The 71114-nt window shown below is 49.9% G+C and overlaps 2 protein-coding genes across 6 annotated transcripts in view; both read left to right on the top strand.

Moving 5' to 3' along the window:
• Positions 1–1965, top strand: part of LOC147099017 (desumoylating isopeptidase 1-like) — a 16242-nt gene extending 14277 nt beyond the window's left edge. For both annotated transcript variants that reach the window (XM_085969559.1, XM_085969560.1), the window contains 2 exons: positions 841–963; positions 1358–1965. In XM_085969559.1, the coding sequence (XP_085825685.1) occupies positions 841–963; positions 1358–1448 (214 nt within the window). In that variant the 3' untranslated portion in view covers positions 1449–1965. The remainder of the gene's footprint in view (positions 1–840; positions 964–1357) is intronic.
• Positions 1966–23119: 21154 nt separating this feature from the next.
• On the top strand, positions 23120–67210 carry pmm1 (phosphomannomutase 1). 4 transcript variants are annotated; one of them, XM_085969556.1, is made up of 8 exons: positions 23120–23381; positions 31201–31318; positions 32056–32132; positions 36194–36285; positions 40586–40685; positions 51966–52041; positions 60965–61080; positions 64822–67210. In XM_085969556.1, the coding sequence occupies exons 1-8, from the start codon at positions 23307–23309 to the stop codon at positions 64927–64929; spliced, it is 762 nt and encodes a 253-aa protein (XP_085825682.1). In that variant the 5' UTR covers positions 23120–23306; the 3' UTR covers positions 64930–67210. The 4 variants fall into 4 exon arrangements, with proteins under 4 accessions (XP_085825682.1, XP_085825681.1, XP_085825683.1 ...); XM_085969555.1 differs by lacking the exons at positions 23120–23381; positions 31201–31318 and having other exon boundaries at positions 31329–32132; XM_085969557.1 differs by lacking the exons at positions 23120–23381; positions 31201–31318 and having other exon boundaries at positions 31329–32132; positions 64566–64915.
• Positions 67211–71114: the final 3904 nt, after the last annotated feature.

Below are 71114 nucleotides of genomic sequence, written 5' to 3'. Positions count from 1 at the left end.
GTGATATCTTAAATATAACAAAACCGCAAAAAATGCTTTTATGTTTTACACACTTGTGATGTTTCCGCTTGTGGGGGAGTCCAAAATGAGGGGCCGTAAATATAAGATGGTCACTAATAAATCCAATAGGGAATTCAGGCAGAACCTCTTTACCCAGAGAGCGGTGCGAAAGTGGAACTCGCTACCACAGGGAGTGGTTAAGGTGAATAGCATCGATGCCTTTAAAAGAAGAAGCTGGATAAGTACATGAGGTAGAAAGGAATGGAAGGCTATGTTGATGGGGTTAGATGAAGAGGGGGTGGGAGGAGGCTCTGATGGAGCACAAACACCGGCACGGATCAGTTAGGCCGAATGGCCTGTTTCTGTGCTGTAAATTCTATGTACAGGAAACTTTGTGATATCCGGCACCGACGGGACCGAGCTGTTGCCGATCTATCAAAACTGCCGGACAAACCAGCGCTAATGTTGAAGCATACGGAGGTTTTCATCTCCGTATCTGACAACAAACACTGTTGCTTAGCAACAGCTTGTAAACAGTCGGCCCGTACCTTGGAAGCGTCTCTGTAGCTTAGCAACAGCTTCAGAGAGACTTTCCAGAGCCCGACTGTTGGGGGGAAAAAAAAAAGCCACGAGAAGAAAAAAAAACCTAACAAAAGGGCTCCTGATTTCTGCCGGTAGATCGAGGTTTCCGGACATACAACTTCCGGATAAACCAAAGTCTCCTGTAATACCATAGCAGTTGTAAACACCGTCAGAAAGGACTCTCTCCAGATAGCTCGACCGTTTGCTACTGCAAGGGATGCAAAAGCCATGATCGATCTCTCTCTCTTTTTGTTGCAGGGGAGAGTGTTACAAACTCTTTGAACATAACTGCAATACGTTCAGTAATGAAGTTTCCCAGTTCCTCACTGGGAAGAAGATTCCGTCATATATCACTGACCTGCCTGCCGAGGTCTTATCGACGTGAGTACTGTCGCCCTCGAGGTTTTATTTGTCCCGACAGTTCTGCAGGCCGCGCAGTTGGTTGCCTTCACGGCCCAGGGCTAGGGAGGAGACAGCCAGGGTTCCCAATCCCGACTTGCTGCCCAGTGATCCTGGCTGGAAGATGTGCCCGCATAGACGTCGGGCGAGGACAAGATCGGGGTCTGCTGTGATGGTCCTCTGCCTGGCAACTTCACTGCACTCCGACTTGGACCTGGTACCAGAGAGCCACCAGTGCTCAGAGCCCAGAACCCCGGAAAGGAGTCGGTGTCTTTCAAGAGCGGAAGGGCAAAAATGGGCCCCCAAAAAAATATATAGAAACGCCTCGCTTCCTTAATGACTAACTTCTGTGTTCCTATCTTGTTTTTTTTATCAGCCCTTTCGGCCAGCTCATTAAACCGATCCTGGACTCGGTTCAGATTCAGCCGGTGGGAGGCAACAGCTTCAATGAACATAATCAGAGCTAGTAGAAGCGATTCGGCGAGCTGCTGCCTGCGGAGATGTGTATAGTCACTGGCCTCACAGAACTAAACAATGATTTTCAACAACAAAAAAATGAAGATTTCCCATCACCAGTATCTTTCGTGTCGTTATCTAACATTCGTAGAACGGTTGAAAAGTGGTAGAAATATTTCTTTTTTTAAATCTCTTTGAAATGTGCATATATATATTATACAAAAAATACTGAACTTTACAGTGCAATATTTCAGGTTCTCATGCCCCTTTGTCAGCTGTCTTTGAATGAACTGTACTAAGAAGCAGTCATGAGACATTGAATACTCTTCTGTTGCTATACAATATATTAACACCCTCCCTCCCCGGACTCCCCCCGAAAAAAGACCACCAGCATGGACATCTGTCGGTGTTTACCCACTCGTGCCAGCATCATTGCCAATGCATTGAACAATGCAAGGGGCAACTTTTCCAGTATTGTCACTGGGTTTATTTAGTATAGATATGCTGCATATTGGTAATGGGGTGGGGGGGGGGGGGGGGGGGGGAAATCACACTTCAGTCACTGAACTCTCATGTCCTGCGATACCGTGCGATAGTTTTAATTGCCCATCTCAAATTGCTGCCTATCTGTCCCTTGCCCTAATGCGACGCTGCTCGTGATATTCCCTCCAGACTCCACCCACCTTCGGAAGGACACAATCCATAACTATTTTTTTTCACCGTTCAGGCGGCGATGGTAGGAACACTTTGCTCGCCCGCCATTACGTTCTACCGAAGCTGGCGCCGCCTTCCGTCTGCCCTTTCTCCTGGCACAGCTTCCTGGGCAGTTCACGTGCGTGCTTTAGGTCTCGGCGCACTTCCCAGTACCGCGCTCGTGTTGCTAGCACAATTTCCCGTGCTGTACAGAGTATCGGCACTTGGCTACAGCTGTGAAATAGGTGCTGGGTTCTTCTTCGTCTTTCACCCGGTCAGTCCAGAAGTGTATTGCACTCCAATGTTCCCTGTAATTTTTATTTGGGCCACGCGGCCCCTTTAACGGGCTCTGCGGCCCATTCAAAATTTCAAAGCCAGCTCGCTGGCTGCGCGAGACCCCTGGAGCGTTGCGCGGCCACGCAGCTTAAAGGGCACATTGTCGCCATTACAACTTAACCGGCTCACGGGTGGAGTCGAGCGGGGATCTCCCCGTTTCAGACTACCTCAAACTCAAGCATTCATCCCTACCACTTTGTTTTCCTCCCTCGGATTATTCTCCCTTTGTCCTTCCTGTCCGAAATACGAGGATGGCTTCTGGGGGGGGGGGCGCAGAAACCTTCCCCGTCACCTGACCGCTCATTGGCTGGTGAATGTTGGCGGGCTGTTTGACTTTGGGGGCCCTCACTGCTATAGGCATGAACCTATCCTCGCCAGGTGTCCCCTTCGCACCTATTTCCCCAGGTGGAAATTTTCATTTCTGAGTGGTAAACAAAAAATTGACCAGTTGTTGTTGGGTGTGTGATCTCCATGCTCAGATTTGCATGGTGTGTGCATGTGAACTTTAACCTTTTTGTGCGTTTGTTGGTAAAATGGTGTGCGAGTGTTTTTTTGATTGAGTGCTTTACTTCCGTGGTTACTGAATGCTGGCAGATGTTTAGGTAAATATCCAAGTGTGAAGTACATTTAGCTGTATTGTGCGAGTGTGTGAAAAGTGTTTTTTTAAACTGAAATTGAGTGAGTGCATGTGGCCAAAAACAGTGTCGCCATAGCCACACCTGTAGCTAGGCAGCGATTTCTATTGGTCAACCTTGGTCTAGACAGCTGAAGATGCTCAAGGCCTTGTTAGATAGATAATAGTCCAGGAGCATGATTTCTATGAAAATGATTTAGTCTCCCAGTTTGAAGGTCCGCTCTCCCTTTTCCTGACGATATCAGCAAAGTTACCCAGAGCCAGGCAGGGCCAGTTAAAATACCAGCCGACGGTCAAACCCGCCCCAGCACAGCGGCCAGTAGACTATCACGCCCTTGGCTTCTGACCGTGGATTTGTAAAATTCGGGGTGACCTGGAATTGATGGGTGCATTAACAAGTCGGCTAAAAGATTCCATAAGGTGCAGGGCAGGGTTTGAAACCGAGGCACGAGTGCGACATAAAAAGCTTTTCTGCACTGTTGCTTTCGTGTGGGAGTTGGGGAAGGGCTTTGTACCCTAACCCTGGTGGGTTATAACTGTGCCCACGTTGGATGCCTTTGCCATGTAGAATCGTATCTGGAACAATTAACCCCAATATTCCCACACCAGTGTATAAAATTATGAGAGGCCTAGATAGAGTGGATAGGAAGGACCTATTTCCCCCAGCAGAGAGGTCAATAACCAGGGGGCATAGATTTGCAGTAATTGGTAGAAGGATTAGAGGGGAGTTGAGAACTTTTTTCACCCAGAGGGTGGTGGGGGTCTGGAACTCACTGCCTGAAAGGGTGGTAGAGGCAGAAACCCTCATCACATTTAAAAAGTACTTGGATAGGCACTTGAAGTGCTGGAACCTACAGGGCCAAGAGCTGGAAAGTGGGATTAGGCTGGATAGCTCTTTTTCAGCCAGCACAGACACGATGGGCCGAATGGCCACCTTCTGTGCTGTAAATTTCTATGATTCAGTGGTGAACTGTCCTGGGCTTCAACACGCCAGCAGGATTTCCTCTCCAGCCTAAATCTCAATAAGACCTCCCTTTCCCCCCCCCCCCCCCCCCCCCCCCCCGCCCTCCCTTCCCCCCCACCTGCTGTCTCTCTCTCTCTTCTCCCTCCCCCCCCCCCCCCCCGTCGCTCTCTTCCAACAACAACATGCCCTCGAAAAAGCCTCGGCACCGCCGGGCACTTCAGCTAGTAGGCCTATAGTCTAATAGTACTTTTTAAGAATTGTGTAATTTTGTGTACATTGAGCTGACTGACTGGGACCTGAAACTGAGTTTAATATTCAAGCGTGACATTGCTTCTTTAAGTAGTTTCCCCCCCCCCTCTCTCCAGTCTCCTCGTGGCACTCCTACTGAGAGGGAAGGGGTTGATCTGTTTCCAAGTGTCCCCAGTCTTGAAGACTGCTAACCTGTTGGCATTCAGGACAGAAACCGAACTAATTGAGTGCCGTGCTGCAATCTCCTTGGGGCTCTCTCTCTTTTATTTTCACAGCCTCTGTGAGTGCTGTCGTTGCCACGGTAACTGCAATCGGACCACCAGGTTTTCATTTTGTTTCCGAGCGCTGCGGGTAACTGGTGCGGGGTTTGGCCACCCAGAATGAGAGTTACCTGACTTGAATACAGTACATAGAGCAAGTGTTTTGCCACTGTTCCGCATTGCACAATTACTACCCTTGTCTCCTGTCGTGGGACTTGCTCCAAGTACCAACATTTGGCCGGGGGGGGTGTTCCCGGAGGTATTGAAAATGTTGTCTCCTGGCCCGTAACAAATCACTTGCCCGAATAATGTTGCCTATTGTTGAATTTCATGATTAATTGTTGATTTATATCTTGCAGCAGTGGTTCAGTTCAATCTCGAGCTAGTGGTCCTCCTCTCTCCAAGTGTCGGTGTCACACCAAGGTTCACTGACTGCTGATGCAGGACACCCCCCATCCCTTCCAAATACGTCTTCCCTCTGCCCCTCCCCTTCCCCCACAATCATCCTGGGGCGTCGGCCCATTAAGCTCAGGAACTCCCAACTGGGAGCCCACACTGGGCGCGTCATGGGGGCTGGTTTTGTGACCCTACCTATTTTGAACTGAATAAACTGGATCCACACCCAGTGTGAAGTTGGGATCATCTGTAAATTAAAAAGAAACCTGGAGTGATTTCACAGCTGTGATCCATCTTGGGCGTTCCAGTGAATTGCAGTCCCCTCATTATTGCAGTTGATGCTTCTGAATCCATTGATTCGATGGCTGCCTGCAATCTGTCCCAAGTATCCGCTCTATAATAAATAAACCATCAGCAGCTTCTTCAGTGGCACAGTTGGTTGTGACTTCTCTATCTTCACGCTCTTCCCTTGGAGGACAGTGGAGTAGTAGAGGGATTGGCGGGCTGTTTAAGAGTCTGCCAGGCCGTGATGTGAACGCTCCTTCCGTGGCCGTCACCATTTTTATATCCGCCGATAGGGACGTTAGTCCCCAGATGGTGGGAGAGTTTTACGGGCTCCCTCAACCCATGCGATGAGGGAGGTGGGGCCGGACACCTGTATCCTGCTGGTTGCCAACCCAGAATTCCGGGCCGGAGCTTGCTGGGACTGTGGAGCGGGGATTGAACCCTGCACCTTCTGACACGGTGGCAGGAATTGCTACCACTATGCCAAAGGCTCGCTCGCTAACGGCTGCTTGATGTGCACCAGAGCAATTACAGAATAGGAAGGGCCCAGTTTGTGCTGACTTAGGTGCTCTCGGACAGGCCCACAGTTGGGCCACTGCAGTTGGTCTCCATGCCCCTGAGCTTTGAAGGAGGGGGGGGGGGGGAAATCAGCCAGGATTTACATTCCGAATTGCTGCCCAACACTTCTGCTACACCGTGCCAGGCATGGATAGGCTCAAACTGGACTGTGATGCCCCTCTTGTTCAATAGCTTGTCTACGGTGTCTGGTACCTGAAAAGAGGCCATTTGGGTGAGGTGCCAGAGAGCGGCTGGTGCCAAATGGACTCTGCCAGAGCGTGAGTTGTTGCCTAGGAACAGGAGGTGGCCATTTAGCCCTTTGCGCCTGTTCCGCCCTTCAATGAGGTCATGGCTGATCATGGCCTTCAGCAAAGAACCGAAAAATTTGAGGGACAATGAAATGCAGTTGGGCGCCCCCCGCCCGGTGGAACAAATGGTGCTTCGGGGGAAGTAGGCAAGCGGGAATGTTCTTGGACTCCTCGTCATGCTTCTGCCGTTCAGGCTGGCTTTCAGTTTGATACGAGTCCTGGTCACAAATGACTTGTCTTCCAACAGGAGTGTCATAAATCGCAACTTCTACAAGAAGTACTACTGAACGGCCAGCTGAGGGCGCCGTCCGAGGAGTATAAATACTCGGGCGTGGGCCCACCTTGGCCAGAGACAGTCTGGAAACAGGAAGCTAGTGACTACTAACTAGACCTCCATGTTTTGTTACAAGTCGATTAAAGCCTTGCTTTATGTACACCGAGTGCGTAGTGAGTCGTTATTACGTGAAGGAGTATGTGCAAAACGCAGCCTCCGGAAGGTCGCGAGGATGCAGTCACCTCCCGATAATTCAACATTTTAATTTTTGCATTAAAAAAAAATCAATTGAATATCTGATCATTTGAATAACCGATGTTAATAACACAGCCAAGTGGGAATTTAGTGGTGAAACAAAACCTGTGATCGGATCATTCGAATTAACCAACTTTTATATGGAGTAGATTGCATTCCAAGCTAAGCGCCACACTCGACTGGCATGGGTTTCATGCACTGAATATCGCCGTCTTCTGTCTCAAAATAGATCTGTTTACAGTATTTAGATATTGGCAGTTTTTCTGGATAACTAGTATTGGAGCTTCTGGGTAAAGCTGGTAGTGTTCAGCACCTTGTGTTTCATTCTGTTTAACGCACTGCTTCTTAAAGTGGCACACCGTCGTGTAAATCCATTTGGTGGTCTGTACTTCCAGTTCATAAGCCAGAGGAGTGTGTTTTCCCAACACCTACAAAACCGGCTTTGAACTCGGTGCTTTAAAGAAGCGTTGACTGGTGTGGGAGGGGGAATCCACGCCCATTAACACTTCACTTACAAATCTGCCAAATAGAAGTTCAGTTTATTGAAAAAAAAGTTTGTGTTTGTGCTTATTTATGTGAAAATGAATACCTTTTTATGTTTATTTAATATATATAATATATAAACGTTGATTTTAAAAGAAAAACTCGCTCTTATCGAGCCGATGATTTGAAAACTGATGCTGGTTTCTCGGTATCCAGTTGCTCCAGCATGTTATGAGGATGCTTGCCGCTCGACGTCTGCCACTGCTGTTAGTTTAATTGCTGCTTGACCAGGCTGTTGGGTGTAGCGCCTGACCTTTGCACTAATAATCTGCATATTGTTGAATCTTATGATTCATTGTACATTATTTCTTGCCCTTACGGTTTAGTTGTTCAATCTTGTGCTAAGTGATCCTCTAATTGCATTGTCTTGGGTGGAAGGATAGGTGCATAACATTACCTGTCTTGCCCTGGTTCAGGGGTACCTTCTGTCAGCTGGTTATGAAGTGGCATTGGCTGGAATGTTTCATCGGCGCCTGTGTTAGGAACATCAAAGTAACAGTTCTAGACAAGGTGTTGAAGACTAATATATGGATTGACTAATGGGAAATCTGTCTTACTCCAGTGCAATGGTACATGTGGAAAGTTTTGGGGGCCATTTGCAGCCTCCCTTCACATGGCCTATTGTTCCAAATGTCTTTGTACCTGAATTTATAGCCCGTTACAGCTGTTGCTACAGCACTGTTCCTTCTGTCCTCATGCTGGGCAGTGAGAAACAGAAAAATAGGAGCAGGAGTAGGCCATTCGGCCCTTCGAGCCTGCTCCGCCATTCAATATGATCATGGCTGATCCTCTGTCTCAATACCATATTCCTGCTCTCTCCCCATACCCCTTGATGACTTTTGTGTCTAGAAATCTATCTATCTCCTTCTTAAATATATTCAGTGACTTGACCTCCACAGTCTTCTGGGGCAGAGAATTCCACAGGTTCACCACCCTCCGAGTGAAGAAATTTCTCCTCATCTCAGTCCTAAATGTCCTACCCCTTATCCTGAGACCCCTCATTCTAGACCCCCTCCAGCCAGGGGAAACATCCTCCCTGCATCCAGTCTGTTTAGCCTGGTCAGAATTTTATACGTTTCAATGATCTGGAATGCACTGCTTGGAAGGGCAGTGGAAGCAGATTCAATGGTAACTTTCAAAAAGGGAATTGAATAAAGATATGAAGGGGAAAAATGTGCAGGGGAGTGGGACTAATTGGAGAGAGAAAGCATAGGGATGGTATAAGGAAGTGGAGTAACCATGGAGTCAATTCTGTATTCTGTTTTACTTTTCCTGTGGGGAATATGTCTGGCTCTAATGTAGAAACTATCCGGCATCACATTTTAAAATCGGACATGCGCACACACACAGTTCCATCACTCCATAGTGCAGCGTCCCTCCCAATGGCCCTCGAACAAAATGTTGCCGTAGCGTTGTAGTGCCCAACCTCTGTCGCTAACAATTGCTTTAGCGCTTTCATTACTAGGCGCTTCCAGTGGCTGTGACTGAGCACTGGGCAGAACTATGGATAGGATATAATATGGGGGGGGCTGAACGTTTTTGGTACAAAATGAGGACAGTACACTGGAGTTTAGAAGATTGAGAGGGGATCTCATCGAAACCTATAAAATTCTGTCAGGCCTGGACAGACTAGATGCAGGAAGGATGTTTATGATGGTCGGGGAGTCCAGAACCAGGGGTCACAGTCTAAGGATAAGGGGTAAGCCATTTAGGACAGCGATGAGGAATTTCTTCACCCAGAGAGTGGTGAACCTGTGGAATTCTCTGCCACAGAGGGCAGTGGAGGCCAGTTCATTAAATATATTCAAGAAGGAGTTGGATATATTTCTTAAGGCTAAAGGGATCAAGGGATATGGGGAGAAGGCAGGGACAGGGTACTGAATTTGGATGATCAGCCATGATCTCATTGAATGGCGGAGCAGGCTCGAGGGGCCGAATGGCCTACTTCTGCTCCTATCTTCCATGTTTCTACACGTTAGCACACATCAGCCCCTGAGCAGTTATATTTGCCCATCAATAGGGTGATGTTTCATAGAACTTTTGGTCAGACTTCAGCGATTATGCACAGTTTATTTTTTTTTTAAAAAGCAAATAATCATTAGTGCATGAAGAGGAGAAAATTGCAAAAAAAAAAGATAAAATTGACACCAGCAGTTAACAAAACCCAAATCTCTGTCGTGGAAACGTCATCAATGCCCATAGAAGGGTCTCCCAACATCTTTACTAGCATGGAGTCGCAAAATTCCTGTTATAATCAGAATGTGACAGAAATGAGGGGGAATAAATCGGCAGCATTTTGGTCACCGTGTTTCTAACGCTCTCAAATCCCGTGATTATTTTTTTTTAATGCTCACAATTCATGGGGGAAATAAATATTTACAAAAGTGTTGGAATTTCGTATAAACAGTGAACATTTAAAATTAATGATTGATTGAAAATCCTGAGGGGTGACTCAATCTTCGACAGTTCTGGTAAAATTGCCACTGTTTGAGAGAAGTGCAGGTTCAGTGGTGTACAGAACAGTCCTATTGGCCTCCCCTCCCCCCTTGTCATTTTTTAATGCATTTAACCGATAATGTACTTCTCACTATTTTCCATTCCTGTCCTTCATCCCAGCCTCACTGGATCCCGCACCAGGTGCTATCACACAATGTATCAGTTAGGGAACTGGTAATATTAATCCCCTTTACCAGTCCAGTAAATTTGTTTCCTCTCGTGTGCCTGAGTGATGCGAGTGCAGCAGGAGGGACATGGGTGGTCGGCGTATATCTGCCCCACCCGAACCCTCGTGTGAAGTAGGCAGTTTCGGCAGAAAGTTAGTGTTGAAATGCCAATCTTACAAGTTCTGCCTAATTATCAAGGAGCCTTGTGCAGACTGTGAGAACAGTACAGGTCTACTTATGGGGTATGTGTGTGTTCTCTCTCTCCATTGGCACAGACTATTTCCCCAGCTTGTACAACAGTTCTGCTGCCACCGCTCTGTAACCAGCTGCTGGGAAGCATCCCGACCGGTTTTTTTTGCTCTTTGCCGAGCCCCGAGTGAGTAACGACTGGGTCACTTCCAGTTACACGGCTGTGTGTGTTTTTTATACGATGCACATTCCGCATCACCTCGCACTGGGTGTGCTCTGTTTCTGCTCACTCGAGGTCGTTTTTTATTGCCACCATGTTCCGCTAATTGTAAAAGTGATCGCCAATTTGTCTCTTCCTCATAACCGGCCCGATTTTAAGTGTCAGTCGATGTGTAAATTGTATTTTTCTTTGCTTCAAAAAATTGCATTAAAATGCAGTTGCTCTGTTTAATTAGTTCTGTGTTTTTGTTGAAGAGAAAACTTTCTAATTTTTACACAGGAACTATCTGATGTACAGGTCTGTTTCATACATGTGTGTAGGTACCATTTCATACGCCAATAAAGGTTTTTTTTTAAAACTTTCAGTCTTTGGTTTTAATCTTGCTCACAGTTTGAGGCCGACTCCCCAATGGGTTGGTAAAAGAAAAAGAAAGACTTGCATTTCTATAGCGCCTTTCACGACCGCCAGACGACCCAAAGCGCTTTACAGCCAATGAAGTACTTTTGAAGTGGAGCACTGTTGTAATGTGGGATACGTGGCAGCCAATTTGCGCACAGCAGGGTCCCAGATTTAAAGTAATTGGTGGAAGGTTTAGAGGGGATTTGAGGGAACATTTCTTCACCCAGAGGGTTGTGGGGGTCTGGAACTCACTGCCTGAAAGGGTGGTAGAGGCAGGAACCCTAATCACATTTAAAAAGTATTTGGATGTGCACTTGGGATGTTCTAACCTGCAGGGCAATGGACCAAGAGCGGGGAAGTGGGATTAGGAAGGATAGCTCTTTGTTGGCCGGCGTGGACACAATGGGCCGAAATGGCCTCCTTCCGTGCTGTAACTTTCTATGAAGCAGCAATGTGATGATGACCAGATAATCTGTTTTTGTTATGTTGGTTGAGGGATATTCATTATATTTATTAATGACTTAGATAACACAATAGAGAGCCACATATCCAAGTTTGCTGATGACACAAAGATTGGTGGCATAGTAAATAGTGTGGACAGGAGGATAAAATTACATTGATAGATTCAGTGAGTGGGCAAAACTGTGGTAGATGGATTTCAACACAGGTAAGTGAGGACATCCATTTTGAACCAAAAAAAAGGGTAGATCCAAGTATTTTTTTAATGGTGAAAAGTTAGCAACAGTGGAGATCCAATGAGATTTAGGGGTCCGAGTACACAGATCACTGAAATGTCGTGATCAGGTACAAAACATAATCAAAAAGGCCTTTATAACTAGAGGGCTAGAATTATAAAGAGGGTTTTGCTACAGCTTATAGAAAGCCCTGGTTAGAGCACATCTGGAGTTCTGGGCACCGCACTGTAGAAAGGATCTGTTGGCCTTGGAAGGAGTGCAGCGCAGATTCACCAGAATGTCACCAGGGCTCCAAGGGTTAAATTATGAGGCAAGATTATATAAACTAGGCTTGCATTCCCTGGAATAGAGAAGATTGATGGGTGATTTGATAGAGGTTTTTAGGATTTTGAAAGGAATTGATGGGTAAATAGAGAAACTTTTTCCGCTAGTGGGGAGGGTCTAAGACAAGGGGACATGGCCTTAAAATCCGAGCTAGACTATTCAGGAGAGAACGATAGCAAAATACTGCAGATGTTGGAAATCCGAAATAACAACAGAAAATGCTGGAAAAACTCAGCAGGTCAGGCAACATCCGTGGAGAGAAATTTGAGTTGACGTTTCGGGTTGGACCCTTCTTCAAAACTGGAAAGAAAAGAAACTAGATCGGAGGCAGGGCTGCGATCGGACAAAAGAATAAAAGAAACAGAAGTAAAAGAGATTAGAAGCTAGACGAGATGGTAATAGGCTGGGATTAGGTGTAAAGTGTACTGGCAGGGCAAAAGATAGCTGCCAGGTGTGAGAGAAACAAAAGGAAAGGGGGGGGGGGGGGGGAAAGGAGTGGAACAATTACAAGGGAAAATGAAATGGGGGCCGAGCTTATGATCTGAAATTGTTGAACTCGATATTGAGTCCGGAAGGTTCAGGAGAGAAGTTAGGAAACATTTCTTCAGGCAAAGGGTGGACGTGTGGAACTCTCCCACGAAAAGCAGTTGATGCTACTAGCTCAATTCATAATTTTAAATTGGATCAATAGATTTTTGTTAGCCGTGGGTGTTCAGGAATAAGGAGCCAAGGCAGTGGATGGAGGTGGGATATAGATCGGCCACGATCTCATTGAATGGTGGAACAGGCTCAAGGGGCTGAATGGCCTCCTCCTGTTCCTATGGCCCAGGGCTTGGTCTGTGATTGTGACTGAGGTGGTGGAGAGATGCAGCTGGCTTGGGGGGAGAAGAACAATCAGCCAGAGTTCCTGTTCTTGATTTAATCCAGTAACCGCTGTTGGAAAGTGCATGTGTAACATGGGGGCTTTGCTGTGACCACATCACGGAATATCATCCACTGTAAACCGTGATCAACCAGCAAGTACCACATCCTCGGAATATTCCAGAACACTTCACAGTCGATGAATTACTTTTGAATTACATCAGCATTATTATGTAGACAAAAAAGCTGCATAGCAAGATCCCACAAATGACTACAGGAAACTTTGTGATATCCGGCACCGACGGGACCGAGCTGTTGCCGTCCCATCAAAACTGCCGGACAAACCAGCGCTAATGTTGAAACATACGGAGATTTTGAGCTCCGTATCTGGCAACAAACCCTGAGCTTCTAAACCTTGCAAGCATCTCTGTAGCTTAGCAACAGCTTCAGCGAGACCTTGCAGAGCTTGACCGTTGAGAAAAAAGCAACAAAAAGAAAAAAAACCTAATGAAACAGCTCCTGATTTTTGCCGGTGGCTCGAGCGTGCCGGACATTTAGCCTCCAGATAACACAAAGTTTCCTATAGCTAGTTGAATCTGCTTTGGTGGTGTTGGTTGTGGGATAATTATTGCCCAGGAGAATTCCCCACTCTTCAGATAGTGCCGTGGGTCGTTTAGTGGCCACCTGAACAGGCAGGTAGGGCCTCGGTTAACAGCTGAGCTGAGAGACCGCACCTCTGACCAGCGTCAGCCTAGATTCCATAGAATGTACACCACAGAAACAGGCCATTCGGCCCAACTGATCTGTGTCGGTGTTTATGCTCCACACGAGTCTCCTCCCACCCTACTTCATCTAATCCTATCTGCACATCCTTCTATTCCCCTCTCCCTCATGTTTATCCAGCTTCCCCTTAAAGGCATCCATGCTATTTGCTTCAACCACTCCCTGTGGTAGCGAGTTCCACATTCTCACCACTCTCTGAGTAAAGAAGTTTCTCCTGAATTCTTTATTGGTGACTATCTTATATTTATGGCCCCTAGTTTTGGACATCCCTGCAAGTGAAAACATCTTCTCTACGTCTATCCTGTCAAACCCATTCATAATTTTAAAGATCTCAATCAGGTCACCCCTCAGCTTTCTCTTGCTCCAGTTCTGCCGTCGGCTTTGAGCCCCTAACTTTCTGGTTTAGAGGCGAGAGTGCTACACACTGAGCCAAGCCGATACCCATGGGATGGACACATGTGACCTACGGTCGCCATCTATCATTAGGAAAGTACCAAGCATCCCGAGGTCTACTTAACAAAACCTCCTTGATATACCTATCAATTCGTCCAATAAAAAGCGACGAGTTAGGAACATAACTAAAGGTTTTTATTGACTAAATAACAGAGCCCACCCTCGTGGGTGATCGGGTCCAACAAGGAGGAATACCAGTCAGTCGACTACCTTTATACCTGGGCAGGTAGGTGGAGCCATGGGCGGAGTCGGAGGTGGTCAGCCCAGGTATAACAGCGCGACAAGAGGCGACCTCGTATAGTGATACAACAGTGAGAACAGTGATAACAATACAACAGTGATAACTATAGTGTAACGATAGTGAACGATAAAAGTGGTTTACCACATTCACCCCTTGTTTAGATTTGAGTCCGGCGGGGTGAAGTGTACTACCAGTCCTGGTATGTCAGTCTGTCCGGAGGCCTCGTAAGCCTCTCCGATCGTCGCAGCGGCGGTGCTGCATTATCCGGTGTTAATGCTGGTGTCTGCGTGGTCGGCGAAGGCTCGTGGGGTTCCGGCATGCCGTCTACCTGGGCTGGGATTGGGGGGGTGGTGGGGGGGGGTAAAGGTGGTGTCTCCGGAGTGCCCGAGGGTGCGAGGTCTCGTAAGGAGACAGTGTCCTCCCGCCCGTCTGGGTAAGCCACGTAGGCGTACTGGGGGTTGGCGTGCAGGAGGTTCACCCTCTCGACCAGGGGGTCCGTTTTATGGGCCCTCACGTGCTTTCGCAGCAAGACGGGCCCCGGAGAGGTCAGCCAGGTTGGTAGAGTGGTTCCCATAGTCGACTTCCTGGGGAAAACAAACATTCGTTCATGGGGGGTGGCGTTAACGGCAGTGCAAAGTAGTGACCGGATGGAGTGCAGCGCTGTCGGGAGGACTTCCTGCCAGCGGGAGTTTGGGAGGCCCTTAGACTTTAAGGCTAAGAGGACGGCCTTCCATACCGTCGTGTTCTCTCTTTCCACCTGGCCGTTCCCTCGGGGGTTGTAGCTGGTGGTCCTACTTGCTGCAATACCTCTCGCTAGTAGGAACTGACGGAGTTCCTCGCTCATGAAGGAGGAGCCCCGGTCACTATGTATATAGTTCGGGAACCCGAACAAGGCGAAGTGGTCGTTCAGGCACTTGATGACCGTGGTACTGGTCATGTCTGGGCAGGGGAAGGCAAAAGGGAAACGGGAGTACTCATCAACGATGTTGAGGAAGTACACATTGCGGTCAGATGACGGTAGAGGCCCCTTAAAGTCGATGCTCAGGCGCTCGAAGGGGTGGGTGGCCTTGATCAGGCTTGCTCTGTCCGGCCTATAGAAGTGCGGTTTGCACTCGGCGCAGGTCTGGCAGTTCCTGGTCATGGTCCTGACCTCCTGGATGGAGTAGGTCAGGTTGCGGGCCTTAATGAAATGGTAAAGTCTGGTGACCCCGGGGTGGCAGAGGTCGTTGTGGAGGGTCTGAAGTCTATCAATATGCACGCTGGCGCATGTAATTCGTGAAAGAGCATCAGGGGGTTCGTTCAGCTTACCTGGCCGGTACAAGATATCATAATCGTAGGTGGATAGCTCGATTCTCCACCTCAAGATCTTGTCATTCTTGATTTTGCCCCTCAGCTTGTTATTAAACATGAAAGCAACCGAACGTTGGTCGGTGAGGAGGGTAAATCGTTTGCCTGCCAGGTAATGCCTCCAGCGCCGTACCGCCTCCACAATTGCCTGGGCTTCCTTCTCGACCGACGAGTGTCGGATCTCGGGGCCCTGTAGGGTCCTTGAGAAGAAGGCCACCGGCCTCCCCTCCTGGTTAAGGGTAGCGGCTAGGGCGAAGTCGGATGCATCGCTCTCCACTTGGAAGGGGATGGACTCATCCACTGCGTGCATTGTGGCCTTGGCTATGTCTCCCTTGATGAGGGAGAAGGCCGCGCACGCTTCCTCCGTGAGGGGGAAGGATGTGGACTTCATGAGGGGTCTGGCTTTGTCCGCATAATTGGGCACCCATTGGGCATAGTAGGCGAAGAGCCCCAGGGTTCTCTTAAGTGCCTTAGGGCAGTGGGGGAGGGGTAGCTCCATGAGGGGGCACATTCTTTCGGGGTCGGGGCCGATGAGTCCGTTCTCTACTACACAGCCAAGGATGGCAAGGCGCGAGGTGTTAAACACACATTTCTCCTTATTGTAGGTGAGGTTCAGCCGTTGGGCCGTACGGAGGAATTTCTCCAGATTCATGTCATGGTCCTGCCGGTCGCGGCCGCAGATGGTGACGTTATCTAGATAGGGGAATGTGGCCTGCAGTCCGTTCTGGTCAACCATCCGGTCCATCTCCCTTTGGAAGACCGAGACCCCGTTGGTGACACAGAAGGGGACCCTAAGGAAGTGGTAGAGGCGCCCATTCGCCTCGAAGGCGGTGTACTGGCGGTCCTCGGGGTGGATAGGGAGTTGGTGGTAGGCCGACTTAAGGTCGATGGTCGAGAATACGCGGTATTGTGCAATCTGATTGACCATGTCAGATATGCGGGGAAGGGGGTATGCGTCCAGCTGGGTGTATCTGTTTATGGTCTGGCTGTAGTCGATGACCAGGCGATTTTTATCGCCGGTCTTAACGACCACGACCTGGGCACGCCAGGGGCTGTTGCTCCCCTCGATAATGCCCTCTTTCAGGAGGCGCCGCACCTCAGAGCTAATGAAGGCTCTGTCCCCAGCGCTGTACCGCCTGCTCTTGGTAGCGACGGGTTTGCAGTCGGGGGTGAGGTTAGCGAACAGGGAAGGTGGCGGCACCTTGAGGGTGGATAGGCTGCAGGTGTTACGCGGTGGGCGGTTTAACATTCGCTGGTTGTCGACTGTGAGTGGGGGGAGGGGTCCACCGTATGCTAGGGTTACACTTTGGAGGTGGGATTGGAAGTCCAGCCCTAGTAGGACGGCATCGCAGAGCTGGGGGAGGACGAGGAGTTTTAAATTTTTATACTCCGTACCCTTAACCGACAAGGTCACAACACAGTAGCCGCTAATGTCCGTGGCGTGGGACCTCGATGCCATCGAGATTCGGTTGCGCGTTGGCAGGACAGGGAGGGAGTAGTGGCTCACCGTGTCTGGGTGGATGAAGCTCTCCGTGCTTCCGCTGTCGAACAGGCAGGTCTTGGCGTGGCCGTTTACTTCGATGTCCATCATCGACTTGGACAGGTGGTGTGGGCGGGCTTGATCCAGAGTGACGGAGGCTAGTGTGTAGGTAAGCGAGTCGTTGTCGTCTGCGGGCGAGGCGGTCGTCGGGTCCGGAGGCCCGGTGGCAGTCGGGCGTGGTGGGTAAAATGGCGTCTCCCACGAGGTAGGACAAAATGGCGGAGAAGATGGCTGCTCCCATAACTCACATGAGGCACTATTGGGGTCGGTTGCCTTGATCAAAGATGGCCACCCCATGACTCACATGTGGGGATGCTGGCCTCAGTTGCCTTGAAAGAAGATGGCCGCCCCCACAGTTCGCATGAGGCACTGCTGGCCTCTGAAGATCCGCTCCTGCAGGCCTTAGAGAAGTGGCCTTTCTTCCTGCAGGTTGAGCAGGTAGAGTTCCTGGCTGGGCAGCGCGACCTCGGGTGCTTCTCCTGGCCGCAAAAGAAGCAGCCGGCGGCCCGATCGCGGGTGCCCGATGTCGGAGCCGGTACTGGGGGTGGCGGTCCCAGTCGGGTCCGGGACGCCAACGCTGAGTTAGGTCCCGGGGGCGGCGCTGCGAAGGGTATTGCGGTAGGGGTCGGGCCCGAGTCCCAGGGTCGCGAGCAGTACCTGGAAAACGCCTCCTGGTCCTGATGGGCCACCTCTAGGGAGAGAGCGAGGGCTTCAGCTTTGTCCAGGTCGAGGTCTTTAGCTTCAAGCAGTCTTTGCCGTGAGTGGTCGGACCGTAGGCCTTTCACAAAGGCATCGCGGATATTATCTTCTGTATTTTCAACAGCCGTCACCGCTTTAAAGTCACAGTTCCTGCCGAGTGCTCTTAGCGCCCGTAAAAATTCAGCTACAGACTCTCCTGGCTGTTGCGGGCGGGATCTTAGGAGGTGCCTGGTGTACATGTAATTTACCGGGCTCCGGTACTGCTGTTTCAGTAGGTTGATAGCGGCCTCGTATGTAGTCGTGTCCTGGATGAGTGCGTATACTCTCGGGCTCGCTTGGGCGTTCAGAACTCTTAGTTTGGATCTCTGAGGGACGCCGGATTCTTCCAGGTAGGATTCGAAGCAGCCCAGCCAGTGTTTGAAGTCGAGGGCTGAGTTTGCTGCCTGTGGGTTTAGATCCAGGTACGGTGGTTTGAGGGCTTGCAGCCAAGCCGGCTGGTGTGGCTGGTGTAGCCCGGTGTCTGAAAGCTGCTGTGGCTGTGCTTCTGGGAGGGCTTCTGGCTGGCCAGTAGTAGACATCTTTAAAATTTAGTCAATAAAATTGATATACCTATCAATTCGTCCAATAAAAAGCGACGAGTTAGGAACGTAACTAAAGGTTTTTATTGACTAAATAACAGAGCCCACCCTCGTGGGTGATCGGGTCCAACAAGGAGGAATACCAGCCAGTCGACTACCTTTATACCTGGGCAGGTAGGTGGAGCCATGGGCGGAGTCGGAGGTGGTCAGCCCAGGTATAACAGCGCGACAAGAGGCGACCTCGTATAGTGATACAACAGTGAGAACAGTGATAACAATACAACAGTGATAACTATAGTGTAACGATAGTGAACGATAAAAGTGGTTTACCACACTCCTCACCACCCACTGCAACATGAGGGACAGACTGACACACAAGGCACGATGGGAACACCCAAGTACCACGCTCAAGGTGCCTGTAACCCTTCTAAACTACGTGAGCAAGATGTAACAGTGTGGAAAATAGAAATATTTTTAAAGGAGGGTAATTTTGAACTTCTGCCAGAATTAACCCATCTGGTTCACTAATGTCCTTTAGGGAAGGAAATCTGCCGTCCTTACCCGGTCTGGCCTACATGGGACTCCGGACCAACAGCAATGTGGTTGATTCTTAACTGCCCTGTGAAATGGCCTAGCAAGTCACTCAGTTGTAACAAACCGCTACGAGAAAGAAGAAGAATAAAACCGGACGTACCACCCGGCATCGACCTCGGCACCAGCTTTTGACACGACAACAGCACACCCAGCTCAGTTGACCCTGCAAAGTCCTCCGCACTAACATCTGGGGACTTGTGTCAAAATTGGGAGAGCTGTCCCACAGACTAGTGATGCAACACCCTGACATAGTCATATTCACAGAATCATACCTTTCAGCCAAAGTCCCAAACTCCTCCATCACCATCCCTGGGTATGTCCTGTCCCACATGCAGGACAGACCCACCAGGTGGGGTGGCACAGTGGTATACAGTCGGGAAGAAGTGGCCCTGGAAGTTCTCAACATTGACTCCGGACCCCACAAAGTCTCATGGCTTCAGGTCAAGCATAGGCAAGGAAACCTCCTGCTGATTACCACCTACCGCCCTCCCTCAGCTGATGAATCAGTACTCCACCATGTCGAACACCACTTGGAAGAAGCACTGAGGGTAGCAAGGGCACAGAATGTACTCTGGGTGAGGGACTTCAATGTCCATGACCAAGAGTGGCTCGGTAGCACCACTACTGACTGAGCTGGCCGAGTCCTGAAGGACATAGCTGCCAGTCTGGGCTTGCAACAGAGAACCAACACAAGGGAAACACCTACTTGACCTCGACCTCCCCAATCTACCTGTCACAGATGCATTTGTCCATAACAGCATTGGTAGCAGTGACCACCGTACAGTCCTTGTGGAGACGAAGTCCCGTCCTCACACTGAGGACACCCTCCATCGTGTTGTGTGGCACTACCACCGTGCTGAATGGGATAGATTCAGAACAGATCTAGCAGCGCAAAACTGGGCATCCATGAGGTGCTGTGGGCCATCAGCAGCAGCAGAATTGTATTCCACCACAATCTGTAACCTCATGGCCCAGTATATCCCTCACTCTACCATAACCATCAAGCAGGGGACCAACCCTGGTTCAATGAGGAGTGTAGAAGAGCATGTCAGGAGCAGCACCAGGCGTACCTAAAAATGAGGTACCAACCTGGGGAAGCTGCAACACAGGACTACATGCATGCTAAACAGCGAAAGCAGCATGCTATAGACAGAGCTAAGCGATCCCACAATCAACAGGATCAGATCAAAGCTCTGCAGTCCTGCCAAACCCATGTGGCAGGGTTGCAGAGCTTTGATCTGATCTGCTGATGGTGGTGGACAATTAAACAACTAACGGGAGGAGGAGGCTCCATGAATATCCCCATCCTCAATGATGGCGGAGCCCAGCACACGAGTGCAAAAGACAAGGCTGAAGCGTTTGCAACCATCTTCAGCCAGAAGTGCCGAGTGGATGATCCATATCGGCCTCCTCCTGAGGTCCCCACCATCACAGAAGCCAGTCTCCAGCCAATTAGATTCACTCCATGTGATATCAAGAAACGGCTGAGCGCACTGGATACAGCAAAGGCTGCGGGCCCCGACAACATCCCGGCTATCGTGCTGAAGACTTGTGCTCCAGAACTAGCAGTGCCTCTAGCCAAGCTGTTCCAGTACAGCTACAACACTGGCATCTATCCGACAATGTGGAAAACTGCCCAGGTATGTCCTGCCCACAAAAAGCAGGACAAATCCAATCCGGCCAATTACCGCCCCATCAGTCTACTCTCAATCATCAGCAAAGTGATGGAAGGTGTCATCGACAGTGCTATCAAGCAGCACTTACTCACCAATAACCTGCTCACTGATGCTCAGTTTGGGTTCCGCCAGGACCACTCGGCACCAGACCTCATTACAGCCTTGGTCTAAACATGGACAAAAGAGCTGAAATCCAGAAGTGAGGTGAGAGTGACTGCCCTTGACATCAAGGCAGCATTTGACCGAGTGTGGCATCAAGGAGCCCTAGCAAAACTGAAGTCAATGGGAATCAGGGGGGAAACTATCCACTGGCACAACGGAAGGTGGTTGTGGTTGTTGAAGGTCAATCATCTCAGCCCCAGGACATCGCTGCAGGAGTTCCTCAGGGCAGTGTCCTGGGCCCAACCATCTTCAGTTGCTTCATCAATGACCTGCCCTCCATCACAAGGTCAGAAATGGGGATGTTCGCTGATGACTACACAATGTTCAGTTCCATTCGCAACTCCTCAGATAATGAAGCAGTCCATGCCCGCATGCAGCAAGACCTGCACAACATTCAGGCTTGGGCTAATAAATGGCAAGTAACATTCGCGCCACACAAGTGCCAGGCAATGACTATCTCCAACAAGCGAGAGTCTAGCCACCGCCCATTGACATTCAATGGCATTACCATTGCCGAATCCCCACCATCAACATCCTGGGGGGTTCACCATTGACCAGAAACTTAACTGGACCAGCCACATAAATACTGTGGCTACAAGAGCAGGTCAGAGGCTAGGTATTCTGCAGTGAGTGTCTCACCTCCTGACTCCCCAAAGCCTTTTCACCATCTACAAGGCACAAGTCAGGAGTGTGATGGAATACTCGCCACCTGCCTGGATGAGTGCACTGAGCGCACTGGATACAGCAAAGGCTGTGGGCCCCAACAACATCCCAGCTGTCATGCAGACTTGCACTCCAGAACTAGCCGTGCCTCTAGCCAAGCTGTTCCAGTACAGCTACAACACTGGCATCTACCCAACAATGTGCTCCAACAACAATCAAGAAGCTCGACACCATCCAGGACAAAGCAGCCCGCACGATCGGCACCCCATCCACCACCTTAAACATTCACTCCCTCCACCACCGGCGCACCGTGGCTGCAGTGTGTACCATCTACAAGATGCACTGCAGCAACTCACCAAGGCTTCTTCGGCAGCACCTCCCAAACCCGCGACCACCACCATCTAGGACAAGGACAGTAGGCGCATGGGAACACCACCACCTCCAAGCTCCCCTCCAAGTTACACATCATCCTGACTTAGAAATATATCGGCCGATCCTTCATCGTCGCTGGGTCAAAATCCTGGAACTCCCTCCCTAACAGCACTGTGGGAACACCTTCACCACACGGACTGCAGCGGTTCAAGGCGGCGGCTCGCCACCACATTCTCAAGGGCAATTAGGGATGGGCAATAAATGCTGGCCTTGCCAGCGATGGCCAGATCACAGGAACTGAAAAAATAATTAGATCAGTGGAAATGATGAAATCTTATGGGGAAGTCTATGGTTTGTCAGGGGAGAGGCTATAATCAGGAAGGTGGGTCTCGTAATACGAGGCAAGCCTATGTGGCCTGTGCTGATCCCTGCGATATCCCCCAATGTGGGATACTCCACTGCATAACTAGTGGCAGTGGGGGACTGGATTCGCACTTTCCCCTGCCTAACCTTACAAATAGACATAGTTTGCAAAACGACTGAAAAGAAGAGTGTTGGTTTTATTTTGTTTAACAGAGGTTACAGGTCTCACAAAGCAGTTCATTGTGACAGGTGATAAGTGAGGGGTTGGCAGGTCTGAGGTGCAGGGCCACAGCCCAGGTTTTGGGGCAGGTCTGCGATGCAGGGCCGCAGCCCTGGTCTTTGGGGGGGGGGAAATCAGCCAGGGTTCCAGCTCCTGACCACTCTCCAGTGAGCTCTCCTGGAAGCACATGTGTGTGAGAAAGGGCGGGGAGGGGGGCGCGACTTTGGGTGGAACCAGGCCTGAGCTTGGCTGTGCTGCATCCTGTGGTTGAATAGTCAGGGCTCACACGTGAATAATGGGCAAGACACTTAGTGACAATTCAGGAGACGGGGGCGCGGGAAATTTACGCCTGGACAGGTTGAGATTGTGACTGGCGAGAATCGGGACGGGGGTATGAACTTTTGGAATGATGCTGGGAAACTAGAAAGTACAAGTCATTGGACAATAGCTCCTCACTGAAAACCCATGCATAGAAACACAGAAGATAGGAGCAGGAGTAGGCCATTTGGCCCCTGGAGCCTGCTCCCCATTTAATGAGATCATGGCTGATCATCCAAATTCAGCACCCTGTCCCTGCTTTCTCCCCATATCCCTTGATCCCTTTAGCCTTAAGAAATGGACAATCAGTGTTGGCAACAGGGCAAACAATACCATTCAAAAACAAAATGCAAAAACAACAAATTTCTCTTGCCAACACTATTTGCTTTGGGTCTGGCGGATCCTATCGAGCTAATCGCATTGCAATTTCTTCTCCAGAGCCCTCCTGCTGCTCAATCTCTTCCTCCCTCCCTGCAAGAGCAGCTTCTCCTTGAACCTCTGGTCTTCCCCGGGTGCAGTCTACACAGGGGTCACCCCTCCTCAAGCCCTGCCCTCTCTCCCTCTCTATCTCTCTCCTACGTGCAGAGAAGCCACTTCCTCACCAGGCATGTGATCGCTGTCGTCAGCTCGAGTAGGGGGTCACTTTCGAAATCTTGCTTGTACAGATCACCCGCCTCCTTCCTCCTCCTCCTCTGGCCGCCCGGACCCGACTCAATCCAGAGCCCCAGCTTCTCGGGGCTGATGCAGCGGCGAGATGGCCGAGCCCCAGCCGGACCCCCACACTCTCTGCCTCTTCGATGTGGATGGCACCCTCACCCCAGCCAGGCAGGTAAGGCAAAGACAGCCCTTGCGAAAGGTCACTGCTGGCCAGGATCTCGGGCGGTTACCCATTGCAGCTTGAGCTGAAGTGTCCCTTCTCCTGGGTGCTCCTGGTCGCTGGCTCCAATGCTCAGAGGAGTGGGAGTGGGGGACTTCAAACCCAAACACACCAAGGCACCTTTATGTTTTAAAATGCTTGCACCGATCCTCTCAGAAGCCCCGCTAAGACTTTATCGAGAAATCTCAGTGGGTGGTCACTCCTCGTCTCTGAGTAAGAAGGTTGTGTGGTTCATAGACCCACCCTTGTACCAGGGACTTGAGCAGAAAAATCCAGGCCGACACTCCCAGTGCAGTGCTGAGGGAGTGCTGCGCTGTCGGAGGTGCCATCTTTCGGATGAGACGTTAAACTGAGGCCCCGTCTGCGCGCTCAGGTGGATGTAAACGATCCACTATTTCGAAGAAGCGCAGGGGGTGCCCTGGCCAATATTTATACCTCAACCAACAACACTAAAAACAGATTATCCCGCCATTATCACATTGCTGTTTGTGGGATCTTGCTGTGTGCAAATTGGCTGCCGCGTTTCCTACATTACAACAGTGACTACACTTCAAAAAGTACTTCATTGGTTGTAAAGCGCTTTGGGACGTACGGTGGTTGTGCAGTTGTACAGGGCCTTGGTGAGACCGCACCTTGAGTATTGTGTGCAGTTTTGGTCGCCTTATCTGAGGAAGGATGTTCTTGCCATGGAGGGAGTGCAGCGAAGATTCACCAGGCTAATACCTAGGATGGCAGGAATGACGTACGAGGAGAGATTGGGTCGATTGGGCTTATACTCGCTGGAGTTTAGAAGATTGAGAGGGGATCTCATCGAAACCTATAAAGTTCTGTCAGGCCTGGACAGACTAGATGCAGGAAGGATGTTCCCGATGGTGGGGGAGTCCAGAACTAGGGGTCATAGTCTAAGGATAAGGGGTAAGCCATTTAGGACTGAGATGAGGAATTTCTTCACCCAGAGAGTGGTGAACCTGTGGAATTCTCTACCACAGAAGGCAGTTGAGGCCAATTCATTAAATATATTCAAGAAGGAGTTGGATATATTTCTTAAGGCTAAAGGGATCAAGGGATATGCGGAGAAAGCAGGGACAGGGTACTGAGTTTGGATGATCAGCCATGATCTCATTAAATGGCGGAGCAGGCTCGAGGGGCCGAATGGCCTACTCCTGCTCCTATCTTCTATGTTTCTATGAAAGGCGCCATAGAAATGCAAGTCTTTATAATGTAAAAGGCTAATTGCCTTTATTTCAAGTGTGCTGGAATACAAAGGGCTGGAAGTTTTGTGACAGTTGTACAAAACTCTAGCCAGACCCCATCTGGAGCATTGCGTTCAGTCCTGGGCACCGCACCCCAGGAAGGATACACTGGCCTTGGAGAGGGTGCAGCGCCGATTCACCAGAATAATACCTGGGCCTAAAAGGGTTAAATTATGAGGACAGGTTGCAAATAATTGGCTTGTATTCCCTTGAATAGAGAAGATTAAGGGGTGATCTAATTGAAGTGTTTAAGATGATTAAAGGAGTTGATCGGGTAGAGAGAGAGAAACTATTTCCTCTGGTGCGGCGTGCAGTCCAGAACAAGGGGGCAGAACCTTAAAATTAGAGCCAGGCCGTTCAGGGGTGATGTCAGGAAGCACTTCTTCACACAAAGGGTGGTGGAAACCTTGCCCCCAAAAAGCTGTCGAGGCTGGGGGGGTCAATTGAACATTTCAAACCTGAGATTGGTAGATTTTTGTTAGGCAAGGGTATTAAGCGTTACAGAACCAAGGCGGGTAGATGGAGTTAAGATACAGATCAGCCATGGCTCAAGGGCTGAATGGTCTACTCCTGTTCCCAGGTTCCTTCCTAGACCATGGGCACATTGTCTTCTCTTCATTTGAAAGGAACAATCCTATAAGTTTTAAATTGTAGAGTCTGATTTTGGTAGTTAAATTGAATACGAAACTAGTTGACCTCCCACGGCGTTGCTCCCAGTTAGTGCCGAGCCCGAAGGGCAGGTTCTGGTGTTATCTTCGATGGGCATTCGCCCGCTCACTGACCTCTAGCCCCCGCTGCTCAAGTTGGGGGCTTGACTCTCACACCTGCCACACCAGTCTCTCACACGCTGTGTTACTGGTCCCCACAACGGTAGCCGGGAGGGCCGCCGCTGCCTCTAGTTTGTAATCTGATTGTACCAACTGAACCAATCAGATTACAAAGAGGAACCTGACAACCGACAGTTGTAAAAACTTTACACCGAACACGAGCAACAGACAAGGTGCAGCATTGATTCACTGGGAGTTTCCCAAGGACGAAGGAGTTACAGTTGTAAAGAGAGACTTGAGAAGTTACGATTATTTTCTTTGGAGTTTAGTAGGTTGAGGTCTCCAATCATTATGTGGGGATAAATGTGTCAGCTGTGGCTCAGTGGGTAGCACTCTCAGTTCTGAGTTCCAGAAGGTTGTGTGGTTCAAACCCCACTCCAGAGACTTGAGCACAAAAATCCAGACTGACACTCCCAGTGCAGTGCTGAGGGAGTGCTGCACTGTCAGAGGTGCCGTCTTTCGGATGGGACGTTAAACCAAGACCCCGTCTGTTCTCGCAGGTGGACGTATAAACAATCCCATGCCACTATCTCGAAGCGGAACAGGGTGTGCAGGCTAATAGTTAGCCCTTAATCAAGACCACTAAAAAAAAATGTCATTGCTGTTTGTGGGAGCTTGCTGTGTGCAATTCGGCTGCTGTATTTCTTACAGTACAACAGTGACTACACTTCAAAAAGCACTTCATTGGCTGTAAAGCACGTTGGGATGTCGTGAAAGGCGCTATAGAAATGCAAGTCTTTTAATAATGGTAGATTGTTTCCACTGGTTAGTGAGTTGGTAACAAGAGGGCATGAACTTAAAATAATCGCAGAGAGGAGGGCAGCGCCAACCTCCTTTACACAGAGGCTGTGGAATCATCCATGGCTGGAGCAGAGTTCGTCAATCCTTATAAAAGCAAATTGGATAGGGGCCTGAGAAAGATGAGCATTAAATGGTACGGGGTATGAGGAGGGTGGGATTAGACGAGGTGGCTCACTTGAAGAACAACACCGGCACAGATTTGATAGGCCGAATGGTCTGTTTCTGTGCTGGAACATTCAGTGATTCTATGAAGAAGAAGTTAGTGGGTGAGGATAACCCGATAGACATTGCCTACCTGGATTTTCAGAATACCTTTGTTAAGGTACCTGACAATAAGTTACTCCACGGCGGGTACGGTAGCACAGTGGTTATGTTACTGGACTAGTAATCCAGAGGCCTGGACTAATAATCCTGGGACATAAGTTCACATCCTACCACATCAGCTGGGGAATTTTAATTCAATTAATTAATTAAATAAATCTGGAATAAAAAGCTAGTATCGGTAATGGTGACCATGAAACTACCGGATTGTCATAAAAACCCATCAGATCCACTAATGTCCTTTAGGGAAGGAAATCTGCTGTCCTTACCCGGTCTGGCCGATATGTGACTCCAGACCCACAGCAATGTGGTTGACTCTTAACTGCCCTATGAAACGGCCTAGCAAGCCCCTCAGTTCTGTTAGAAAGACGTATCACCACATGGACTGCAGTGGTTCAAGAAGGCGGCACACCACCACCTTCTCGAGGGCAATTAGGGATGGGCAATAAATGCTGGCCTTGCCAGCGATGCCCACATCCTGTGAACGAATGGAGAAAAAAAGGTGGAATTAGCAGGAAGCTGCTTGCTCGTTGACATTGCTACCAATGATCTGCTTGGAGACCGGTTACCATGGGTGTGCCGCAGGGATGGGTGCTCGGGCCTTTGCTCTTCACCGTCTATATTAATGACCAAGGTGGCGGGGGAATGAGCCACAAGTTTGCGGATAGTTTTAGGACTGTGGAGGAGATCTCGATGTCGTAGAGGAATGGGCCCATGTCTGGCAAATGGCGTTTCATTTCGCGAAGTGCAGTGGGCAGGACCAACCCTAACCATGCCTACACCTTAGTTGCAGCGAAAGAAAAGGATCTTGGCATCATAGTTCATTACTCTTTAAAGGTTCACGTGAAACTAATACTGGACTGCATTCACAGGAGTATCCGTTACAAAACGTGGAATCATAGAATGGTACAGCACAGAAGGAGGCCATTCAGCCCATCGAGTCTCTGCCTGCTCTTTCAAAGAGCAATCCAGTTAGTCCCACTCCCCCGCTCTTTCCCCATATCCCTGCAATTTTTTCTCCTTCAAGTATTTATCCAATTCCCTTTTGAAAGCTACTATTGAATCTGTATCCACTCAGGCAGCGCGTTCCAAATCCGAACCACCCACTGCGTAAAAATGTTTTTCCTCATGTCGTTTCTCATTGCTTTGTCAATCACCTTAAATCTGTGCCCTGTCGTTACCGATCCTTCAGCCATTGGAAACAGTTTCTCTTTATTTATTCTATCTAAACCCTTCATGATTTTAAACACCTCCATCAAATCTCCTCTTAGCCTTCTCTGGTGTAAGGAGAATAACCCCAGTTTCTCCGGTCTATCCACAGGGAGGGAGGGAGAGAGGCGTGGAGAGAGAGAGGGAATGGTGCCCGGGGAGAGAGAGAGAGAGCCGTGGTGAGGGAGAGAGAGAGGCACGGGGTGAGAGAGGGAGAGAGGCAGAGGGAGCGAGAGTGTGTGGAGAGAGAGAGGCGCGGGGAGAGAGGGGCGCGGGGGGAGAGGGGCGCAGAGGAAGAGGGGCGCGGGGGTAGAGGGACGCGGAGGTAGAGGGGCGCGGGGGGAGAGGTGTGGGGAGAGGATTTGCAGCTCTCCTATAATAAGCGTCGTTATCCTGGGGACACGCAGCAGCTTGCAGCTGGCTCTTACCTCAGCACTCGCTGACTCAGCTTCCCACTCACCTTCATAGCTGAGGTGGGAGAAGACGATGAAATTCAGTTCTTATTGTTAAATATCACTCGACTAGAAACATAGAAAAATAGGAGCAGGAGTGGGCCATTCGGCCATTCGAGCCTGCTCCGCCATTCAATATGATCATGGCTGATCCTCTATCTCAATACCATATTCCTGCTCTCTCCCCATACCCCTTGATGCCTTTTGTGTCTAGAAATCTATCTATCTCCTTAAATATATTCAGTGACTTGGCCTCCACAGCCTTCTGTGGTAGAGAATTCCACAGGTTCACCACCCTCTGAGTGAAGAAGTTTCTCCTCATCTCAGTCCTAAATGTCCTACCCCTTATCCTGAGACTGTGACCCCTCGTTCTAGACCCTTCAGCCAGGGGAAACATCCTCCCTGCATCCAGTCTGTCGAGCCCTGTCAGAATTTTATACGTTTCAATGAGATTCCCTCTCATTCTAAACTCTAGTGAATACAGGCCTAGTCGACCCAACCTCTCCTCATACGACAGTCCTGCCATCCCAGGAATCAGTCTGGTGAACCTTCGCTGCACTCCTCTATGGCAAGTATATCCTTTCTTCAGTGAGGAGACCAAAACTGCACACAGTACTCCAGGTGTGGTCTCACCAAGGCCCTGTATAACTGTAGTAAGACATCCTTGCTCCTGTACTCAAATCCTCTTTCAATGAAGGCCAACATACCCTGACATTGCACCAGACCTCAGTGCAGCTACATCACGAAAGGCCAGTTTCTGAATTGTCATACGACTCGTACTGAAATAACACCGATGTATAACACCCATCTAATTGTCCAGTGTCATTTACTTGTTCTATCGATCACCTATCAGTTTATCAGCTAGTTTTATTTTACCTATTACAAATCGGGCTTTTCACCATCGTGCGTGTGCAGATTTGACCGCAGATTAAGTAGGTAATATTTAGAGTTGTCTAGTAAACTGCAGGAGGGCCCAAACCGATCCTTTGCACGGCATTCCCGCCCAGTGGGGGCCGGAGAGGGAGGGGTTGATCAGAACAGTCTGCTGAATATTAACTGTATGTCCTACAGCTCACCCTGCTCCCAGTTGCTTGTCCTGTGACCCATGAGCGACAGAGACAATAACATTTGCTTCATGTTTTTTCTTTAACGTGCGATCGATGATAGAATCAGCAGCTGCCCCCCCGGACCCTCGGCGAGTGTGGCAGTGGGTATCTGATCAGTGCTGAGCCGAGGGTACAAGGCTCGACTCCTGTCGAACAAGGTCCGATTCATCCTGAGATCAGCCAGGGCAGGGGGTAAGGGTGGTACAAGTGGCCTCAGGACCCCTGGCTTAGGGGTAGAAAGTTGTCCATGGTCTCGGTTCCTGCAACATCTGCTGCAAAGTTCAAGGGTCAAGAATAATGGCCATTTGGGAGTGACACTGGGGGGGGTGGGGCTGCTGTACCTCAGCAAGAGTCAGCACCTACAGCAAGGGGGGGTGGGCGGGGGAGGAAGAGGAGTGAGGAAGTGAGGAAATCCGTCTGGGTTTCAGCTCCTGATCGCTCGGCAGTGATTCCCTGCTGGAAAGTGTGGAGGTTAGGTCAGGTCAGGATTGGGCCTAGTTGGACCTGAATAGCCTGCCGGCCCTCGCTGTCTAGTCTCACGTGGGAAGAAAGGCCACGTGTGTGAGGTACTGGGCTGGCTAAGGGATCGTGTCCCACACCCCATGACCAATCATGTAACTCCCCTGCCCCAGCAAGTGTCAGCACCTTCAGAGGACGAGAGGAGGCCTCCCCTGAAGGCCCGGACTCTTGCCCGGGCTACACTTCCACGCTTCCTGGTTGTCCTCCGTGTGGCTGCTCTTCACCGTGTAATCCAAGACGATGAGTCGGAAGGCCGGACATTGACCTCTGAGAGTGTGTCACAGAGACCGATCACGTCCTGATGTTCACACACGCACACTCTTCGCCTAGTCCCCCACCATCAACATCCTGGGTGGGAGGTCACCATTGACCAGAAACTTAACTGGACCAGCCACATAAATACTGTGGCAACAAGAGCAGGTCAGAGGCTGGGTATTCTGTGGCGAGTGTCTCACCTCCTGACTCCCCAAAGCCTTTTCACCATCTACAAAGCACAAGTCAGGAGCGTGATGGAATACTCTCCACTTGCCTGGATGAGCGCAGCTCCAACAACACTCAAGAAGCTCGACACCATCCAGGACAAAGCAGTCCGCTTGATTGGCACCCCATCCACCGCCTTAAACATTCACTCCCTCTGCCACTGGCGCACCGTGGCTGCAGTGTGTACCATCTACAAGATGCACTGCAGCAACTCGCCAAGACTTCTTCGGCAGCACCCCCCAAACCCGCGACCTCTTCCACACAAAGGCAGCAGGTGCATGGGAACACCACCACCTCCAAGTTCCCCTCCAAGTCACACACCATCCTGACTTGGAAGTATATCGGCCGATCCTTCATCGTCGCTGGGTCAAAATCCTGGAACTCCCTCCCTAACAGCACTGTGGGAGCACCTTCACCACACGGACTGCAGCGGTTCAAGAAGGCGGCTCATCACCACCTTCTCAAGGGGCAATTAGGGATGGGCAATAAATACTGGCCTTGCCAGTGACGCCCATATCCCAGGAACTAATTTAAAAGAGAGAGAGCCGCTGCATGGCGATCAGGAGCAAGAGCCCTGTCTCCCTAATCCAAGGACACTGTTGAGTGTAGCTCACCCGCCCCCATCTACTATTGCTCCAGTTGCGATCAGGAGCCCTGGCTGATTTTTTCCCTTCCAACATGTGCGGCTCGCTAACACAGCCAAGTCGAACGCTTACCAGAGAAGCCAAGAGAGACCCCGAGCCCCACCACAACCAGTCAGAATCGGCCACCTTTTCTAACACTCTTTCCCTATGTACTTACAGAAAATCGCCCCCGAGCTGGACGAGTTTTTCCAGGGACTGAGGAAGAAGGTGAAGATTGGTGTCGTGGGAGGCTCAGATTACGTCAAGATAGCAGAGCAACTGGGGGAAGGAGAGGAAGGTAAGGCCACTTGGCTTTGGGCCATGGTGGCGTGAGTAGGAAGGTCCCATGGGCGAGAGTACCAGCCCTGCCATGTTAGCCAGGTGGACAGACTGATACCTGGGATGGCAGGAATGATGTATGAGGAGAGATTGAGTCGATTGGGCTTATACTCGCTGGAGTTTAGAAGAATGAGAGGGGATCTCATTGAAACTTATAAAATTCTAACAGGACTAGACAGACTAGATGCAGGAAGGATGTTCCCGATGGCGGGGGAGTCCAGAACCAGGGGTCACAGTCTAAGGATAAGGGGTAAGCCATTTAGGACAGAGATGAGGAGGAATTTCTTCACCCAGAGAGTGGTGAACCTGTGGAATTCTCTACCATAGAAGGCAGTTGAGGCCAATACATTAAATATATTCAAGAAGGAGTTAGATATATTTCTTAAGGCTAAAGGGATCAAGGGATATGGGGAGAAGGCAGGGACAGGGTACTGAATTTGGATGATCAGCCATGATCTCATTAAATGGCGGAGCAGGCTCGAGGGGCCGAGTGGCCTACTCCTGCTCCTGTCTTCTGTGTTTCTATGACAGCTGGGGGGCACCACAGTGGCTCTCGGGATATATTGCCAGCGTTCAGAAGGGAGGCCATCTCCTTTCTTCAGCTATTCCCCCAGCCAGAGGAGCATGTCGATGGTCTGGTCTGGCCCGAGCACCGTGCCTTTGTGATTTACACACCTCGCCTTCCTTTCCCCGCAGTCATTCAGAAATTCGATTACGTCTTTGCTGAAAATGGAACGGTCCAGTACAGAGATGGAAAGTTCATCACAAAAAAGGTAGGTTCATAGTTCAAGGAGGTGATGCTGAGCGAAGGTCGGACGGTCACCTCACCGCCATTACAAAACCGCCCAGTGCCCAGTTTCACGAGTCACTAATGCAGCACCTATTCCTGTTTTGTATTAAATTAAAAAACAGAAAAATGCCGGAAACACTCGGCTGGTCGGGCAGCATCTGTAGTGAGAGAAACAGAGTTAACGTTTCCGATGGTCTTTCATCAGAACCTATTCCTGTTTTTATTAATCCCCTTTCCTCACTGTGCTGAACAGAGTGGATATCGGGCTCGGCTGTGATGCTGTCGACAGTCGAATAGCCGATTGACGCTCTGTCAAAGCTCACACATAAAGACTGGCCATTAGTGTCAGCTGTGGCTCAGTGGGCAGCACTCTCGCCTTCTGAGTCAGAAGGTTGTGGGTTCAAGTCCCACTCAGGAACTTGAGCACAAAAATCCAGGCTGACACTCCAGTGCAGTGCTGAGGGAGTGCGGCACTGTCAGAGGTGCCGTCTTTTGGATGAGACGTTAAACCGAGGCCCTGTCTGCCCTCTCGGGTGGATGTAAAAGATCCTATGGCCACTATTTCAAAGAAGAGCAGGGGAGTTCTCCCCGGTGTCCTGGGGCCAATATTTATCCCTCAATCAACATCGCAAAAACAGATTATCCGGTCATTATCACATTGCTGTTTGTGGGAGCTTGCTGTGCGCAAATTGGCTGCCGTGTTTCCCACATTACAACAGTGACTACACTTCAAATGTACTTCATTGGCTGTAAAGTGCTTTGAGACGTCCAGTGGTCATGAAAGGCGCTATAGAAATGCAAGTCTTTCTTTCTTTGTGTGATACAGGAGAGCGGTCAATGCCCAGGGAAACTTATTCCAGAAAACGTTAGCAGCTGCAAAACAGGGGAGGGGGGAGGGGGGGTGGGGGCGGAATATAAAAAGCGGGGAATAAAAGTTATAAACTCGCTAGACTGGGTCCTGAAACAGAACTTGGAGTGAGCCAAATGTCAGTGGCGGTATGGAATTTGTAGGATACTTGGAATCTATGGAGTGCAGAGCCTGTATGGAAGCTATAAGCTGCATAGACAGCTTGGTATCTACAAGATACATGGCCAGAATAGAGTGTTGAGGTTATCGTTAAGCAGTGTGGAATCTATTGAATACAGGTGCTGCTTAGAATGTGTAAGACACAGTCAGTATAGAATATGCACCATCATCGGTGTGGAGTCTATAGGATACGCTGCCAGTACACAATCTATAGGGCACTGTACCGTTGCGGAATCTATAGGATACACAGCTGGTTTAGAATCTATAGCATCCATGGACCGTGCAGCATCTTCCAGATATATTGTCAGCATAGAACATATAGGATACAGAGCAGATTCAGAATCTGTGGGATACATAGTGTAGAAAGTATAGGATACAGAGCAGATTCAGAATCTGTGGGATACATAGTCAATATAGAACATATAGGATACAGAACAGATTCAGAATCTGTGGGATACATAGTCAGTATAGAACATATAGGATACAGATCAGATTCAGAATCTGTGGGATACATAGTCAATATAGAACATATAGGATACAGAGCAGATTCAGAATCTGTGGGATACATAGTCAGTATAGAACATATAGGATACAGATCAGATTCAGAATCTGTGGGATACATAGTCAGTATAGAACATATAGGATACAGAGCAGATTCAGAATCTGTGGGATACATAGTCAGTATAGAACATATAGGATAGCGCATGATGTGGAATATATCAGATACATTGTCAGCATAGTACCTATAGGATACAAAGAAGTGTGGAATCCATAGGCGACATTATCGGTGTAGAACCCATAGGATGCACAAGGGATGATCGAATCTACAGGATATATCATCAGTAGCAATGTAGATCCTATAGGACGCAGAGCTGGTGTCGAATGTATAAGATCCAGTATCAGTATAAAACCCACAGGATATAAAATCTACAGGATACGACGTGAGTATAGCACCTATATGATGTGTGATTAATATAGATTCCATAATATAGATTCCATCATCATAGAATCTAGAATACAGGGGGAATATAGAACCTATAGGATACAGAGGGTGCACAGATTGTTTTGTATATGCTGTCAGTCGGGAACCTATAGAATGCAAAGCTATTGTGGATTCTATAGGATGCACTTATCGGTATAGAACCCATGCAATACAAGCTGGTATAGAATCTATAATGTACACTTTCAGTTTAGAATGTATGGGTTACAGAGCTGGTATAGAATCTATAGGGTGCAGCACCAGTACAAAATCGACACAGCGGCAGCTCATCTGTATAGACAGAGATCCCAGGTTTGCTGAGTTCGCTGGTCTCGGCGGGGATTGTGGCGGTGATGCGACACTTGACTCCTGTACTAGGGGGAGGGGACAATCAGCCAGCCCACAATGCAATAGCCTGCCGACACGCGCGCGCGCGCACACCCCAATGTTGACCACCTGGGTGAGGTATGGAGGCTGCTCGATGCCTGTGGAACTGTGTCCCTCTGCCGTTCAGGGGGTCGAGAATGAGGGGCCATAGATTAAAGATTAAGGGGAAAATTGGGTGTCATTAACATCGCTAATTTTAGCCCCCCGAAAAAACTAGCGCCCCCCTCCGCCTGAAATTCAGTGGTAGCGCCCCAAGCAGGAGGCGGGGCGCTACTGGAAGCGTTCCACCTCCTTCCTGGGGCGCTACAACTGAATATTGCGGTGCTACATGCAACAGCGCCAAGCGCGTTGGAACGTAACGCCGCGTCATCGCAGGCCTCCCCTTCCTGATTAAAGGGGAGGGGCCTAGTGCAGCGTGAACCGGGGCCCTGCTGGACCACCGGGGAGCGGGGTGCCGGAAAAAGAGCCCGGCATTCAAGAGGAATACTGGGCTGAGTGACCGCGGCCGGCACCCCAAGGGAAAAAAGGGGAAAGGGGCAGGTGCTGGCAGTCGGCCAAACAAAAATGGCCGCCCGACACCTGCCCCTTTAACTACCGCAGCTGCAAAAACGCCCCCTGACCCTGTCGGACAGATCGTCCGGCGGTAGGTCAAGGAGCGCGGCTGGGGTGCGAGCGGGGCGCTGCGCACAGCGATGACATCACCGCCAGAGGCACAGCGCCGCGGGGCGCTACCGGCTACCGCCGCCGCTAACCTCCCGCTGAATTTCATGGGAGGCGGCAGCGGCGCCGCGCCCGGGCGCTAACGAGAGGCGCAAATCAACCCAATTTTACCCCCTTAGAACAGAGGCCAGGAGAAACGTCATCACACGGGGCGGTGTGGGGCTGTGGCGTTCACGCCCCGGGCTAGTACTTGTGGAAGATCAGATTGGAGAGGTGGATAACGGAAAAGGACATGAAGGGATATGGGAACAGGCTAAGTGGACTGGCTGGACTGAATGGCCTATTTCCGTGTTGTAACATATTTCGATGTATTTAACCAGGAATCGGAGTCCTCAGGACAAGGGAAGAAAACTGGGGAGTAAAAATAGGCAAAAGGAATCTCCATGGAATGTGGGAGATGAGATGCGGTATTGCTGCACGTGTCAGAGTTCAGCAGCCTGGGGTCAACTGGGCTTTGCATTTTAGTTGCATGTTCTGTTTTCAGATACCCTGTTCTAACCAGTGCACCCACCTCTGCCCCTCCCTCTCCCTCACCCTCGCTCCCTCCCCTCCTTGCCCTCCCCGCCTCTCCCTTTTCATCCTCTCCCTCCCCACCTCTCCCTCCCCACTTCTTCCTCCTCCCTCTCCCTCCCCCACCTCTCCCTCCCCATCCTCTCCCTCCCCACCTCTCCCTTTCCATCCTCTCCCTCCCCTCCTATCCCTCCCCCTCTCCCTCCCCACCTCGCCCTCCCCCTCGCTCCCTCCCCTCCTTGCCCTCCTCTCCCTCCCCTCCTCTCTCCCTCCTCTCCCTCCCCCTCGCTCCCTCCCCTCCTTGCCCTCCCTGCCTCTCCTTTTCCATCCTCTCCCTCTCCCTCCCTCCCCGCCTCACCCTTCCACCTCCCCTCCTCTCCCTCTCCCTTGCTCCCTCCCCTCCCCTGATTCTGTCCCTCAGGCTATCCAGAACTACCTGGGTGAAGAACTACTGCAGGATCTGATTAACTTCTGTCTCAGTTACATGGCTGTCATTAAACTCCCTAGAAAGAGGTAACAGCACTGAAACCCAACTGGCTGGTGCGGAATGCGGGGGTGGTGGTCGTGGGGATCGGGTGGGGGGTGTGGGGGGGTGAAACGTGGGGAGTCGGGTGGGAAGGGGTGTGCAGGAGCTGGGAGGGTGGGAAGGGAGGTGATGGGTGGGGGGCTGGGTGAGAATGGGGGAGCTGGGGGGTTGTGAAGGAGGATGGTGGGAACGGTGGTTGGGTCTGGGGGCATGACCACAGACCTCATTTTGCTTCTTGTAACCCTCTCCTTTGCTCGCTTTCCTCCCCTCGCCCGTCAACCACCAACTGAAGAGACTCGAAGGACCAGTAAGGCCCAACGAGCTAATGTTCTGCTCAAAATACCGGCCCCCAAACATCGCTCCCAGACTCTGACTGAAATCAGTGGCGATAATCTCCCCCAGGGGCTCAGAGGTAACGTCTCCGGGGGAGACTATCAACTCGCCGGCTGGGAATAAAACTGGATACGGATCAGCTCCGCCCACTCCCTCCGTGAGAAAGACAAGTTTTAGATTGCCCGCCCCCACATTATAGGAACAACTTGGATTTATATAGCGCCTTAAACACAGTTGACGTAAGAAAACTACTAGCCACTTGGTCTGAGTATTAAACAAGGCTTTAATCAACGTTTCACAACATGGCGGTCTAGTTGTCCTTCACTAGTTCCTGTTTACAAAATGTCCTGAGCAAGCTGGGCCCGTGCCCGAGTATTTATACTCTCCCTGGACAGCGCCGCCAGCAGGCCGCCCAGTATTATTTCATAAGTCATTTCTACATGAATGACAAGATTCATGTCAATAGTAAAACATCCCAAGGCGCTTCACGGGGGGGCAATTATCAGAGGAAAACCTGAAACCGAGCCACATAAGGAGATATTAGGACAGGCGACCAAAAGCTTGGTCAACGGGGGCAGGTTTTAAGGAGCGTCTTAAAGGAGGAGAGAGAGGCGGAGAGGTTTAGGGAGGGAATTCCAGAGCTTAGGGCCCAGGCAGCTGAAGCACGACCGCCAATGGTGGAGCGATGGAAAGTGGCCGATTCCTATAACAGGCAGCCGACCCACTCCAGCTTTACGCCCAGGCGCCATGCTGAGAATCTACCCCTTCCATCTCTGGGCCATCGTGTGCCAGGAAGCCGCGACCATCGGTCTGTGCCACGTCAGCTGGTTTTAAGGGAGTGGGTGGTGGTGTTAGGGGGACAGCGGGGGGGTGGGGGAAGCTGAGAGAGACTCCTGCTGCACAGTGCACACGGTTGGAGATCGGGCGATGATGAGTTCAGGTCCGTCTGCAACCTTCCCGGCAGCTGGTTGACAGCTGGTAACTGGGTGGGAAGCATGTGGTGAGAGCTGCAGGAAGCTGAGCGGAGCCTGTGGGATGGTACCCCGGTTGGGAAGGGGGAAGGCCGGGGCGGGGGGGGGGTGGCAGTCACTGCTTTCGGGAGGGGAGGGGAGTTGAATAATGTCAAAATAAATCAGTAGAGTTGCTCGGGACAAGCCCTGAAACCTGGAGCCACTCCACAAGGACTGGGTCTCCATAAACCTGAATCTTCATCGTCGCTGGGTCAAAATCCTGGAACTCCCTCCCTAACAGCACTGTGGGAGCACCTTCACCACACGGACTGCAGCAGTTCAAGAAGGCAGCTCACCACCACCTTCTCGAGGGCAATTAGGGATGGCCAATAAATGCTGGCCTTGCCAGCAACGCCCACATCCCATAAAAATGAATTTTAAAAAAATTACCCCAGTTTTATGGAACAGGCACGATGGCCCAAATGGCCTCCTTCTGTGCTGTATCGTTCTATGATTCTATGATAACCACAACCAGGAGGACTTTCCGTTCCCCGGCTCTGAAGTATCTGCCACTATGACTGGACACCAACCTCATGGTGATTTAACGTGGGGAGGGTCACGGTGACCACATCTCATCGCATTAAGGAAAGAGTGAAAGGAATACTTAAAAAAAAATAAAAAATGTGTCTGCCTAGACTTGAACAAAAACATGGGAACAGGAGGAGGCCATTCAGCCCTTCGAGCCTGTTCCACCCTTTAATTAGATCATGGCCGATCTGTACCTTAACTCGCCTTATAACTGATTCCGCCTTGGTTCCGTAACCCTTAATACCCTTGCCATCACCCCTGATCGGCCTGGCTCTAATTTTAAGGTTATTCCCCTTGTTCTGGACTCTTCCCCCCCCCCCCCCCCCCCCACCAGAGGAAATAGTTTCTCTCTCTCTACCCTGTCAAAGTCATGGTTCCTTGGGCCCAGTTATGGTTCTTTGACCCCAGTTATGGTTCTTTGACCCCAGTTTTGGTTTCAAGGCCCCAGTTATGGTTCTTTGACCCCAGTTATGGTTCTTTGACCACAGTTATGGTTCTTTGACCCCAGTTATGGTTCCAAGGCCCCAGTTATGGTTCTTTGACCCCAGTTAAGGTTCCAAGGCCCCAGTTATGGTTCTTTGACCCCAGTTAAAGTTCCAAGGCCCCAGTTATGGTTCTTTGACCCCAGTTATGTTTCGATGGCCCCCAGTAGCCCTCCATTACCTCACCAAAGTAATCATTCTTCACATGTTGCCCTAGGCAGCAAGTGCTGATCATATCCTTATCCGTCTTTCTGACAGGGGTCAGTGGATAGTCATGGAGACCAGGAACCCTGGCTGATCTGGCCTTCCCATAACCCAGAGGCCAGTGTTACACCTCTAAAGCTACTCTGGGTGAGATCAGCTTAATCAACAAAGACTGACGATGAAATGTGGGATCTCCCCACTCTTAAAAGATCCCACGGCACTATTCAAAGAAGAGCAGTGGAGTTCTCCCCGGTGTCCTGACCAATATTGATCCCTCAATCATCAGCACTATAAGAGATGAGCTGGTCATTATCTCATTGCTGTTTGTGGGAGCTTGCTGTGCGTAAATTGGCTGCCGCATTTCCCACATTACAACAGTGACTACGCTTCACAAGTACTTCATTGGCTGTAAAGCGCTTTGGGACGTCCTGAGGTGGTGATAGGCGCTATAGAAATGCGAGTTCTCTCTTTCTCTCTAAAGCTCAGACCAACATTGGTCGGTTGATTCACCAACCAGGCCATCGGGGAAACTGCTGTGTTAGTATTTTGCCCCAACGCCCAATTTATTTGTTCATCCCTCTCCTTAGGCCCCGGCACCGGTGCCCCACCAGTGGGGTGAACAGGTGACCGGTTGGCATGGCGCTAACTGGTTGCTGGAAGATGTTGCACGGTGGCATAGTGGTTAGCACTGTTGCCTCACAGCGCCAGGGACCCGGGTTCAAATCCGGCCTCGGGTGACTGTCTGTGTGGAGTTTGCACATTCTCCCCGTGTTTGCGTGGGTTTCCTCCGGGTGCTCTGGTTTCCTCCCACAGTCCAAAGATGTGCGGGTTAGGTTGATTGGCCATGATAAAAAAATTGACCCTTAAGAGTTAGGGGGGATTAAATACGTGGGGTTACGGGGTTAGGGCTTGGGTGGGATGGCTGTCGGTGTAGGGACCGGATGCTAGGGTTTGGATGATCAGCCATGATCTCGTTAAAATGGCGGAGCAGGCTCGAAGGGCCGAATGGCCTACTCCTGCTCCTATCTTCTGTGTTTCTATGTTGCCCGGGTGGGCCCCCTCGGCTGGGCTCTGCCTCTTTCGCTGTGAGGAAACTCCTGGCCACGGGTCAGACGATGCCGGTTCCCACAGGCCATCAAAGTCATGGTTCCAAGGCCCCAGTTATGGTTCTTTGACCCCAGTTATGGTTCTTTGACCCCAGTTATGTTTCCATGGCCCCCAGTAGCCCTCCATTACCTCACCAAAGTGACCCCTCTGCCCCTATCCTTTTTTTCACATTTTTTTTCCTCTCACATGGCAGCTGTCTTTCACTCTGCCAGTGCCATTTACACCTCATCTAGAGCCATCTTTTGTTTCTTAACTTGTCCCATTACCATCTCCTTTTGCCTCGCACCATCTCTTAATCTCTCCTGCCTCCCACCCTATCACAGACCTTCCCTTTTGTTCTTTCCTCCCCTCTCCCCGGCCCCCTACACTTGCTTAAAAAACCTGTTCCATCTCCAGTTTTTTTTCCAGTTCTGACGAAGGGTCATTGACCTGAAACGTTAACTCTGTTTCTCTCTCTCTCCGCAGATGCTGCCTGACCTGCTGAGCATTTCCCAGCATTTTCTGTTTTTATTTCAGATTTCCAGCCTCCGCAGTATTTTGCTTTTGTAGTAATCGGACCCCCCCACCCACGACCCCCGGGGCTGGCAACAGCCACTGACGTGCTGTGGAACGCTCTCTTTCAGGGGCACCTTCATCGAGTTTCGGAATGGGATGTTGAACATCTGTCCCGTAGGCAGAAGCTGCACCTTTGCGGAGCGCATTGAATTCTCTCAGATTGACAAGGTAACGCGGGGTGAGGGGGGCGGGGTGAGAGGGCGGGGGGGGTGCAGTGCGATCGCGCCTGAGTTGTCACGGGGTGGGGGGGGCATTGGGAATCAACTGAGGCACATTTTCTGAGCCGCTGCCTGTGCCCCAGGTGGACATCTTAACAATAGGAACGCGGGAACAGGAGGAGGCCGTTCAGCCCCTCGAGCCTGTTTTCCACCATTCAGTTAGATCATGGCTGATCTGTATCTTAACTCCATCTACCTGCCTTGGTCCCGTAACCCTTAATACCCTTACCTAACAAAAATCCACCAATCTCACTTTTGAAATTTTCAATTGACCCCCCCCAGCCTCAACAGCTTTTTGGGGGGGAGAGTTCCAGATTTCCACTACCCTTTGTGTAAAGACGTGCTTCCTGACATCACCCTTGAACGGTCTGGCTCTAATTTTAAGATTCTGCCCCCTTGTTCTGGACCCGCCAGAGGAAACAGTTTCTCTCTTTCTCTCTATCTACCTGATCAACTCCTTTTAACCTCAATTAGATTGAAGGGATAATAACAAGTCCTAGCCCTTTTGGGCTATCCCAGATCAGGCATATTCCCCAGACGTTCACCCTCAACTTAAGTTAGAGATAGCCGAATTCCATAAGACGCTTAAATGGGTCTAAAAGTTCAGGCTATCTCTCCCTAAAGGAAAGGAATGACTGAAGATGTTACCATCCTCCAGATAGCACTTTTAATAAGTTGAACTAGACTGTAACCTTCCGGATATTATGAGGGTCCGGAATACTCCCCAGAATTCTGCAACTCCTTACAAAAGAGTGTACAGAATTTGGGTTCGCGAGTTTTTACAGAATTACTCTTTGAGACAATTCTAAAAATATATCGTTTTATTTAAGAGCCGACATTCAGTTAACAGCTGTTGAATCAGTCGCAACATTAACAATTCAAAATACAATTAGCTTACATTTCTTATTTCTCAGAGATCCTTATTCTCAAATCTTCACTTCGTTACATTTCTTATTTCTTACTTATTTCTAAATCCAGAACATCCACCAAAATCAATTACTTTGACTTCCCGAGACTCATAGTTAAAGACTTACAGAGATGCCTCTGCAGAGTTGAGAAACGCTTTGCCCATTCAGCGAGTTCTGCCTTTCTGTTAAAAAGGTCTTATTTTTTATACTCTTCTTTGATGTTCTCTGCTGATGTCAGCTAATTGTCTTTATTGATACCTCTGTTTGAATGCTTTCTATCTTACTATCAATTCAACTATTGCATGCATAATTATTTCTCTACCTTTAGGTGTTCCAAAAACCATCATAAAAACAATGACAGCTATGTTTGATGCCATTCTTACAAAATGCTTTCATTTAATTCTTAATATTGGCTTAACTGCTTTTTAGCAGACATTTTGACTCCATGGTGTTCCAAGTTTAATACAAACACAATAGCCCAGAAATTTGGGTCGAGGGCTTCCCGTGGGTGTAAGCCCCCGACCTGCACTTACCTTGCGCGCCGGCCGTTGAGCTGTGGGCCCGCGTGGAATTCCGATCCTGGGCCTGCTCCAACTGCCGGCGTGCAGTGCTTGCGTATCCCAGGGGCGCAGTTAGTTCGATGCGTCCCCTGGGATCACGTGGGCCATGGGGAGCCAATCAGAGCAGGGAATGCTTCATTCATAAGTTTGACAGGAAGGGCTGTCAAACTTATAAATACTACAAGCCCCAAAACATCACTAAATCTTCAAATACATTTTTTTTTAAATCACATTTTTTCAATAAACTATAAATTACATGAAATAACTATTTTAAACAATAATATAAATTTTAAAAAAAAATATTTTCTAACGGGGCTAAAAATAAACTTACCTTTCTTTAAAGTATTTAAAAATAATAAACCTGTGGACATTTTTTTTAAATTTTAATTAATTCACCACTTACCTTGTAAAAAGCAGGCCTTGCGACTGCTTTTTATATGTGTAACTTCTGGAGACTCGCCCTCCCGGGAAAACCTGCAAAAAAAATGTAAGTTCGATGCGCATGCGCAGCCTCTCCTGCGCACGCATTCGAACTCTGAACCCCTTCTTTCAGGGGAACGGAAGTGCCAGTTTCCCGCGCATGCGCAGTGCATGCAGAAAAAAACGGCACTTCCATTGGGCCTACGGGTGAGTACCCCGTGCGTACTCACCCGTGGAGACCCGAATTTCTGGGCCAATGTAATTGCTTGGTGCATCTATTGAAGTCTTATCTTCAAAGTGTCCATGTTGGTATCATATTTACTATGTCTCTATTAAAGACATTACAACTAGGGTGTTTCATGCATTTCTAGCTATCTCAATTGGTTGCATATTTAATCGTGTTTCCTGTCTTCCAAGTTTAACATAAAAACTATTCTTTTACTTGATGTCATTCTTTCAAAGGCACTTGGTTCTTTTAATGTTTGTGTTTCTGTTTTACTTGTTAGCTTCTTAACAATTTAAACTGGACATTGTCATTGTGTTGGTTGCAAACTGTAGACCTTTCGGAAGCACCAATGATTTGCTTCAATCTTTCATTGTTTTAGTATTTTTAACTAATTCCCATTTCAAAGCTTGTTTACAACTTTGTTATCAACTAATCTTTATCTCAGAAGCCTGTATTTCTGTTTACAGCCTGTGTCTCTGAGGTTTTACAGCTTGTGTCTCTGAGGCTTTAGATTTTTAAACCCAGTACAGGAAACTTTCTGATATCCGGCACTGACGGGACTGAGCTGGTGCCATACCATCAAAAGTGCCGGACATACCAGCATAATGTTGAAACATACGGAACTGAAAAGCTCCGTGTGAATCAACAAACCCTGTTGCTTAGCAACAGCTTCAAAACAGTCGGCTGCAGCTGCAAGCGTCTCTAGCTGAAGCTGTTGCTATAGCTACAGACCTTGCAGTGCCTGACTGGGGAAAAAAAAGCAACGAGAACTAAAAAAAACTTATAGAAAACAGCTCCTGATTTTTGCCGTTAGATCGAGTATTCCGGACATACAACCTCCGGATAAACCAAAGTTTCCTGTATATCATGTATTAATAATGGGCCAGTAACTCCGGTCCCAACGCGTGAGTATGGACGGGGTACTCACGCGTGGGCCCGTTGGAAGTGCCGGATTTCAGCATGCACAGCGCATGCGCGGGAAACCGGCATTTCCTCCAAGGGGTTCAGAGGTCCAACGCCTGCGCGCAGGACTCTGCGCGCACACGTTGAACTTCCTTCTTTTTGACAGGTTTGCCCGTGTGTAAGGGCCTGAACTTTTTAGACATATAAAAAGGAGGCGTAAGGACTTGATTCTTTAAGGTAAGTGGTCTATTATTTAAAATTATAACATTTTTTCCACAGCTTTATTGTTTTTAAGGACTTTACAGTAAGGTAAGTTTATTTTTAGACCCGATTTCTTAAAAAATTATTTTTTTCAAAAATTTGATTAATTGTTTAAAATAGTTTTTTAAAGTTATTTATAGTTTATTTAATTATTGGGATGTTTTTTAAAATTTTATTTAAAGTTAAACTAGTCTTTTGGGCGCCCGTACTTTTCATGAGTTTGACAGTTCTTACTATCAAACTCATGAATGAGTTTCCCCTCCCCTGATTGGCTGCACAGTGCTCACCTGATCCCAGCCGGCACATCGCACTAACTACGCCGCTGGATCAGGCAAGCACAGCGCGCCGACATCTGAACCGGGCCAGTGACAGGAATTCCAAGCAGGCCCAGGCTTCAGATGTCGGCGCGCTGGGTGAGTGCACATCGGGGGCTTGCACGCGCGGCAAGCCCCCGATCCTAATTTCTGGGCCTTTATCAGTATTCTGTTCATATTATGGTGTATCTTTCTGAAATATGGCGTATTCCCTCACAAGATCACCCCTTATTATAGTCAAAGGAATACAACCCAACTTTAGGTAACCTGCCCTCGTAATTTAACTCTTTTAGCCTCAGTGTCATTCTGGTGAATCTGTGCTGCGCCCCCTCTCCAAGGCCAATATATCCTTCCTGAGGTCTGGTGCCCAGAACTGAACGCAGTGTCCTGGTGGGGTCTGACCAGAGCTCTGTACAACTGAAGCATCACTTCCTCACTTTTGTATCTTTCATCCATCAGCTTTAACAGTGAATGTTGCAGAAGTCATTCTCATGGTGAGCATCAGAGCTGAGCCCAATCCTGCGTTTAGACACAAAGCTTTGAAATTCCCTCCCTAAGCCTCTCCGCCCCTCTACCTCGCTCTCTCTTCCTTTATGTTGCTCCTTAAAACCTACCTCTTACCTGTCCTAATATCTCCTTATGTGGCTGGGTGCCAAATTTTGTTTGATAATCGCCCCTGTGAAACGCCTGGGGTCGTTTTGCTACGTTAAAGGCCCTGTATAAATGCAAGCTGTTGACATCACACACTTAAGCTTCTCAGCATGAATCAGTGGCTAGCAGTTAGGAGCAGGAGCCCTGGCTGCTTTCACCCTCTCTAACCAAGGGCGTTGAGGCACGTTGCAGTATCCCGACGCTTGCCTGGGCCGAGATCGACTGATCCAGCACAGACAGAGGCTCGAACCCCACCCCCCGCCCTCCTTAACCTGTGGAGCTCAGAACTTTACCAGGCAGTGCATTTGACCTCGGAGCTATTAGTATCCTCCATTGTTTCAGAACCCAAGATTCACTGTAAATCACCTATTACAGGAAACTTTGGTTTATCCGGAGGTTGTATGTCCGGAATACTCGATCTAACGGCAAAAATCAGGAGCCGTTTTCTATAAGTTTTTTTTAGATCTTGTTCTTTTTTTTTCCCCAGTCAGCCACTGCAAGGTCTGTAGCTATAGCAACAGCTTCAGCTAGAGGTGCTTGCAGCTGCAGCCGACTCTTTAGAAGCTGTTGCTAAGCAACAGTGTTTGTTGTCAGATACGGAGATGAAAACCTCCGTATGCTTCAACATTAACTTTGTATGTCTGGCAGTTTTGATAGATCGGCAACACGCCGGTCCCGTCGGTGCCGGATATCACAAAGTTTCCTGTATTACTGTGGCCTCCCTTCGTACTGTGACCTCCCTCTCAAGCGCAGTCTTGGTATTTGAATGTAATATTACTATCAATCGGTCTAGGGGCCATAAATATAAGATAATCACTAATAAATCCAGTAGGGAATTCAGGAGAAACTTCTTTACCCAGAGAGTGGTGAGAATGTGGAACTCGCTACCACAGGGAGTGGTTGAGGTGAATAGCATAGATGTTTAAGGAGATGTTAGGTAAACACATGAGGGAGAAAGGAATAGAAGGATATGTTGATGGAGTTAGAATCATAGAATGGTTACAGCACAGAAGGAGGCCATTCGGCCCGTCGAGCCCGTGCCGGCTCTCTGCAAGAGCATTTCAGCTAGTCCCACTCCCCCGCCCTTTCCCCATAGCCCTGCAAATTTTTTTCCTTCGGGTACTTATCCAATTCCCTTTTGAAAGCAGTGATTGAATCTGCCTCCACCGCCCTTTCAGGCAGTGAATTCCAGATCCTAACCACTCGCTGCGTAAAAACGTTTTTCCTCATGTCGCCTTTGGTTCTTCTGCCGATCACCTTAAATCTGTGTCCTCTGGTTCTCGACCCTTCCGCCAATGGGAACAGTTTCTCTCTATCTACTCTGTCTAGACCCCTCATGATTTTGAACACCTCCATCAAATCTCCGCTCAACCTTCTCTGCTCCAAGGAGAACAACCCCAGCTTCTCCAGTCTATCCACGTAACTGAAGTCCCTCATCCCTGGAATCATTCTCGTGAATCTTTTCTGCACCCTCTCTAAGGCCTTCACATCCTTCCTAAAGTGCGATGCCCTGAATTGGACACAATACTCCAGTTGAGGCCGAACCAGTGTTTTATAAAGGTTCATCATAACTTCCTTGCTTTTGTACTCTATACCTCTATTTATGAAGCTCAGGATCCCGTAAGCTTTTTTAACCGCTTTCTCAACCTGCCCTGCCACCTTCAACGGTTTGTGCACATATACCCCCAGGTCTCTCTGTTCATGCACCCCCTTTAGGATTGTACCCTTTAGTTTATATTGCCTCTCCTCGTTCTTCCTATCAAAATGTATCACTTCGCACTTTTCTGCGTTAAATTTCATCTGCCACGTGTCCGCCCATTCCACCAGCCTGTCTATGTCCTCTTGAAATCTGTCACTCTCCTCACTGTTCACTATACTTCCAAGTCATCTGCAAATTTTGAAACTGTGCCCTGTACACCCAAGCCCAAGTCATTAATATATATCAAGAAAAGCATTGGTCCTAGTGCCGACCCCTGGGGAACACCACTGTGTACCTTCCTCCAGTCTGAAAAACAACCGTTCACCACTACTCTGTTTCCTGTCACTGAGCCAATTTCATATCCACGCTGCCACTATCCCTTTTATTCCATGGGCTTCAACTTTGCTGGCAAGCCTATTGTGTGGCACTTTATCAAACGCCTTTTGGAAATCCATGTACACAATGTCAACTGCATTGCCCTCATCAACTCTCTGTTACCTCATCAAAAATGGTTCGATGAAGCGGGGTGGGAGGAGGCTCGTGTGGAGCACTAAAACCGGCATGGACCTGTTAGGTCGAATGGCCTGTTTCTGTGCTGTAAATACTGTGTCATTGTAATCACTGTTGAGGAGATTGTGTTATCTCAAGGACAGCTTTGGCCAGTTGTTTTTGCGAAACATAATTAATTTCCTCAGAGCTTTTTGTCGATTAGATAACTGAAGGGCAGATTAGTCATGGAGCACGTGCGGAACGTTCTGCGGGGGTGGGGATAGGGAGCAGCCAGAAGGTGCGGTCCATGTTGGAACCAATGATATAGGAAAGACAAGGGTTGAGGTCTTACAGACAAGAGTTTCAGGAGCTAGGGAGGACACTAAAGAGCAGGACTGCAATGGTGGTACTGCCAGTGCCACGTGCGGGTGAGTATAGGAACAGCAAAATAAGGCAGGTTAGCGCGTGGCTGGAGAGATGGTGCAGGAGGGAGGGCTTCAGATTCCTGGGGCACTGGGACCAGTTCTAGGGCAGGAGGTGGAAGGTGGACGGGTTACACCTCAACAGGGCTGGGATCAATGTCCTCGCGGGGAAGTTAAGGTGCCGTGGGGACAGGTGTAATCTAATGTAGCAAGGGGAGGGGCACCAGGATGAAGCATCAGAACGCAGATACAAGGTGCACAGAGGACTCGGAGAGACAAAAATATGAGAATAAAATATAAATATTTCATTATATAAACTATATAAACTAAAGGGTACAATCTGAAAGGGGGTGCATGAACAGAGAGACCCAGGGGTATATGTGCACAAATCGTTGAAGGTGGCAGGGCAGGTTAAGAAAGCGGTTAAAAAAGCATACGGGATCCTGGGCTTCATAAATAGGGGTATAGAGTACAAAAGCAAGGAAGTTTTGATGAACCTTTATAAAACACTGACTCGGCCCCAACAGGAGTACTGTGTCCAATTCTGGGCACCGCACTTTAGGAAGGATGTGAAGGCTTTAGAGAGGGTGCAGAAAAGATTTACAAGCATGGTTCCAGGGATGAGGGACTTCAGTTACGTGGCTAGACTGGAGAAGCTGGGGTTGTTCTCCTTAGAGCAGAGAAGGTTGAGAGGAGATTTGATAGAGGTGTTCAAAATCATGATGGGTGTAGACAGGGTAGATAGAGAAACTGTTCCCATTGGCAGAAGGATCGAGAACCAGAGGACACAGATTTAAGCTGCTTCTTCTTATCGTGTCCACGGACAGTCTACATAGCCCAGCCAGAACTGGACAGATTTTTGCGCCTTGTTGTTGGATTCGGCAAGATCTGCAACAGTGCAGGGTTCCTCTAACGATGGGCATTGCAGGAGATGTTGCATAGTCTGTGCCTCAGTTTCACATTCACAAGTTGTCGGGCTGGTTGAATATCCCCATTTGCTTAGTGACACCTTTGAGCAACCTACACCGATCCTAAGTCTGTTAAGGCACTTCCAGATTGCCCAGTTGCAATTAGCTCCTGGGGGAAGGCTTTCATCAGGTAAAATTTCCATCGCTGGGGGTTGTTCAAGACTGGCGAGCCGGTCTTTCCACGAGGCGATGCGGGCTTCAGATGAGGTTGATTGTAATGGAACAACACTGTTCATGAAGCTCTTTCTTGACTTTAGATGGCTGGGTGTAGGTGTATGACAATGCAGAGGGTGCCTCTCATCTGATGTTTGACAAAGTCGCTCTTTCTTGCTGGCTACCATTCTTCTTATATCAGGGGGAGCGATACCCGCCAGGATATATAGGCTGTTGGTGTTTGTTGGTTTTAAGCAACCTGTGATAAATCGGCAGCTTGCATTCAGAACGGCATCCATCTTCTTGGCATGAGTAGACCTTTCCCATGCAGGGCAGGCGTATTCGGCAGTGGAATAGCAAAGAGCAAGTGCACTGGTTCGCAATGTTTTCGGGCTTGCTCCCCATCTTGAGTTAGTGAGCTTATTCAGGATGTTGTTTCGTGCGCTCACTTTGGCCTTTGTCTTCTCGATGTGGTTCTTGAAGGTGAGGCATCGGTCAAGGGTGACTCCTAAGTAGATAGGGTGCTCGCAATGCGTCAGTGTTGCTCCACACCAGGTTACTTTCAACTGGCGTTTGGCTTCACGGTTTCTGAGGTGGAATGCACAAACTTGCATCTTTGATGGGTTTGGGCGAAGGTGGTTTTCTTCATAGTAGGATTTTAGTCCCTCCAAGGCCTCAGAAAGCGTTTTCTCCACAGTGTTAAAATCAGTGCTTTGGGCAGTGACACAAGTCATCAGCATATATAAAACGGCGTGTGACACCGTCTATAGGTTGGTCATTCGTGTAGATGTTGTACAGCAGCGGTGCAAGCACGCTTCCCTGAGGAAGACCATTCTTCTGAATACGCGACCTGCTGCGCTTCCCACCTAGTTCAACATAGAACCGGCGATTCTGAAGCATGCTTTCTAACAGCTCTGTTAAGTGAATGTCTTTTGTTTAAGCTGATTGGCAGAAGAACCAAAGGCAACATGAGGAAAAACTATTTTACTCAGCGTACGGTTAGGATCTGGAATGCACTGCCTGAAAGGGCGGTGGAGGCAGATTCAATCGTGGCTTTCAAAAGCGAATTGGATAAGTACCTGAAGGAAAAATATTTGCAGGGCTACGGGGAAAGGGCGGGGGAGTGGGACTGGCTGAAGTGCTCTTACAGAGAGCCGCCCGGGCTCGACGGGCCGAATGGCCTCCTTCCGTGCTGTAACCATTCTGTGATTCTATTATATAGAGTAGTCCAGAAAGAGGAGGGACCAGGCAGGGGAGCAATGCAAAACAGACTAAGCTGGGTTTGGAGTACGTGTGCGTAAGAGTGTGATAAATAAGGATGGTGAGCTGCAGACACAAGTCACCACATATATCCAGTAAAGGAGACTTGACTCAAACAAGAGCAGGAATGGAAACTTAACATTCTTGGCTCCAATGTATGTAGGAGGAATAGGGAAGGTAGAAAAGGCGGAGGGGCTGATCAAAGATACTGTTACAAGGGATGATGTGGTTGAGGATTCAAAGACAGAATCTATGTGGTTGTGGAATCCTACTGAATCCTTTTAACATTTTCAACACCTCAATATTCTATGCTCAAGGTCTTGTGAAGCTGGGAAAGGCCAATGAAAAGACAATAACTACTTCCATTTATATAGCGCCGTTAACGTAGTAAAATGTCCCAAGGTGCTTCACAGCAGCGATTATCGAACGAAACGAGCCACACAAAGAGATATTCGGACAGCTGGCCAAAAGCTCGGCCAAAGAGGTGGTTCTTAAGGAGCGTCTTAAAGGAGGAGAGAGAGGCGGAGAGGTTTAGGGAGGGAATTCCAGAACTTGGGGCCGAGGCGGCTGAAGGCACGGCCGCCAATGGTGGAGCGAAGGAAGGCGGAGATGCTCAGGAGGCCAGGACCGGAGGAGCGCAGAGATCTCGGGGGGGGATTGTGGGGCTGGAGGAGGTTAACAACGATTGGCAGGGGCGAGGCCACGGAGGGATTTGAACACAAGGATGAGAATTTTAAATTCTGTTAAATGAGATTCTGCGTTTTACAGATAGGGACATTGAACATAAAAGCAAGGAAGTGTTGTTGAATTTTTACCTTGCTTGGCTTGCGAGTATTGTGTGCGGTTCTGGGCTCCCCATTATAGCATGGATAATAGAACCATGAAAGCGTATGGTGAAGATTCAGTGGAATGATACAGAAATGAGAGGTTTCTAGCTACAAAGAGAGGCTTGAAAAATTGAAGTGTGTTTTACTGGAATAGAGCAGGTTAAGGGGATCAAGTAGAGGTTTACAAAGTTATAAAAAGCTTTCAAGGGTAAAGAATTGTTTCGGATGATTAGCAAATGGGTTAGAAGGGGGCTTAACTCAGGAGTATCACCGCTGGAAACAAGGCGGAGGTTGGAAGCACTTTTTTCCGCGCACAGTTATTCGAACATGGAGTGCTTTTCACACAAGTGGCTTTTGAGGCGGAGACTGTCATTCAAAGGGGAATTCGCTGAGTACTAAATAAGACAGACTCGCACTTCTAGAGCGCCTTTCACGACCACCGGACGCCCCAGAGCGCTTTACAGCCAGCGAAGTACTTTTTGAAGTGCAGTCACTGCTGTTATGTAGGAGAGGAAGAACATCAAATTATACAGGGAAAGGGCAGGGAAGAGGGATTAGAGATCAGCGGATAAACTAGCACCAGCACCGAGTCAAAAGTAAAATACCGCGGACGCTGGAAATCTGAAGTCAAAATAAAATGATGGAAACACTCAGGCAGCGCCTGTGGAGAGAGAAACAGAGTTAACGCTTCAGGTCAATGACCTTTCGTCAGAACTGGGAAAGGTTAGCGATGGAACAGGTTTTAAGCAAGGACAGGGTTCAGGAAAGGGAGGAAAGGACAAAAGGGAAGGTCTGTGATAGGATGGAAGGCAGGAGAGAGTAAATGACCACCATCATCCCTTGTGCCTTTTAATCTCTCCTGCCTGCCATCCTATCACAGACCTTCCCTTTTGTTCTTTCCCCCCTTTCCCTGAACCCTGTCCTTGCTTAAAACCTGTTCCATTTCCAGTTCTGACGAAGGGTCATCGACCTGAAACATTAACTCTGTTTCTCTCTCCACAGATGCTGCCCTGGCCCGCTGAGTATCTCCAGCATTTTCTGTTTTTTATAGACTCGATGGGCTGAATGGCCTCCTCCTGCTCCTCTGGTTTTTATGGAAGGTGACAGACGCACATGGAATAATCTAGAGCGATTATTCATTTTCACCTTTTCCTCCATTCTTGCAACAGAAAGAAAAGATCAGAGAGAAGTTTGTTGCAGCTTTGCAGAAGGAGTTCGCTGGCAAAGGGCTGAACTGTACAAGAGGCAAGTAAGCAATCTGTGTGTGTACGTTGTGCGTACGTTGTGCGTACGTTGCGTGTACATTGTGTGTGTTTCAGTGTGTGTATTTCAGTATGTGAGTGTGTCTGTCTGTCTATGAGTTTTTTTTATTCATTCACAGGATGTGGGCATCACAGGCAAGGCCAGCATTTATTGCCCATCCCTAATTGCCCTCGAGAAGTTGACTCTTAACTGCCCATTTAGTGGTCATTTAACCTCTCCTGCCTTCCAGCCTATCACAGGCCTTCCCTTTTGTTCTTTCCTCTCCAGAGGGCAGTTAAGAGTCAACCACATTGCTGTGGGCCTGGAGTCACATATCGGCCAGACCGGGTAAGGGCGGCAGATTTCCTTCCCTAAAGGGCATTAGTGAATCAGATGGGTTTTTACGACAATCCAGTAGTTTCATGGTCACCGTTACTGATACTAGCTTTTTATTCCAGATTTATTTAATTAACTGAATTTAAATTCCCCAGCTGCCGTGGTGGGATTTTAACTCATGTCTCTGGATCATTAGTCCAGTAACGTAACCACTATGCTACCGTACCCCATGTGTTTGTATCTGTGTCTGTGTGAGAGTGTCTGTGTCTGTGTGTGAGAGTGTCTGTATGAGAGTGTCTGTGTCTGTGTGTGTCTGTGTGTGAGAGTGTCTCTGTGTGTGAGAGTGTCTGTGTGAGAGTGTCTGTGTGTGAGAGTGTCTCTGTCTGTGTGTGAGAGTGTGTATCTGTCTGTGTGCGAGAGTGTCTGTGTGCGAGAGTGTCTGTGTGCGAGAGTGTCTGTGTGCGAGAGTGTCTGTGTGCGAGAGTGTCTGTGTGCGAGAGTGTCTGTATCTGTGTGAGAGTGTCTGTATCTGTGTGAGTGTGTCTGTGTCTGTGTACGTGACATTTTATTTTTTAGGGAGTTGGCCCATTTGGAATTGAATGAACTTTGAACCCTTGTCTGACAGGACGTAAACACCCCGAGCACCAACCTATCGCAGTCAGTGTTTGGCAAAAACAGCTCACACTTTCACCCAAATCAGACCGCAGGCTGGCAATCCCCCGATCCTGTGGACCTCGCTCCGAGGAGATTGTAGGCGTCATTGGCTCAATCTCACTCTGGTACAGGTTGGACTTTAGAGCATAGCTGTGTGCACAGATTTACCCCTCCAGCTCACAAATCACACGGCACGTCGGTTTAAGAACTAAAGGTGAAAGAGCATGGCAAGTCACAATGCAAGGCACCACCGAGGTTAGAAGGAAGAGGAGAGAAGGCAAGCTAAATGAACGATCAATGATTAGAGAGATTTTTAGGAGCCCGCAAATAATAATAATAAGGAGGGGCTGAGGGAGGTGAGGCGTTCCACAGTTTTAAAATCCCAAGGGGGAAAAATTCGGTTGGTTAGCGCCTCCCGTTAGTGCCTCCGGGGGGCGCTAGCAACTTAGCGCCCGAGCGCGGCGATTTTAGCGCCGCTCGCGAAATTGACCAGTCGTTTTGCAGCGGCGCTAAACACTACCGCCACGATCTCCTGCGCCCGCAGATCGTGTCGTCAGTCAAGCGTGCAACGCCCCGGACTGGATATTGAGTTGCGCCCCCTGCCTTAGCGCCAGCCGCTAGCAACAACAGGCAGAGGGGAACGTTTTCAAGTCGGGAAGGGGCTGGGGGAGCGCTATTTAAAGGCGGGCGTTTCCTGCCTTTTCTTGTCGGCAAAATTTTTGTTTTTAACACTGTCCTAAGGAGTTTTGGCCCTCGGCACCACTTTTGAGGTTCCTAAGCGCCAAGCCCTTTCCCTGGGCCTACCCATTAGTGCTTCCAACACAATTGCTTTTGAGGTCTCTCCAGGCCGAGATTCAAGGCTGCAATGAGCAGGGAGCGGCTGGCCAGCAAGATGGCCCCTCCCCTTTAAGAACTGGACGGCGCCAGTCTGTCTGGCTTCCATGGTAACGGACATCGCCTGAGCTTCGCCAGCGTTCTGAGGTAGCGCCTCGCTCCCTGACGTTAGCGCCTTAAGAGAGATGCGTAGCGCCTGATTTAGCGCTCAAATCACCTCCAGGGGGCGATAGAGGCGAATTTTGCAGTCGGAGGCGATAATTAGCGCCGGGCGCTAAACTTTGCGTCCGGCCGATATCAGCGCCCCAAAATGGCCGATACTGAATTTTTCCCCCCAAGACTGCAGCGGTTCAAGAAGGCGGCTCACCACCACCTTCTCGAGGGCAATTAGGGATTGGGCAATAAATGCTGGCCTTGCCAGGGGCGCCCACGTCCCAGGAACAAATAAAAAAAAGACTGAGTTACATAGAACTTAGCACAGACACAGACACACTCACACACACACAGACAGTAACAGGCCATTCGGCCCAACCAGTCCTTGTTGGTGTTTATTCTCCACCTGAGCAGTGTCCTTATCCCAAGTGCCCATCCTGTTCTCATATTTCTTTATCCAACCTTCCTTCAACCACCTGTCTTAACCAATTCTAATGGTTGACATGGTCTCTGGTTCAGTCACTAACCGGCCGTACATTCCGCAACCTCGCAACCCTCCATGTAGAAACATTTCTCCTGCTCTCTGCGATACATTTAACCTTAAATCAATGTCCCCGTCATCACTGGAAACAGCCTCTCTCTACTCTGCCCCATCCCTTCGTCACATTAGACACCCCTAACAAATCGCCCTTTAATCTCCACTGTTCTGAAGGGAAACTGCCCCAATTGTTCAAGTCTTTCTATGTATTTGTATCTTCTCACGCCGGGCAGCGTGCTACTGAGTCTGCGCGGTACCCTCGCTATCGCCTCGACATCTTCTGATCATTTAAAGGGGCCACGTCCCCTTCTGCAGATTCGTTTCCGTTTGATTCCCTGAAGTGCTGGCTGTTGCAGGTACGGCAACGCAAAACAAACCTGAGGCTGCTCCCCGGCTTCGATGAGGTGACAGTGGATCTATAGTGCACAACACGTACTGGCAGCCTAAACACAAAATATGCCCCCCCCCCCCAAATTATTCGATCACCAGCCTCTCAGGTTTCTAAATGACCCGATTTGAGCGTGCAGATTTTACACTGCCGTTGCAGCTGTGCAGTCTCCAGTTCGCTGGTGTTCACGCCTCGCCTACCTGGCGTGTTGTCGGAACGTCGTGGAACCCGACCCAGAAGCTGGAAAATCCAGAAACCCTGTGAGAATAGCCGTAAACTACCACTTAATAGGCAGTCAAGTGCCTTTAATCCCTTTCCCGCCGCTTGGTGTCCGGCCCGTTTTGCAAATCGGGGACCCGACACTCGGGAAAGTTGCGTGGAGCCAGGATCACAGCGGGTTCAGAACCCACCGTCAATCATTGCGAATTTAACCTCTGACCTGCCTCCAAACCTGCCCTCTGAGCGCCGGCAAAAATTCCAGCCTTAGGGTTAAGAAGAGAAGTTCCCTTTCTCCCATTCCTTGCAATTTGCTGATGATCTGCCAGGTTGAGTTCAAAAGCCAAACAGCCGATCAGCTGACAGATACCGGGTGCCCATAAGGAAGAGGACTCTTATCGTGGTAACGAGTATGGTGTCCTCCACCATTTTATTACCAGGTGAGTTTGCTGACAATTACATTTTACATTACTGACTCACAGCGGGACCAGGAAGGATACCGACATTCAGTACTCTAACGAGAGTTGCTCATTACTGGTCCCACCTCAACTGAGCAGCTCTTTTCTGTTTTTGAGAAGCAATGTGGGAATCCCCCCCGCAGGCTGCTGGTGAGAAGATAAAACAAACTTACACCTAAAAGGCAACACTCTTTCTCCCCTAATCTATAATGTATAGAGGATAGTTGATATCGAAAGTACTCTTCCCTACAGTAATGTTCCCTTTAATACAATGCATGAATAAGGTTTGATTTTTTGATTGTTCTTAGAGGCAGACTCAATCGTGGCTTTTGAAAGGGAGTTGGATAAGTACCTGAAGGAAAAGAATTTGCAGGACTACTGGGGAAAGGGCAGGGGTAGTCGGACTAGTTGAAGTGCTCGTGCAGAGAGCCGGTATGGGCTCGAAGGGCTGAATGGCCTCATTCTGTGCTGTAACCATTCTATGATTCTATAGCGTGGAGCCCAAAACTGCGCACTGCACTCCGACTGTGTTCTTAGTGAGATCTTGCTGAAGTCTTCTCTTCTGTGTCAGTACAGCCTGACCTCTGACACCACAGCCTGACCTCTGACACCACAGCCTGACCTCTGACACCACAGCCTGACCTCTGACACCACAGCCTGACCTCTGACACCACAGCCTGACCTCTGACCTCCTCTCCCCCACTTTCACATAAAGGGACATTCCCTCGAGCCACGACCCATCCTATCACATGACGGCACAGCCGCCCTCTCTGCCCCACATGACCATGCCAATCTTCATCACCTGAGAGAAGATGTCAGCACCACATAAGGGCCCCCCTTCCCTGTCTGAGCCGAACCTGCACCAGGAGCAAAGAGCCAGGCTCAGGGCACGTTCAGTGTTATCACAGTCAATTCGAAAGTCCACAAAATTGCCCTACTCTGTTTTAACACTGTGCCTCCCCTGGGTGCCCGCATGTGCATTATTAGTTTATCTATTCTCAGGCTTGTCCTAGGTGCCCCTGAGGGCGGGAATCGTGGGAGGCGATTGGCTGCTCATTGCTCTACAGAAAGTTCATGGGACCGAGGTGGCCTTCATCTCATGTCACCTTGCTCCTCTTCATCACATGTCACCTTGCTCCTCTTCATCTCATGTCACCTTGCTCCTCTTCATCACATGTCACCTTGCTCCTCTTCATCACATGTCACCTTGCTCCTTGGCAGCTCGGTGGCACCTCCCTCATTCCACTGGAGTTGTGCTATGAGGACGGAGGGACAGCTGGAGTCCTGGCATGTTCTGCTGTCCTACGAGATGGCAGCGTCAGACCGCTGTGTCCCCTGGGTGGCTTGGTCCATCATCAGCCTCTTCACCAGCATCATCGTTTTCCTCCTGTGCTGTTGTGGATCTGCAGAAAAGGAAGGTCTGACTAAGAATGGGCATGCTTCAACTCCTTGGGATTGAGGAGACAGAAAAGGGGGTGGATGGTTGTGGCTGTGTGGTGCTTCACAAGGTTGCCAGGGGTCAGTGTGCTCACCAGGGGTCAAGGTGTTGACCAGGGGTCAGGATGTTGACCAGGGTTCAAGGTGTTGACCAGGGGTCAGTGTGTTGAGGCGGGGTCAGGGAGTTGACAAGGGGTCATGATCTTGACCAGGGGTCAGTGTGTTAACCAGGATTCAGGCTGTTGACCAGGGGTCAGTGTGTTGACCAGGGTTCAGGCTGTTGACCAGGGGTCAGTGTGTTCACCAGGGTTCAGGCTGTTGACCAGGGGTCAAGGTGTTGACATGGTGCCAGTGTGTTGCCAGGGGTCAGGGTGTTGAGGTGGGGGTCAGTGTGTTGACCAGGGGACAGTGTGTTGACCAGGGGACAGTGTGTTGACCAGGGGACAGTGTGTTGACCAGGGGACAGTGTGTTGACCAGGGGTCAGTGTGTTGACCAGGGGTCAGTGTGTTGACCAGGGGACAGTGTGTTGACCAGGGGACAGTGTGTTGACCAGGGGACAGTGTGTTGACCAGGGGACAGTGTGTTGACCAGGGGACAGTGTGTTGACCAGGGGACAGTGTGTTGACCAGGGGACAGTGTGTTGACCAGGGGACAGTGTGTTGACCAGGGGACAGTGTGTTGACCAGGGGACAGTGTGTTGACCAGGGGACAGTGTGTTGACCAGGGGACAGTGTGTTGACCAGGGGACAGTGTGTTGACCAGGGGACAGTGTGTTGACCAGGGGACAGTGTGTTGACCAGGAGTCAGTGTGTTGACCAGGGGTCAGGGTGTTGAGCAGGGGTCAGGGTGTTGACCCGGGGGTCAGGGTGTTGACCCGGGGGTCAGTGTGTTGAGGCGGGGGTCAGTGTGTTGACCAGGGGACAGTGTGTTGAGCAGGGGTCAGGGTGTTGACCCGGGGGTCAGGGTGTTGACCCGGGGGTCAGTGTGTTGAGGCGGGGGTCAGTGTGTTGAGGCGGGGGTCAGTGTGTTGAGGCGGGGGTCAGGGTGTTGACCAGGGGTCAGGGTGTTGACCAGGGGTCAGGGTGTTGACCAGGGGTCAGTGTGTTGACCAGGGCTCAGGGTGTTGACCAGGGGTCATTGTGTTTGCCAGGGGTCAGGGGGTTGACCAGGGGTCAGGATGTTGACCAGGGGTCAGAGTGTTGACCAGGCCATGATTGGTGATCATAGAGAGGGGGCTATGACCCACCGAAGGGCAGGAATAAAGATGTCGTAAATCAACAGATTGATGATACCAAGCTTGGCTTTAAAACCCTGCGGATTGTAGGAGAAAGAACGAGTCGGCACTTTCAAGAGAAACATAGAAAATAGGAGCAGGAGTCGGCCATTCGGCCCTTCGAGCCTGCTCCGCCATTCAATGAGATCATGGCTGATCCTCTACCTCAAGGGAAGCGGGAACACCGCCACAGCCATGACCCACCTGGACGGCTCTGGTCGCGGGCTGGACGTAGCGCCGGGACACGCGGGCCGCCTGCACCATCCAATACGTCACAGTCAGGACCCTCCGCTCCGCCAGCCGTGCGTCGCTGAAGTCGACCACGCGGAAGTGTTGATTGCGGGGTAGCAACCCCGATAGGATGGCTGATGCCTCTGACTGGGGAAGAGCTCCTGTTGGAGGCCATTTCATTTTACCTCCGTCTGTCCAGGATCATTTGTGGTATTAGAGAATCATTCAGCCAATCGGGCCTGTGCAGGCTCTCTGAAACAGCTACCCAATTAGTCCCACTCCCCTGCTCTTTCCCCATAGCCCTGCAGATTTATCCCCTTCAAGTATTTATCCAATTTTCTTTTGGAAGTTACTGTTGAATCTGCTTCCACTGCCCTTTCAGGCAGCGCTTTCCAGATCATCATAATTCACCGAGTGAAAACATTTCTCCTCAATTCCCCCCGGGCTTTTTGGCCAATTATTAATGTGTCCTCTGGTTACCGACCCTCCTGCCAGTGGAAACCGCTTCTCCCCATCGACTCTATCAAAAGCCTGTGTTTTTCTCTACTTGTGACACTAGAGATGCTGGCACAGTGTGAATGGGGAGCTGCTTGTACTGCTGGGTCCTGTTGCCTATGGGAGAAGGGTATCGGAGCTCTCTGCATGCACAGGTCAGGTTTCTGAAGAGGGATGACTGGATTGATATTTCTCTTCAAAACACAAAATGTGGGAGCTTCCTGTCTTGGCAAAGCAACAATTGTGGATGATCTGCAGTTATGCTGTGACTGCCAAGCAAACCCCAGTGAGGGCGGATCTCCTGGAGGTACTTCCACTCTTGTTGCTAGTTTAGGCATTGGGCCAGCAGCCCCCACACCATCCTTCCAGTGCCAGCGCTGGTCTCAGTAACTGCTGCACTTGCCCGGATAGTAACCGCATTCATGTATTCATTGGCTTCCTGATGGCTCGGTTGGTAGTCGATGTGCACCTGCATATCCCAGATTCAACTCCCAGTCTCGGGCAGGGTGAAGGCGTCGGCATTGCATTTGACTTTTGTGCCCGAGCTGGGGAAGGGAAGATCAGCCCAGGTTCTCGTGACTCTTAGTAAAAGGTGTGCATGGGCGCAGAATGATAGCGGGGTTATCATCAGGACAGTTTGGATAGACTTGGCTTGTGTTCCCTTGAATATAGAAGATTGAGGGGTGATTTAATAGAGGTGTTAATTGAAGGATTAGATCGGGTAGATGGAGAGAAACGATTTCCTCTGGTGGGGGGAGTCCAGAACAAGGGGGCACAACCTTCACATTAGAGCTCAGACGTACAGGTGTGATGTCAGGAAGCACTTCGTCACACAAAGGGTAGTGGAAGTCTGGAACACGCTCCCCCAAAAAGCTGAGATTGATCGATTTTTGTTAGGTAAGGGTATTAAGGGTTATGGAACCAAGGCGGGTAGATGGAGTTAAGATACAGATCAGCCGTGATCTCATTGAATGGCGGAACAGGCTCGAGGGGCTGAATGGTCCTGTTGCTATTACGATAGCAAAATACTGCAGATGCTGGAAATCCGAAATAACAACAGAAAATGCTGGAAAAACTCAGCAGGCCAGGCAACATCCGTGGAGAGAGAAATAGAGTCAACATTTCAGGTCGAAACCCTTTGTCTTGATAAAAGGTTTCGACCTGAAACGTTGACTCTATTTCTCTCCACGGATGTTGCCGGTCCTGTTGCTATGTTGGGCGAGGACATGGTTATGCATAGCTGTGATGCCCTCCAAGATTGAATCGTAGATACGGTAGGTTCAGTGATTACAGTCCTGGACTAGCAATGCAGAGGTCGAGAGATCAGATCCCCACCATGGCAAGTTGTGAAGTTGAATTCCATAAATCTGGCAATTTGTGGGCTGGCACCAGAAAAAAAAAGGACTATGAAAGCTGACAAATTTATAAAACCCAACAGGTTCACAAATGTCCTTCAGGGAAAGGATGCTGCCACCCCGAGCCAGTCTGGCCATCGCGTGATTGCAGTTCCACCCGACCTGAAACGTTAACTCTGTTTCTCTCTCCACAGATGCTGCCTGACCTGCCGCATGTTTCCAGCATTTTCCATTTTTATTCCACACTAAGTGGCTACCTTTCATGGAGCGGTTGAGACGAATAGCATCGATGCATTTAAGGGGAATCTAGGGATAAGCACGTGAGGGGGAAAGGTGTAGAAGGATATGTTGATGGGGTGGGAGGAGGCTGGTGTGGACCAGTTGGGCCGAATGGCCTGTGTCTGTGCAGCACATTCCATGTAATCGCTTTCAGTGCAGGGAACAAGACCTCAGCATGAGGGAGGGAGAATTCATCAATATGATGTATGGTCAGAGCCTCTGTCATTCCAAGAGTCATAATTATTCACTGTGTCCCTTTTTCCCCCTGCTATTCACAGGAGGGATGATAAGTTTCGATATCTTTCCTGAGGGCTGGGACAAGCGCTACTGCCTGGATATCTTGGAAAAGGATGGAATTAAAACCATTCACTTCTTTGGGAACGAGACCGAGCCGGTAAGGGTTGATCAGGGGTCGGGGTGGGGGCTGACCAGGGGGTTGACCAGGGGTCAGGGTGTTAATGAGGGGGTCATGGCATTGATGGGAGGTCATGGGGTTGTCGGGGTCAACCAGTGGTCAGAGTGTCGATGAGGGGTCAGGGTGTTGATGAAGGGTCATGGGGTTCACGAGGGGTCAGGGGATCGAACAGGGGTCAGGGTTGACCAGGGGTTAGGGTGTTGATGAGGGGTCAGGGGGTTGATGAGGGGTCAAGGAGTTGCTGAGGGGTCAGGGGGTTGACAAGGGGTCATGGGGTTGACGAGGGGTCAGAGAGTTGACATGGGGTCATGGGGTTGACAAGGGTCACAGAGTTGACATGGGGTCATGGAGTTTATGAGGGGGTCAGGGGGTTGACGAGGGGTCGGGGTTGACAAGGGATCATGGGGTTGACCAGGGGTCAGGGTGTTGATGAGGGGGCCAGGGGGTTGACCAGGGGTCAGGGGGTTGACCAGGGGTCAGGGGGTTGACAAGGGATCATGGGGTTGAGCAGGGGTCAGGGAGTTGACATGGGGTCATGGAGTTTATGAGGGGGTCAGGGGGTTGACAAGGGGTCATGGGGTTGACAAGGGGTAACGGGGTTGACCAGGGGTCAGGGTGTTGATGAGGGGGGTCGGGGTTGACGAGAGGTCAGGGGATTGACAAGGGATCATGGGGTTGACAAGGGGTCATGGGGTTGACAAGGGTCACAGAGTTGACATGGGGTCAGGGGGTTGACGAGGGGTCGGGGTTGACGAGGGGTCAGGGGGTTGACCAGGGGTCAGGGGGTTGACCAGGGGTCAGGGGGTTGACCAGGGGTCAGGGGGTTGACGAGGGGTCAAGGAGTTGCTGAGGGGTCAGGGGGCTGACAAGGGGTCATGGGGTTGACGAGGGGTCAGAGTGTTGACATGGGGTTGACAAGGGTCACAGAGTTGACATGGGGTCATGGAGTTTATGAGGGGGTCAGGGGGTTGACGGGTCAGGGGGTTGACAAGGGATCATGGGGTTGACCAGGGGTCAGGGTGTTGATGAGGGGGTCAGGGGGTTGACCAGGGGTCGTGGGGTTGACAAGGGATCATGGGGTTGACCAGGGGTCAGGGAGTTGACCAGGGGCCATGGGGTTGACAAGGGTCACGGAGTTGACCAGGGGTCATGGAATTTATGAGGGGGTCAGGGGGTTGACAATGGGGTCATGGGGTTGACAAGGAGACACGGGGTTGACCAGGGGTCAGGGTGTTGATGAGGGGGTCAGGGGGTTGACAAGGGGTAACGGGGTTGACCAGGGGTCAGGGTGTTGATGAGGGGGGTCGGGGTTGACGAGAGGTCAGGGGATTGACAAGGGATCATGGGGTTGACAAGGGGTCATGGGGTTGACAAGGGTCACAGAGTTGACATGGGGTCATAGATTTTATGAGGGGTCAGGGGGTTGACGAGGGGTCAGGGGGTTGAGCAGGGGTCAGGGGGTTGACCAGGGGTCATGGATTTTATGAGGGGGTCAGGGGGTTGACCAGGGGCCATGGGGTTGACAAGGGTCACGGAGTTGACCAGGGGTCATGGATTTTATGAGGGGGTCAGGGGGTTGACCAGGGGTCAGGGAGTTGATCAGGGGTCGGGGTTGACCAGGGGTCAGGGTTGACGGCTTGTCTGCAGTATCTGCCAGTTCTGGCTGTGCGATGGCAGGAATGGCACCGTGCGGCCCACTATACCACGGTGCAGAGCACAACAGCAATTCAGGAGGCACCATCCTGGTGGGCAGTGGGAATGAGGAGCTCAACATGGGAAAAATCAATCAAACAGTGACTGCTGACGGGATGAATCATTTCTCTCTGACTCTAGTCTTAACCCAGTGGCCTACAGTACAAAATATGACCAGAATTCTGCAATAATTTGTCAGTTATACTCAGAGAGTGACTGGCCTGGGGAGACCAAAACTAGGGGCCATATCACTAATAAATCCAATAGGGAATTCAGGAGAAACTTCTTTACCCAGAGAGCGGTGAGAATGTGGAACTCACTGCCACAGGGAGTGGTTGAGGCGAATGGCATCGATGCATTTAAGGGGAAGCTGGAGAAACTCTTCTCTTCTTAGGCAGTCCCTCGGAACCGAGGATGACTTGAAAAACGAAATAAACACATGAGGGAGAAAGGAATAGAAGGATATGCTGATAGGGGGAGATGAAGAGGGGTGGGAGGAGGCTGGTGTGGAGCATAAACACCGGCACGGACCAGTTGAGCTGAATGGCCTGTTTCTGTGCTGTGCATTCTGTGTAATTCTATGTCACTAGCAGTCAGGTACAGTACGGATTCTCAGCTAAGGCTGGGACTAAGCTATATTGTTGGGGCAGAGTGAAGAGGACCTTCTGCATCATAACTGTGGCTTACCTAATTCAAGGATGGTGGCATTGCAAGAAGTGTTCAGTCCCCCAGAACGAACTTCCCTCTATGACTCTTTCCCCCCCCACCACAAAACTCAGGAATGGTTCAGGCCATTGAGTCCATCCAGCTCTATCCCTTTTTCTCTAACTCCGTATCGGGAGCATCCTGTTCAGTCGTGGAGATACCAGACTTGGCCGTTGACAGGTCGGCCATTGACAGGTTGGCCGTGGGCGGGTTGGCCATTGACAAGTAGGCCCCTCGTACCAAAAAGTAACAGTCTGTCGAACAGCAGCCGCGAGGGGAAAAAAATGTCACCAAAAAAAAAACTGATGGGCTCCTACAATGGCTCGGTCAGTAATATGGTGGTCAGTGTGGAATTGGCCCCCATGCACCAGCGAGGTGCCAGGTTTGATCCCTGGTCTGTCCAGTTTGCTAAGCTCCACTGGCATGGCAGTAGGTGGTTGAAGTGAGCCTGTGCTTGAGAGAAGTCATAGAGTTATACAGCACAGAAAGAGGCCCTTCGGCCCATCATGTCCGCGCCGGCCATCAAGCCCTGTCTATTCTAATCTCATTTTCCAGCACTTGGTCCGTAGCCTTGTATGCTATGGCGTTTCAAGTGCTCATCTAAATGCTTCTTGAATGTTGTGAGGGTTCCTGCCTCTACCACCCTTTCAGGCAGTGAGTTCCAGATTCCAACCACCCTCTGGGTGAAAAAGTTTTTCCTCAAATCCCCTCTAAACCTCCCGCCCCTTACCTTGAAACTATGCCCCCTGGTTATTGACCCCTCTACTAAGGGGAAAAGTTCCTTTCTATCTACCCTATCTATGCCCCTCATAATTTTGTACACCTCAATCAGGTCCCCCCTCAGCCTTCTCTGCTCTAAGGAAAACAACCCCAGCCTGTCCAGTCTCTCTTCATAGCTGAAGCGCTCCAGCCCAGGTAACATCCTGGTGAATCTCCTCTGCACCCTCTCCAATGCAATCACATCCTTCCTATAGTGTGGTGACCAGAACTGCACACAGTATTCCAGCTGTGGCCTAAATAGCGTTTTGTACAGCTCCATCATAACCTCCCTGCTCTTATATTCTCAGTCTGGGTTCCTGCCCCATCCGATTACTATCCAGTGACCAGTGAACGTGCTCGTGGCTTTCGAGTAAGGACAGGGTTAGGCCACAATGCTCTCCATGGTTGAATATCTTGCCTAAACTCGCACAACGGCCACTTGGGTGAGATGCCCCCTGTGGAACTGGACCTGACCTGGACCTGACCCAGCAACTCTCGAAGGAGAAGATTGAGAAGGAGAGGGAAAAGAAACCAAACTGACTGGACTTTGTTCTTGCCACGCAGGGCGGAAATGATCACGAGATCTTCCACGATCCCAGGACGATTGGATACACCGTCGTGTCCCCGGAGGACACGGTCAGACTGTGCAAAGAGCTCTTCCTGCATGAGTGAGCCACGGACAATTGCTCTCTGATCTCGAGCCAAGGATTCCTGCTGCTGCTGGACTTCCAGGAGAGGCGAATGGAAAAGCAGGCCTCCGTCCCCCTTTGCCCACTGGTGGTCAGCTGTGGGATGGCGCTGCTTGACGTCACTGATACAATTCCAGACCAGTATGCGAACACCATGTTACCAGGATTATTTTATCAGTTGCTCGCGGTTAGCTATAGGTTTTTTATTTGGTGTGTACAAGACGGCACCAGTGCTTGGGAAGAGACTTCAGAAACTCCCTCCACAGAGCCACATAGTGGCCAGAGGGTGTCACTATACCGTGACAGTTGACATAGCGCAATTGAATGGGAAATGTTGACGTAGCCATTTACAATGGGACATGTTGTCAGAAAAGCACGACTCAGGAAAAATTGTGACAATGGGAAGTAAAGGGCAGGAAGTACACACCCTACACAAGATTTTGCATAATATATAGATTTTATATATACACACAAAATTGAAGTCAATGGGAATCAGGGGGAAACTCTCCACTGGCTGGAGTCATACTTATGCAAAGGAAGATGGTTGTGGTTGTTGGAGGCCAATCATCTCAGCCCCAGGACATCATTGCAGGAGTTCCTCAGGGCAGTGTCCTAGGCCCAACCATCTTCAGCTGCTTCATCAATGACCTTCCCTCCATCATAAGGACAGAAGTGGGGATGTTCGCTGATGACTGCACAGTGTTCAGTTCCATTCGCAACTCCTCAGATAATGAAGCAGTCCATGCCCGCATGCAGCAAGACCTAGACAACATTCAGGCTTGGGCTGATAAATGGCAGGTTACATTCGCGCCACACAGGTGCCAGGCAATGACCATTTTCAACAAGGGAAAGTCTAACCACCTCCCCTTGAAATTCAACAGCATTACCATCATTGAATCCCCCACTATCAACATCCTGGAGGTCACCATTGACCAGAAGCTTAACTAGACCAGCCACACAAATACTGTGGCAACAAGGGCAGGTCAGAGGGTGGATATTCTGCGGCGAGTGTCTCACCTCCTGACCCCAAAGCCTTTCCACCATCTACAAGGCACAAGTCAGGAGTGTGATGGAATACTCTCCACTTGCCTGGATGAGTGCAGCTCCAACAACACTCAAGAAGCTCGACACCATCCAGGACAAAGCAAGTCACTTGATTGGCACCCCATCCACCACCTTAAACATTCACTCCCTTCACCACCGGCGCACCGTGGCTGCAGTGTGTACCATCTGCAAGATGCACTGCAGCAACTCGCCAAGGCTTCTTCGGCAGCACCTCCCAAACCCGCAACCTCTTCCACCTAGAAGGACAAGGGCAGCAGGCGCACGGGAACACCACCACCTCCAAGTTCCCCTCCAAGTCACACACCATCCTGACTTAGAAGTATATCGACCGATCCTTCATCGTCGCTGGGTCAAAATCCTGGAACTCCCTCCCTAACAGCACTGTGGGAGCACCTTCACCACACGGACTGCAGCGGTTCAAGGAGGCGGCTCACCACCACCTTCTCAAGGGCAATGAGGGATGGGCAATAAATGCTGGCCTTGCCAGCGACGCCCACATCCCATGAATGAATTTTTAAAATATATAGATTATCAAGAAATTAGATGAAGGGCCCACAACAGAGTAGCAAAGGAGTTTGAGGTAAATAAAAAGGTGATTAGCCAATGCCAGGCTTAGATTTTTAAATCCTGAAGATTGTAGGTGGGAGGAAATACTGAGAGGGTGAGACATCCCACAGTTTAAAGTCCTGGGAAAGAAAGATTTAAAGCAGGATACTGTGAGATGAGGGAGGAGGAAGACAGGCAAAGTCAGGAACACTGAGTATAGCAGAATCAATAAAATACAGAGCGAGAGAGACAAGGAAGGTCGAGATAGAAAAATTGGACGGCCAAGGTAAGAGATGGACTGGTTTTCAGGCAGCAAGCTTTCTCTCCTATCCTATCCTGTGCGGGAAGAACCTCCCCAGTTCCCGAAACCGCACAGCTTTGATAATTGAGTTAAAATGAGGCTGAGACTTTTTCCGATGGTCCGTGCGAGATTTTGAAGCGTGTGTGACTGAAGAATGCGAATCCAGAGCCGACATCACCCAGCACAGGGTAGGTTCGGTGCTCAGGGTTAGGGTCGCTATCTCTGGTTGGATGGGTTCATCACACGACCGCCCGCCTCGCCCACTCAAACAGCCATTTTACCATCTCCGACGTTTTCATAACTAATAAATGAACGTGTTCAACGAAAATGGAAAAAGGACTCAATTTCTTTTGAGGCCTCGTTTATTTTTATTCCTCTTGAGTATAGCTCGCAGAGAGTGTCCCGGAGATTAATCTCCAATTCCTGGAGACTCCAGGGCTGTCAGCCGCAGTCGAGGGGCAGTGAGAATTGTCAAGATGTATCTCAAGCAGTTTGATCATTATTTCATGTGTAAAGTGTTCCTGCTGGTGTTTGTCGACAGGTAACCGGAGGTCATTCATCCATCTGAGCTCTCCATGGGTGTGGGGGGCGGTGGATGGGATGGGGTGTCGGGGGGAGGGAAGATGCCCATTCATCGCCGATTGAAGGCCAGAGCTAAACAGCGGTCACCCTAATGTGTGATGTCGAGGGGCCACTGTGGTTGTGAGATGAAGTTGGGTGTTCTGCTGGGATGGTCAATTGCTCGCTGAACTACCTTGGCTCCCAGTCCGGCAACGCCTCGATTTAAAAATCCTCATCCTTGTTTTCAAATCCCTCCATGGCATCTCTGTAACCTCCTCCAGCCCTACAACCCTCTCGGATCTCTGCGCTCCTCCAATTCTGCCCTCTTGAGCATCACCGATTTCCGTCGCTCTGCCATTGGTGGCCATGCCTTCAGCTGCCTGGGCCCTAAGCTCTGGAATTCCCTCCCTAAACCTCTCCGCCTCTACCTCTCCTCCTTTAAGACGCTCCTTTTAAAGCCCACCACTTTCCAGTCCTGGTATCACCTTGTGTGGCTCGCTGTCAGATTTTGTCGGAGAATCGCTCCTGTGAGGTGCCCCGGGACGTTTCACTGTGTTAAGGAGCAACAGCGATGTAAGTTGTTCTCCGAGGACCCCTGCTGCAAATTCCCCGGGAAGGGAGCAGGAGCCCGGCCTGTTCGGCTCAGGATTATCGGTTCTACGTGTGGTCTTAACCGGCTGCTGAGATTTCAAACCTTAACACATGAGATACATTGGTGAGCACATGCAAAGAGAAATTTAGGGGGAGAAATTCGGTATTGCCCCGTTTGGGGCGCAATTATTGGCCGGGCGCAAAGTTTAGCGCCTGGCGCTAATTATCGCCTCTGACTGCAAACTTGGCTTCTATCGCCCCTGGTGGTGATTGGAGCGCTAAATCAGGCGCTACACACCTCTCTTAAGGCGCAAAGTCCGAGGAGCGAGGCGCTACCTCAGAGCACTGGCGAAGCTCATGTGATGTCAGTCAGCAATGGAACACAGACACACTGGCGCCAGCCAGTTCTTAAAGGGGAAGGTCGATCTTGCTCTCCATCCACACCCTGCTCATTGCAGCCTTGAATCTCAGCCTGGAGAGACCTGTACATCAAATCTGCTGGAAAGAACAATGGGGATCCCAGGGAAAGAGCTCAGAGTGCAGCCCCCACAGTCTCTTCTAAATCGATACAAGGAAGGTCAAATCAAAATGAACCTGCAAAGTGCTGCTCAGTACCCAGAACTCCTTCACACAGCGTTGAGTCTCTCCAAAAGTCTCTCACTCCCTCTCAGAATGTGTGGTGCAAAAATGTCGCCAACAAAAAAAGGCAGGAAGCGGTCGCCTTTAAATAGCGCTCCCCCAGTCCCTTCCCGACTGCAAAACGCTCCCCTCAACCTGTCGTTGCTAGCGGCAGGCGGTAAGGCAGGGAGCGCCACTCAATATCCGGTCCTGGGCGTTGCACGCTCGACTAACGTCACGATCTGCGGGCGCAGGAGATCGTGGTGGTAGTGTTTAGCGCCTCCGCAAAATGTCTGGTCAATTTCACGAGCCGCGCAAATATCGCCGCGCCTGGGCGCTAGTTGCTTTGCACCCAATGGGAGGCGCAAAGCAACTGAATTTTTGCCCCTTCGTTTTATCGGACCGGGTTTTTATTGAACCGGGTTCTTATCGGACCGGGTTTTTATTGAACCGGGTTTTTATCGGACCGAGTTTTTATTCAACCGGGTTTTTATCGGACTGGGTTTTTATCAGACCGGGTTATTATCGGACCGGGTTTTTATTCAGCCGGGTTATTATTGGACCTGGTTTTTATTCAACCGGGTTTTTATTCAACTGGGATTTTATCGGACCGGGTTTTTATTGGACCGCGTTTTTATCGGACCGAGCTTTTATCGGACCGGGTTTTTATCGGACCGGGATTTTATCGGACCGGGTTTTTATAGGACCGGGTTTTTACCGGACCGGGATTTTATCGGACCGGGTTTTTATCGGACCGGGTTTTTATCGGACCGGGTTTTTATCGGACCGGGATTTTATCGGACCGAGTTTTTATCGGACCGGGTTTTTATCAGACCGGGTTTTTATCGGACCGGGATTTTATCGGACCGGGTTTTTATCGGACCGGGATTTTATCGGACCGGGTTTTTATCGGACCGAGTTTTTATCGGACCGGGTTTTTATCGGACCGGGTTTTTATCGGACCGGGATTTTATCGGACCGGGATTTTATCGGACCGGGATTTTATCGGACCGGGTTTTTATCGGACCGGGTTTTTATCGGACTGGGATTTTATCGGACCGGGTTTTTATCGGACCTAGTTAATCAATTAAAGACTCGTTTCCAACATTGGCCGAGGACTGATCTATAGTCAAACAGGAGATAGGACAGAGATTCCCTTCACGTCCCCCCCCTCTCTTGAAGCTACAGACTCTTTTTGGGCAAAAATAAAAATCTGAAATAAAAACAAAAAATGCTGGAAACACTCAGCAGGTCAGGCACCATCTGTGGAGAGAGAAACAGAGTTAATGTTTCAGGTCGATGACCCTTCATCAGAACTGTTAGGTCTCTAACCTTCATCCAGTTCTGACGAAGGGTCATCGACCTGAAACGTTAACTCTGTTTCTCTCTCTCCACAGATGCTGCCTGACCTGCTGAGTGTTTCCAGCATGTTCGGACTTTTGTTGGTGTTTGGTTCCATTGGGTATCAGCAGCAGGCTGCTTGCACCTCCTCCAATTGGCCAGGCCCTCAGCCGCCAGCCTGGATGGTGAGTGAAAGAACAGAAGGAGCAGGAGTCGGCCCCTCGAGCCTCCTCCGCCATTCAATAAGATCATGGCCGATCTTCGACCTCAACTCTACTTTCCCGCCCAATCTCCATATCCCTTGAATCCATTAATATTCAAAAATCTATCGATCTCTGCCTTGAATATACTCAACGACTGAGCCTCCACAGCCCTCTGGGGTAGAGAATTTCAAAGATTCACAACCTTTTGAGTGAAGATTCTTGGAGGGCATCACAGTCCTTCTGTCCAGCAGGAGTCTCCAGATAGTGACCCGGAGCAGGATCTCGGGCTACTTCCCCCTCCCCCGCTCCCTGATTCTAGAGGGACTGAGGACAATTGTAGCATCTCCACGGGTGCCCCAGCTAAGATCAAGCCTGGGCCACCCCTCCCTCCCCAGTCTGTATGGTTCCGTCCAGTTGCCAACTGAGCCAAGGCGAAAGCTTTGGAATAAAGGTTAAAAAGCAATCCTCACTCTTCCCGGGGCGAAACACAACCAAAAAAGGTCCAGCTCTGCAGATGGTCACTGGGGACACTCAATTTCGTCACTTTGAAGTCACACACCATCCTGACTTGGAAATATATCGCCGATCCTTCATCGTCGCCGGGTCAAAATCCTGGAACTCCCTCTCTAACAGCACTGTGGGAGCACCTTCACCACACGGACTGCAGCGGTTCAAGAAGGCGGCTCACCACCACCTTCTCGAGGGCGATTAGGGATGGGCAATAAATGTTGGCCTTGCCAGCGACGCTCACATCCCAGGAACGAATAAGAAAAACCTCAATGCGACAGTGCTAAATTATCCATGATGCAAATGAAAGGATAGTGTTTCTGTCGAGCAAAGACAGAAGAGGAGGCTTTCTGTGACGCCTGTACTGCCCCTTTAATACAGTACAGGCCATTGCCCGACCAGCTGGTTCCAAAAGGCAATTAGTCTCCCGTGGAC

Source organism: Somniosus microcephalus, chromosome 28, assembly GCF_052327205.1.
Source record: "Somniosus microcephalus isolate GS21.2 chromosome 28, FLI_Smic_1.0, whole genome shotgun sequence".
NCBI lineage: Eukaryota > Metazoa > Chordata > Chondrichthyes > Squaliformes > Somniosidae > Somniosus > Somniosus microcephalus.
This window is presented reverse-complemented; position numbering and strand designations above follow the sequence as displayed.

Coding starts and splice junctions, on each gene's coding strand:
- pmm1 (XM_085969555.1), top strand. CDS start 31,824: ATGGCGGAGCAGGCTCGAGGGGCCGAGTGGCCTACTCCTGCTCCTGTC. Junction 32,133..36,193: donor GAAAGTTCATCACAAAAAAG/GTAGGTTCATAG, acceptor TCTGTCCCTCAG/GCTATCCAGAACTACCTGGG. Junction 40,686..51,965: donor AATTCTCTCAGATTGACAAG/GTAACGCGGGGT, acceptor TTCTTGCAACAG/AAAGAAAAGATCAGAGAGAA.